At 34.5% G+C, this 72,089-nt stretch overlaps 1 protein-coding gene across 7 annotated transcripts; it reads right to left on the minus strand.

The window, feature by feature from the left end:
• Window positions 1-14,195: 14,195 nt before the first annotated feature.
• LOC142533264 (ethanolamine-phosphate cytidylyltransferase-like) lies at window positions 14,196-37,455 on the minus strand. Of its 7 annotated transcripts, XM_075640006.1 has the most exons (12): window positions 37,155-37,455; window positions 35,555-35,641; window positions 33,305-33,612; window positions 32,584-32,819; window positions 32,096-32,277; window positions 31,381-31,452; window positions 31,010-31,077; window positions 29,325-29,445; window positions 14,860-14,925; window positions 14,656-14,778; window positions 14,475-14,566; window positions 14,196-14,384 (listed from the first exon to the last, which is right to left on the minus strand). In XM_075640006.1, exons 3-11 carry the CDS (start codon window positions 33,595-33,597, stop codon window positions 14,495-14,497), a joined length of 1,233 nt encoding a protein of 410 aa, XP_075496121.1. In that variant the 5' UTR covers window positions 33,598-33,612; window positions 35,555-35,641; window positions 37,155-37,455; the 3' UTR covers window positions 14,196-14,384; window positions 14,475-14,494. The 7 variants fall into 7 exon arrangements, with proteins under 7 accessions (XP_075496121.1, XP_075496130.1, XP_075496099.1 ...); XM_075640015.1 differs by lacking the exon at window positions 35,555-35,641 and having other exon boundaries at window positions 33,305-33,607; XM_075639984.1 differs by lacking the exon at window positions 35,555-35,641.
• Window positions 37,456-72,089: the final 34,634 nt, after the last annotated feature.

A 72,089-nucleotide genomic window follows, 5' to 3' on the forward strand; every position in this document is an offset into this window, starting at 1 on the left:
AAAATAAAAAATAAATAATAATTAATATATTATTAAGTTATATGTATAATTAGATATACGTTAGCATTTGGATAATATGTGCACATTAAAATGGTTCTAAAATTTATGTATAATTTAATTTGTGCATAATTTTTTTTTTATGTATATATGCAATATTAAGTGGAATAATATTAATACATTCAAATTAAAATCATAAATGTGGATAATTAAGTTAAATAGTAATTATAAGGTTATGTAAGAAAACATGATATGAGGGAGTTCTTCATAGATTAGTTTAAACTATCTTGACTTGTCACTAGTCTCCCTGATGAACGTTGCTTTGTTTAGGAGCTAGGTATTTAAAGGGTCTTAGCCTTACCTATCTTTCTTGGGAGCACTCTTGGAAGTGTTGATTGTGTCACTAAATAATTATTATATAAAACATTAAGTAAAGACAAAATTTTGTTCAATGAACTATATAACATATAATTTTAAATAATTAAGAAATAGCCACATCATCCTTAATTATGAAAAATTATGCATTAAGTAAATTTGGATCACATAATGGACATCAATTGTAATTAATTATATAAACACAATAAATTTTACCACACAAGAGTTTTTGTTATATTTATATAACTACTTAAGTTGAAATATCAAAATTATATATATATTTTTAAATTTACCATAGGAGTTAAGGAAAAATTTATTTTGATAGTTTTATCATAAAGTTCCAGAAAAATCTTATTGAATTAAAATTTTAGCCCACATACAAATTTTATGTCACTAGATTTTTAAAACATGATTTACATTGGTAAAAAATTATATTACCTCAAAATTTTAAAAATAATAAGCATATTATATATTTATGCAATTATGCAACATGCGAGTTTTTCCGATATGAAATGTGACATTTTTGAACTGAAGGGCGATAATTATAAAATATGAAAGAAAGAATTTTTCTTCAATTGAGGTGGATGGATATTAATTATACTATACGAAAAGACGAATCATCTGCTATTACTGAAAACAACACTCCAGATGATGTTGATCTTTATGAAAAATGTGAGCGATCTAATCGACTCTGCGTAATATTCATAAAGACCAAAATCTCTGCTGGTATGTGTGGTTCCATTAATCAGCATAATTATGAAAAAAATTACTGAAGGCAATTGATGAACAATTTCAGTCTTCAGATAAGGCACTTGTGAGCACCATAATTATGGAATTGTCTTCATTAAGTCTCACTAGTGTGAGAGGTGTGCGAGAGCACATTATGAAAATGCGGGACATAGCGGCTTGATTCAGGACACTTGAAGTGGAAATGTCTGAAATGTTTCTTGTGTACTACATTTTATGTACTCTTCCACAACAACATGGACCCTTCAAAATTTCTTACAACGCACATAAATATAAGTGGCTAATAAATGAATTAATGACCGTGTTTGTTCAAGATGAAGAAATGTCGTTAATAAAAACGAGTGATAATATTTTTGTTGCTACACAAGGAAAGTATAAGAAGCAAACCAAAGTCAAGGGAAAAGAGAAAGGAATAATTCCACCCCAACCTGACATCAAGAAAGAATCCAATTGTTTCTTCTGTAAAAAGACATGACATATGAAGAATGATTGCACTAAATTTAAAGATTGACTTGAAAAGAAAGGTAGTCATATTTCATTTGTCTGTTATGAATCTAATATGATTGATAGGATTTATAACACTTGGTGGATTGATTTTGGTTCTACAATCCATGTTACAAATATATTGGAAGATATGCAAAGCCTAAGGAAACCTCTAGGAAATGAGCGAAACATCTATTTAGGAAACAAGATTTCTTCGCATGTGGAGGAGGCTATTGGGACTTGCTGCCTTATATTGGATAGTGGTTTTATTTTAAAATTGAAAAAGACATTTTATGTTCCTAGTTTTTCTAAGGAATTTAATTTCAGTTTCAAGTCTTGTATCTCTTGGTTATTCTTTTCATTCTTTGGATAAATTAATAAATTTATTTTATAAATCAAATATTTTTGAAAATTAAATAGTATAATGATTGATGATCTTTTCTTTATTTTTTTACAAAATAATAACACCAATATGCATGTTCAACGAGGTATTAAAAGATGTGTTATATGTAGATTGGGACACATCTCCATTGAGAGGATTAAAAGATTAGTGAATGATGGAGCACTTAGTACTTTATATTTTACTGATTTTGAGACTTGTGTGAACTACATAAAGAGAAAGCAGACTAATAAGTCCAAAAAAAGGTGCCAAGAGGAGTACAAAAATATTAAAAATCATACATTAAGATATTTGTTGCCCAGATATAGACGTGCAAAGTCCGAATTTCATCTACTTCATTGATGATTACACACAATACATGTATATCTTCATATTTGATAAAAAAACGAAGCACTTGGAGCTTTTAAGGTTTTCAAGGCTGAAGTGGAGAAGCAATGTGAAAAACAAATTAAGATCGTGAGAACAGATAGAGGTGGAAAATATTACGATAATGGACAGACACCTGATCCATTTGCGAATTTTCTCCAAGAACATGAGATTGTTGCCTAATATACTATGTCTGGTTCTCAGGACCAAAATGACATAGCTGAGAGGAGAAATCGAACATTATTGGACATGGTGAGGAGCATGTTTAGTAGCTCCAAACTTCCTAAATCCTTGTGGACTAAAGATTTTAAGACAACAATATATATATTAAATCGAATTCCAACTAAGACTCTCTCAAAGACGCCATTTGAATTATTTAAAAGTTAGAAACCGAGTTTGCAAAATATATACGTTTGGAGTTGTCCTTCAGAAATAAGAGTTTATAACCGACATGAAAAGAAACTAGACCCAAGGACTATAATTAGATATTTCATCGGGTATGACGACAAATCCAAAGGGTGCAGATTCTATTGTCCATCTCACAACACTAGATTTCTGTAATCAAGAAATGCAAAATTTCTTGAGAATTATTTGATTAGTGGGAGTGATCATTCAAATAAAATTGTTATTGAGAAATATCACATTAATTCACTACCCTCTTATTCAAATGATAGATTGTTCGTTATTCACATCCCTCAAGACAAAACAGGTGTTAGGTGACCGGTTACTGAAGTTCCACAAATCGTTGATGAAAATCCAGTAGATCAAGTTGCTAATGAAAAATAACAAGAAATTTTTTTATCAACCAACAACCTAATGAGATCTACTAGAATAAGAAGATCGACTATATCTAGTGATTATGTTGTGTATTTACAAGATCGGACTTTAACATTGGTGCTGAAAATGATCCTGAAACGTTTTTACAAGCCATGAGTTGCAATGAGTCAAAATTATTGTTTAATGCTATGAAAGAAGATATGAATTCCATGGCATTTAATGGAGTCTTGGATCTTGTTCAGTTGTCCGATGGTGTAAAAGCGATTAGATGTAAATGGATCTTCAAAACAAAGAAAGACTCATTAGGCAACATTGAAATATATAAAGCAAAACTCGTAGCTAAATGATTCACTCAGCAGGAACGAATCGACTACAATGAGACTTTTTCTCCTATATCTAAAAAACATTCTCTCCATATCATTCTAGCATTAGTTGCACATTTTGACTTAGATTTATAACAAATGGATGAGGTTCAATCTAAATGATTCTTCTCTAATAATGGCGAAAACTTGGTATGTAAGCTTAAGAAATCCATATATGGATTGAAACAAGTTTCACATCAATGGTACTTGAAATTTCATGATGTTATCTCTTCATTCGGATTCGTAGAGAACATCATATATCAATATATATACCAGAAGGTCAGTGAGAGTAAGATTTGTTTCCTTATTCTATATGTAGATGATATATTACTTGCAACCAATGACAAGGGTTTGTTATATGAGGTGAAACAATTTCTCTCCTAAAACTTTGATATGAAGGATATGGGCGATTCATTTTATGTCATTGACATTAATTAAGATACATAGAGAATGAATTATAGGTATTCTAGGTCTGTCTCAGAAACCTATATCAACAAAGTTTTAGAGAGATATCGGATGAAAGATTTTTCACCAAGTATAGCTCTGATTGTGAAATGAGATAAGTTCAATTTAAGCCAATGCTCAAAGAATGATCGAGTGAGAACAAATGAAAAAAATTCCTTATGCTTCTTCTGTTGGAAGTTTGATGTATGCTTAGGTTTGCACTAAACTTGACATTGCATTTGTTGTTGGGATGTTAGAAAGATATCACAGTAATCCAGGTTTAGACCACTGGAAAGCTATAAAGAAAGTGATGAGGTATCTTCGAGGGACAAAAGATTATATGCTTATGTTTAGATAACTGAGAATTTAGAAGTAATTGGCTACTCTGATTCAGACTACGCTGGTTGTATTGATTCACGAAAATCCACTTTAGGATATATTTTCATGCTAGCTGGTGGAGCTATATCTTGGAGAAGTGCAAAGCAGACATTGACTCCTTTGAACTCTACTTCCACTATGGAAGCTAAGTTCGTAGCTTGTTTTGAGGTAACGTCACATGATGTATGATTGAAAAGTTTCATTTCTAGGCTTAGAATTATGGATTCTATATCTAGGCCATTAAAAATATATTGTGACAATTCAGCTGTTGTTTTTATGGCTAAAAATAACAAAAGTGGTAGTCGAGGCAACAACATTGACATTAAGTCTTTAGCCATAATATAACGAGTTAAAGATAAGAAATTAATTATCGAGCACATTAGCACTGAAATGATGATTGCAGATCCTTTAAAAAAAGGCATGCCACCATTGAAATTTAAGGATCATACAGAAAAATGAGACTTAGTTTTTTTTACGTAATTTTGTTGTAAGAACAATTTAATTAAACCTTGATATGATATTTTCTCATATTTGTTGTCCACACATTCATTGATCCGAGAAATATTAACAAAATTGGATCTCGAATAAACATAATGTTTGTTCATTAAGTTATACAGATTTGAGATACATTGTGCATTGTAAACATGGAAGATAATACTCGCTTTTAGAGGACATGTCTCCATGATTTATGTGTTTTGTTTTCTCATATGGTAAAAAAGATATATGGGCCAAGTGGGACAATGTAAGAAAAAATGGCTCATATCAAAAGAAGAAAAGACGTGCAGGAAATGGCAACGGCCATAACCTATATTTTTTAAAAACGGTACATGCACCGCCTCAACTTTAGAATATTGAGACGCGTATGTGCATCTTCTTTTGACTTTCGAGCTCCCGATAAACTCATTGATGATATGAGAAATTCCTACAAATAGCAGTGATTGAGATCCCTAAGCACATACATCATAAAAAAATATACATCTACAGAGAGTTGGAGTGCTTAGAAGGCATCAATCGGAGGAAAACTGAAAACTTACAAATTATTCGATAGCTGGAGATATATAACACTTGATCTGCTTCCGCATATTGTTTATCATGTTCATAGACGTGTAGAAACATGTTTTTTGATAAAAAAAAAAATCTAACATTTTTAGATATAAAATTTTAATATATAATAGTACTAGATATTCCAAAAAATAATAAAATACTTCGGAAGCTTTGAAAAGCTAATATAATATACATAGATTTAACGGCTTCACGCTAGTATCATAGAGTAGAACAGTATTTTAATGTTTAAAAATAAAAAGTGCATCAAATTATTTAAAAGTTGGACAAATAATAATATTGTTGAAAATGTGAAAAATATTTGTGTTGAAAATTATAATGTTGAAAATTAGGTAAAATTATGTGTTGAATATTGAAAATTAGTGTGTGATGATGTATGTAATGATGAAATTGTTTTTGGATTGTTTTCCAAAGAAATCCTATAAATAGGTCTCCATTTGTAAATATTTGAGTCAATTGAGTTGAGAGAAAAATATTATAAAGTGTGTAGTTTGATAATTTTGAGAGTTTGAGATTTTTACTTTTTACCATAAATTTTTACTTTTTCACAACACGTTGTCAGCACGAAGCTCTAAAAGTTCTCCATATTTTTCCAAGCTGCAAAACAGAAGAAAAAGGTAACAAAAGTAATAATATTTATTTTACTGTTTATTTATTCATTGTATATATATTTAATATATAATATAATGTTATTCAGAAATAATAAAAATAAATTTTTCGAAAACTTGTTATAAATCTTGGGAGGATGTTAAGACGACATCCCACACTCCCGGTAAGGGATACGACAAGTATAAAAGCCTATAAGATTTTTAAACAAAATAACTTGTCACACCGCATTATAATAATGTGATATGATATACATAATTATTTAAACATGACTAATATTATATACATCATATTATTACCATAAAATTATACAAATGCATACATTTATTTTTTTGTACACCAACGGTCATAAACGATAACAAAACGGCTAGTTTTTGCCCTATAAATATGATCTCAATAATACATTCAATCACTCCAACTTTCACTTCTTCTCTAAAAATTATTCTTCATCAAATTTTCGAAGAAGATGGCTTTCTCAAAGATATTTTTAATTATTTTGGTTATCATACTCACGAGTCTTGTATTTATTGGAGAATATCCTCCTCGTGTGTTTTCTTTATTTTTACGAATTTTTGTACTTGTTGTTTATCCATTACTTTGTATTACAATATTCATTAACTAATAAAATGCATCGTAAATTTTTTTTAGTACCACCATGACAAACTTGGCAAAGCTCGAATTCATTGCTCTTGATATTACGGGGAAAAATTATATGCCATGGACTCTCGATGTAGAAATGCATCTTGAGTCATTGGGTCTAAGTGAGACCATAAAAGAAAATGACATATCGACATCACAAGAAAAGGCAAAAGCCATGATATTTTTGCGTCGACATCTCGACGAGAGATTGAAATGTGAATATCTAATTGAAAAGGATCTCATGGCTTTGTGGAAAAGATTAAAAGAAAGATTCGAACATATAAGGGAAGTTATACTTTCGACCGCCCGAGATGAATGGAATACGTTGAGATTCCAAGATTTTAAAAAAGTCAGTGATTACAACTCGGTGATGTATAGAATAATCTCGCAATTGAAATTCTGTGGGCACGAGATTACTGAATTGGAAATGCTTGAAAAAATATTTTCCACTTTTCACGCATCGAATATAACTCTACAACAACAATATAGAATGCATGGATTTTCGAGATATTCTGAACTTATCGCCTGTCTCCTTGTGGCGGAAAAGAATAATGAGCTGTTAATGAGAAATCATCAGGCACGACCCACTGGTTCAACGGCATTTCCTGAAGTAAATGTCGTAAACAAAAATGAATTTAAATCTGAAAACCAAAATCAAAGTTATAGACAAGATTTTGGTCGAGGACGAAATCGTGGTCGTGGTCGTGGACGTGGACGTGGAAGTGGTCGTGGTCGTGGACGCGGCCGTGGTTTTGAAAATAATCGAGATAGTTACTTCCATAACTCATCTCAAAAGAGTGTCCCAAACCATCCACAGAAAAGACATCATGAAAATATGAGTGTTAATGAGAATCACTCAAAAAAATTTGAAAGTTCTTGTTTCAGATGTGGTACTCCAGGACATTGGTCCTGTATTTGTCAAGCCCCTGAGCACCTTTGTAAACTTTATAAAGAATCAATAAAGGGGAAAGAAAAGGAAACCAACTTCACTGAACAAAGTGAACCTTTGAGTGATTCAACTCATTTTGATGCTGGAGATTTTCTGATTGATTTCTCAGACAATGATCAATTTGCTGGTGGAATAAATATGTAAAATATTTTATTTTTCCATGTACCTGTATGATAATGTTTTATCGTGTGCTATATTTTTTACATATATATTATATTGTATTTTATTTTTATAAATGTATTGTCTGTAATTTTATTTCATTGCATATTTTTTTGAAGTTCAAACATGGAAAATGTTATGAACAAAGCTGAAGTTTGCATACCCGATAGTGGTACAACGCACACTATCCTCCGAGATAAAAGATATTTCTTGGAACTAAAACCAACAAAAACAATTGTGAATACAATATCAGGTCTTGTAGACTTGATTAAAGGATATGGTAAAGCACAATTTTTGTTACCTAATGGTACAAAATTTTTAATCAATGATGCTTTATATTCACCACAATCGAAAAGAAATTTGTTGAGTTTTAATGATATATATTCCCATGGGTATGATACTCAAACAATGAATGAAGGGAATGAGAAATATATGTGTCTTATCACATATAAATCAGGAAAGAAATATGTTATTGAAAAACTACCAATGCTCCCTACTGGATTGCATTATACACATATAAGTCCCATTGAATCAAACATGGTAGTTGATAATTCTTCAATATTAGCAAATTGGCATGATCGATTGGGACATCCTGGTTCAACAATGATGTGAAAAATTATAGAAAATACACATGGTCATCCACTGAAAGACCAGAAGATCTTTTAGAATAATAAGTTTCAATGTAAAGCATGTTCTCTTGGAAAACTTATTATAAGACCATCAACAACCAAAGTCCAAACTGAATTATCAATATTTCTTGAACGTATTCAGGGTGATATTTGTGGACCAATTCATCCACCATGTGGACTATTTAGATACTTTATGGTATTGATTGATGCCTCCAGCAGATGGTCACATGTATGTTTATTGTCAACTCGAAATATTGAATTTGCAGGATTACTTGCTCAAATAATAAAATTGAGGAATCAATTTCCCGATTATACAATCAAAAAAATTAGACTTGATAATGCTGGTGAATTCACTTCCCAGACTTTTAATGATTATTGTATGTCTATGAGAATCACTGTTGGGCATCATGTTGCTCATGTGCATACACAAAATGGATTGGCTGAATCATTGATTAAACGTCTGCAGCTGATTGTTAGACCAATGATTATGAAAATAAATCTACCTATGTCTATATGGGGACATGTAATTTTACACACCGCTGCATTAATTCGCATCAGACCAAGTGCATATCATAAATACTCCCCATTGCAGCTTGCATTTGGTAAAGAACTAGATATTTCTCATCTGAGAATTTTTGGATGTATGGTGTGTGTGCCTATTGCACCACCACAACGAAAGAAAATGGGACCTCAAAGAAATATTGGAATTTATATTGGTTATGATAGTCTATCAATCATTCGCTATCTTGAACATCAGACAGGCGACGTGTTCACAGCACGTTTTGTTGATTGTCATTTTAATGAAGAAATCTTCCCAATGTTAGGGGGAGAACATAAACATACCGAAAAAGAAATTACATGCTATATATCATCATTGTTACATCTGGATCCAAGAACAAAACAATGTGAAAAAATGTACATCAAATTGTGAACTTGCAAAAAATAGCAAATCAAATACCAGATGCATTTGCAGACACAAAAGGGGTGACTAAATCATATATACATGCTGCAAATGTCCCTGCTCGAATTGAAATTCCAAAGAAACAAATTGAAGATACTCATGATGTCATTAAACGCCTGAAGCGTGGAAGGCCAGTCGGTTCCAAGGATAAAAATCCTCGAAAAAAAAAATTTATAGAGAAACACGATGATCACAAAATAAAGAATGATGTTCCTGAATAAACACATGATGATCACAAAATAGAGAATAATGTTTCTGAAGAAACACATGATGATGAAAATGTTCTGTCAGAACCACAAACTGACGAGAATCGTGAAATCTCTATCAATTATATTAATACTGGAAAAATATGGAACCGAAAAGATATAGAAGAAATTGATGATATTTTTTCTTATAATGTGGCAATCGACATCATAAATGATAATGAAGATCATGAACCAAAATCTTTTGGTGAATGTAAAAATCTGCAGGATTGGATAAATGGAAAGAAACCATCCAGGTTAAATTAGATTCGCTAAATAAACGTAATATTTTTGGCCTTATAGTCCTTACACCTGAAGGTGTAAAACCTGTTGGATACAAATGGGTTTTTATTCGAAAGCGAAATGAGAAAAATGAAATAGTAAGATATAAAGCTCGACTTGTTGCACAAGGTTTTTCTCAAAGGCCTGGAATTGATTATGAAGAAACGTATTCTCCCATGATGGATGCAATTATGTTTCGGTATTTGATTAGCTTGGCGGTATCTGAAAATTTAGAAATGCGTCTTATGGATGTTGTTATTCTGTGAAATTACAAAGATCATTATATGGGTTAAATCAATCCGGTCGAATGTGGTATAATCGGCTAAGTGATCACTTGATGAAAAAGGGATATGTAAATAATTCAATATGCCCTTGTGTTTTCATTAAGAAAACAACATCCGGATGCGTAATTATTGCTGTATATATTGATGATTTAAACATCATTGGAACGAATAAGGAAATTCAAGAAGTTGTGTCATACTTGAAGAAAGAATTTGAAATGAAGGATCTTAGAAAAACCAAATATTGTTTGGGTTTACAAATTGAACAAAGAGAATGTGGAATATTTGCTCACCAGACAAATTATACAGAAAAGATCTTTAAACATTTTAATATGGATAAATCAAATCCTTTAAGTACTCCAATGGTTGTTAGATCATTAAATATAGAAAAGGATCCATTCCGTCCATGTGAAGATGATGAAGATATTCTTGGTCCAGAAGTACCATATCTAAGTGTTATCGGTGCCCTTATGTATCTTACAAATTGTACAAGGCCCGATATAACTTTTGCAGTAAATTTATTGGCAAGATTTAGCACATATCCAACAAAGAGACACTGGAATGGAATTAAACATATATTCCGTTATCTACGAGAAACGACAGACTTGGGACTTTTGTATTCAAAAGATGCTAATCCAAGTATAATTGGTTATGCCGATGCTGGATACTTATCTGATCCACACAAGGCACATTCCCAAACTGGATATGTATTTACTCGTGAAGGCACTGCAATTTCTTGGCGTTCACAGGAACAAACGCTCGTAACAACTTCATCAAATCATGCCGAGATTATTGCACTACATGAAGCAAGTCGTGAATGTGTGTGGTTAAAATCAATGACCCAACATATCCAAATCTCATGCGGATTATCATTTGACGAGAAGCCTGTGATACTATATGAAGATAATGCTGCATGTGTTGCTCAAATGAAAGAAGGATACATAAAAAGCGACAGAACTAAACATATTCCTCCTAAGTTTTTCGCATTCACCAAGAAGCTTGAGAAGAATAAATATATTGATGTTCGTCACATTCAATCAAGTGAAAACTCATCAGATCTCTTCACAAAGGCACTTTCTACGACAATATTCAGAAAGCACATATATAATATTGGAATGCGCAATCTACGAAATTTGTGAAGAACTGTTCGTGTCAACATGAGGGGGAGTTAACGTGACTGCACTTTTTTTCCTTACTATGGTTTTTATCCCAATGGGTTTTTCCTAGTAAGGTTTTTAACGAGGCAGTATAAAAATACGTAATGAAGACAATCATTGTATTATTATCATCATCACAAGGGGGAGTGTTGAAAATGTGAAAAATATTTCTGTTGAAAATTATAATGTTGAATGTTGAAAATTAGGTAAAATTAGGTGTTGAATGTTGAAAATTAGGTAAAATTAGGTGTTGAATATTGAAAATTAGTGTGTGATGATGTATGTAATGATGAAATTGTTTTTGGATTGTTTTCCAAAGAAATCCTATAAATAGGTCCTCCATTTGTAAAGATTTGAGACAATTGAGTTGAGAGAAAAATATTATAAAGTGTGTAGTTTGATAATTTTGAGAGTTTGAGATTTTTACTTTTTACCATAAACTTTTAATTTTTCACAACAAATATAAGCTAAGAAAAGCTTTAATTAATAGAACCAACTACCACGACTAGCATTCGGGGTAAACCTTCATGATATATATATATATATATATATATATATATATCCCTTTCTCCCTAACTTGGTGGTCTCATTTTTTGCATGTGACCTTTAAGCACTTTTGCTTTCAGCTTTATAATATAAAACTTCTGAAATTTACTGCACTAAAATTAAGTCAAATTTTGAATGAAAAAAAGAGAGCAGATTTACAGTTTATAATTATAATCATATAGATCGTGCATGTTGTATTATATCAATTTCTAACTGCAAATACAGTTGATCATATGATAAGTATCGAACTTTCTTTATACGAAAATACACGTTTGTTTTTATTTTCAAATCATGTAAATTATCTTTTACTAGGCGGATCTAATATTTAGGTTATGAGGAGACCGTTTATAAAAGATGACAAATGATAAAAATAAATAAAAAAAATTCATCATTTTTATTCAACTAAGCATCATATATTTGTTTTAACAAAAATATTACTAAAAAGAATTTGACTTTTTAAAATTTTCAACGATAACATCGATACAAATATTTGTAGCAATTTTTTTCAATAAATATCATCAATGCATCCGAGATAAAATCATCCACTATTTTTTTTTAAACATAGTTTTGTCATGGTCAAACAGCTATGAAATGGGTACATGATCATTGAGTCAAAGGCTGCTTGGTTAAATTGGGTATCTTATTTTTGCCTTTACAAAGTTTATCCAGATTTAGTATGCTGGATTTTCAATGGCCTTCTACATCTTCACGTTGTATAGGGAAAAATCGCGAGATTTTGAGCTCTTATTTTTTAACTTTGAAGAAGGGACAAGGGTGGGAATATAATCCATGAGAAAGAAAAGATAGAAACTCTATCAAATGGAACAATTTGATCAGCTTATCTCCAATCCCTTCTAACTTGCAAAATTGGCTCATTTTTTTCGCGATTTTGAGCTTCGATTTTCTCATTTTCCTGGAGAAAAGTTGAGCTTGTTAGTTCGGATCTTCAAAAACCATAAACTAATTTCACTTTTATTTGTGTGGAGATTTTGAGCTGTGGATTTTCGAGCTTTGGAAGAGAGTGAGAAGTAAGTATTTAAGGACAGCAACAAGATTGACCAAACCCGGACCCCACCCCGAGATCCAGTGAGTTCAATTCTTGTTGGACCTATTAAATATTATATAATTTTTATTGGTTGAGTAGAATGTAAGATAAATTTGATTATTTATTAATAGAGAAATATTATTAAATTGGAAATATCACGTAATGTCAAGATATTATGGTATGTCAAATATTCTGGGTTATTTGAATTTTTAATTTAATATAATTTCATTAATCCTAAAATATGTATGAAATTAAAGTATAATATGATCATAGAATTATTTCTGAAAATGATGTAAAAATGTATAGCTTTCCCACGTAGTCCGATTTTTCCTCTTGAATGGCCAAATAAGCTTCAGCAGGTCGTTTTTGCCTCGTTTATAATTAGATTTGGATGACTTCCTTTTTTCTGTGTTTGGAAGGGCTCTCAGCCACATATATAGATCAATGTGCTCGAACATTCTTGCAAAGGATAAAGTAGTTTCGAGATGAGAAACGACTGCACCAGAATATAAAAATACCGTAGGACACTCCGTTAACACAATTAGAGTTATCCACAACTGTTTTACCTATCTGCCCATTGAAGGACACCTCCCTGAAATCACTTATTAGTTCATTAATGGGATAGAGATCTCCGATGAAGATTCGATGGTTCGATAGTCAATTATAACAAATTTTTTTCCAAATTAAAAAATCCTTAATAAGGAACTTGCCACATGTATTTCCGATTCAATAATCGAAGTATGAGATTCATAACTGGCCGTACATGTTATTTGAAATATTTTACTATGTAATATGAACCTAAATCGACACCAATTTTTCAACACGTGAGCCAATAATATATTCACGATAACCACATGCTATTAGCAACTATTTGAGATGTGATCAAAGGATTATCCTATGTACTATCAACAGTAGAAAAAATTTAACATAGGTAATTTATACGTTATGATTATTTATATTGTGTTTGGCGTTTATGCTGAGCTCAGCATAAGTTAAGCATTCAATAACTAAGTCTCAAGTATTAATTATCCTATTTGTTATATAATATTGTTCTTCGGTAAATATCCACACACACACACACACACACACTCTGTTTAAATCATACATTTTAAAATTTTAACGCATGAATGAAATCAGAAAATTGAAATAATTAGAGTTGATATTATTAAAAAAAAAGAACATAAAATACATAGGAAAAATTGTATGGGTTATATGAAAGAAACAAAGTCTAAACTGTCCATGCCTTTCTTTTCCTAGTCTTCTCCCAAAAAAAAAAAAAAAAGAAAGAAAGGACAATTAATTCAACAATTAAACTCAAAGTTCCCTTGCATTCTTCTTCGAAAGATAAGGAGTTTAACATGCCGCGTATTCTAAGACTCCAACAAATCCAGAAACAAATTTGAGAAAATTTTAAAACTGCAAGAACTATCTTGAATATCTGTTGATGTTCACAGGCCACAGCAGCAGATAGCACCAATTTATCAAGTAACCGGCAATCTAAAAACTGTAAAATTAGATCCATAAGGACCACAACCATCAACAAAAGTTCCCGGATTGTGGCAAAAATAGATGGTTTCATGTGTTTACCTCCAATATTGTCAAGTCAATCAATCACCCGAAACAAAAGATTTATCTTCATAATACCTTTTCTCACTTTCAGCCTTTTTCTCATTTCGTCTCTGCACAATAACCAGGCGCCAGCTTCATAGTTAAAGAATCACATTTCATAGAAATCTTTCATCTCTTAAAACAATATTAGAAATTAAACCTGGTATGCCTCATGATTTGATACAATCCTCTTGATTATTGTGCTAGTGGTAATGTCCAAAGGACTTTCCAAGATCTTGGAAATACCTAGGCTGATTGGGACAGAATAAGGATTCCTCGTCTCCTATAAAATCAACAACCATAAACAATTTTTTGTAACTAACAATGTACCTCCAGAGATCAATAGAGTCCAATACAAATATACCTTCTGAAAATCATTATCCTCTGCCACAGTTCCATGCACAACCAAAGAGATATTGAAGGTCGTTATCTACAGCAACAAGAACTTCGAATGAGATTGAAACTGAAACAAGCGTGTATGCCATGGAAGATCTGTCATCTAGATTTCATTACACTGAGACATTTTAACCCCTCCCCACCTTTCCTACCCCAAACATTTTTTTGGAGGAAAAAAAATAAAAACTAAACAAACTACCCATGTACACAACTTTGACATAGATTCATGGTAATCACAATTGGTGGAAGTGCATGGAAAAGGCGTTGATGGGGGTGCAAGACAACATGTCGCAATTGCAGGGTAGATTGGATAAGATCGATAAGGCTGTGGAGGGATTACGAAGCCTGAGGGAAATAATGGAACATATGATCAAGGCACAAGGGGGAGCGGCTGTTATGAGCAATGAAGGTGGAGAGCAACAAAGGGTAGGAGGAAGCGAGATGCATGGGAGGGATGAGAGCGTGGCGCGCCAGGTAGGGGGATGGGAAGAAGTCGCTAAAGAAGTGAGGGTAGCATTAAAAAAATGGAATTACCTGGGTTTGAAGGAGAGGACCCGTTGGGATGGCTAAGGAGGATGGAGCAGTACTTCGAAGTCCATGATACACCACTGGAATGTATGCTCAAATTGGCTTACATTTGTATGTGTGGTACCTCGGTGCATTGGCTCCGATGGATGAAGGTAATGATCCAAAACATGGATTGGGACAGAGTTTTTAAGGAACTAATCAAACGCTATAGTGGATATGATGCCAATCGTTTCGAGCTAATGGCGTCGCTGAACCAAGGCCCGCGGTTGATGGACGCTTACATTGAGCGCTTTGAGATGTTGATTGCATAGCTTGGTGATGTCCAGGAGGATTAATGTTTGAGCCATTTCATGAGCAGGTTGAGGGAGGAGATACGTCGGAGGATGATTGTGCACGCACCCCGAACAGTGGATCGCGTGATGATGTTAGCAAGGGGGCTGGAGAGGGAATTGATGGGACGGCAGTGGATCGGGGAAGAAATAAATTGGGATCGGGCCTGGTGTATGCACAAAAATCGGTAACTAATGTGGGCTGGGCCAATCATGCCCAAGTGCATGATAGGGAACGTAACAAAAATTACCCATGGCCCAATATCAGTATGGGGACTGTGAGTCCAGGAGAGCAAAGGATACGAAATTCACTTGCACCGCAATCTTACGGTGGTTGGTCTCAAGGTCACTCGGGAGGAAGTGGTGGAGGAGATCGGGGTAGAGGGACGACAAGAATACCATATCAAAAAAAACGTGATGGCGGGGTCGTATCTCATCAAGAATTCTTGCATAGGCGATAAAAGAGATTCTGCTTTAAATGTGGAGAACCCTACCACCCGATGCACCGATGTGCCAACAAGAGTTTGAGAGTGACGATTTTAGCAGAAGAGAAAGGAGAAGACGGCGAGTGGGAGCAAGTCGAGTTAGAGGAAAAAACGGAGGCTATGCGGGAAGCAGTGGGGACAGGGGAACCCAATGCTGAATACAACACTCTAGAGTTACCGTTGTATTCTGTTAATGGCATAAACCACCCACAAACATTGAAAATGAGGGCGAAGGTGGCTGGCCGAGAGGTAGTAGCAATGGTGGACAGTGGCGCAGGCCACAACTTCGTCTCAAAAAAATTAATAGCGGAGTTGGGGATCGTAATTGACGAGAGCGTGTTTTTTGGGTTGTGTCTTGGGGATGGGTGTTGGGTGTCAAGTCAGGGGGTGTGCAGAGAGTTGGAGGTGGATATGGGGCAATGTCGAATTCAGATTGAAGGATATTTGTTTTGATTTATGGGGCATTAATCTTATTTTGGGAGTTGATTGGCTTCGTACATAGGGTGATGTCTTGTTGAATTGGAATAAAATGGAGATGCGATTTAGCTGGCGTGATCAAACAGTAATCTTAAAAGGGGATCCATCCCTTAGCAGGTCCATGGTTTCCTTCAAGGGGATCGCCAAGGTGAGTGAGGTGGAACTCTGCGGTGCAGTATTACTCAAGTGGAGTGGAGAGAAGAGGGGTGGGTTAGACAAGAGGGAAGGTGAGGAAGCAATGAACAACATTCTTGTTAACTACGAGGGGATATTCCCAGAACCTCATGAATTACCCCATAGTAGGCGACAAGATCATGCTATGAGTATAAAGGAAGGTTGTGGGCCGGTATCGGTAAGACCTTATCGATATGCTCATCATCAGAAGGATGAAACTGAATGGATGGTGAGAGAAATGCTCACATCAGGAGTGATACAAGTCAGCAATAGTCCCTACTCAAGTTCGGTTATATTAGTCAAAAAAAAGATGGGAGTTGGGGTTTTTGCATCGACTACCGAGCATTTAATGACATTACCATTGCTGACAAGTATCCAATTCCCGTGGTGGAGGAGTTATTTGATGAGCTACATGGAGCGACACATTTTACCAAACTGGACCTCAAATCTGAATACCACCAAATTCGAGTTCAAGCTGCCGATGTACATAAAACATCGTTCAGGACACATGAAGGCCACTACGAGTTTTTGGTCATGCTTTTTGGGCTAAAAAATGCTTCGGCCACGTTTCAAGCAACCATGAATGAGGTATTTCACCCTTACTTGCGAAAATTTGTATTGGTATTCTTTGATGATGTTCTGATTTACAGTAAGGGTTGGGAGGAACACGTGCAACATGTGGAAGTAGTGTTGGAGTTGTTGCAGCAACACGAGCTGGTGTTGAACAAAAAAAATGCCAGTTCGGGTAGTATTTGGGATATATAATCACGGCCCAAGGGGTAGAAGTGGACCGTAATAAGGTTGATAGTGTGGTAGGTTGGCCGCAGCCACAGAACACAAAAAGGTTGAGGGGGTTTCTGGGGTTAACGGGATATTACCGGAAATTCATCAAGGACTATGGTAAGATCGCGAGGCCGCTCACTGAGCAGCTGAAAAAGAATAATTTTGGGTGGAATGAGAAAGCCCAAGGTACTGCCTCAGTGCTGAGGATGCCCGAATTTTCTAAAAAATTCGTGGTAGAATGCGGCGCTTCAGGGGTGAGAGTAGGGGTAGCGTTGGCACAGGAGGGCAAGCCTATTGCTTTTTACAGTAAAGCTTTAACAGATCGAGCGTTATCCAAGTCTACATATGATACAGAGTTAATGGCATTAGTATTGGCAGTCCAACATTGGCGTCACTACCTACTGGGACGCAAGTTTCTAGTGGTAACTGATCACAAGCCTTTGAGAAACTTGTTGCAACGTGTAACCACGCCGGATCAGCAATATTGGTTGGCCAAGTTACTGGCTTTTTTTTTTTTTTTTAATAAGAAACTTAGATTTAATATAGAAGATTTAAAGTTTACAAAACAAGTGGATGAGCGATCCACAAAACATAATCGTGATCAAAACAGTCCTAACGCTAGGAACAAACAAATTTTCAATCCCTAACTAGGTCCGTTATTCGCATAGTTTGAAACTCCGCTATGTTGAGCGTCGAAGTCGCCACTCGGAACTTGATCTACTCCCATAATTCTTCCTCCGAATCCTCTACGTCGCTGAAAATTCTGCTATTGCGTTCCAACCAGACTGACCAGAAAATGCAATGAATCACTACGTACCAGAATTCCGTTAGACCCTTCCCCTTGAGGAATGACTGATCCATTAGCAACATGTCCCTCGATCTGCAAGGGAAACTCCATTGGAAGCCCAAGTGCTGCATGACTTTGATCCATATTGCCGTCGTGAAAGCACAGTGCAGTAGAAGGTGGTCCTGATTCTCCCCACTTCTCTTGCATAAGCAACACCACTGAGGACATAAAAATATGCCCGGCCTTCTTCTCTGTATTTCATCGCTAGTCTGCAACTTCCCCAAAGCCACAATCCAAGAAAACACTTTTATCTTTTGTGGTATCGATACTTGCCAAATGTTAGTGTATTGTGGGAAAAAAGGGAAATTTTGTACTGGAAAGAATGATGAATAAAAAGATGAAACAGAAAAGACTCCGGAAGGATCCCCAACCAAACACGAGTATCCGTAGTACCCACAGACAATGTAACGGAATCTAAGACCCCTAAAAGGTTACTGCACTCTTCCAACTCGAAAGTATTTAACCCTCTTTTAAACCTAACGTCCCACTGAAAGCTAGACTGACCCTAACTATCAGAAGTCGAATAAAACTGTGTAATTGGCTTGTTGGTACACGAGGAGAGACGGTACAGACGCGGAAAACACTCTCTGAAAGGCATCTCACCTACCCACCTATCCTCCCATAATCTTAAAATGTTACCCCCCTTAAGCAGCGTACCAATCATCTGATGACAAGTCGTGTGAGAACTAGAGATGAACTTCCAAGGGCTTCTCGGAGTCGATGTCCTGGCTGACCTTACGTCCCACCCATTTTCTTCGTTCCCATAAATGCTTCCCAAAACTTTTTTCCATAAAGAGTTTTTTTCTACCGCGCACCTCCACCACCATTTTCCTAGTAGAGCCTTGTTCCTTAAACGAATGTTACCCAATCCAAGACCTCCCTTATCTTTCGGCTTGCACACTTGTTCCCAACTAACAACGTGGCAATGCGACCCTCCATCGGCCCCATCCCAAAGAAAGTCCCTCATCATTTTTTCCATAATCTTAGCCACGCGAACCGGTACCTTGAAAAGAGACATATAGTAGGTTGGCATTGCGCTAAGAACCGCTTTTATCAATGTCAAGCGACCCCCTCTCGATAGAAATGACTTCTTCCAACTTGCCATTTTTTTCGTCATTTTTGACAGCACAGGTGCCCAAAATTCCATCTTGTTTGGATTCCCGCACAATGGTGCTCCCAAGTACGTAATCGGCCAATGCTCTTTCTTGCACCCAATATCCGAAGCCAATCCCTCAACATCCTCCTCCGAGTGATTCAATCCTAGAACAACAGTTTTATCAAAGTTAATCATCATTCCAGATCTACTGCAGAACAGTTTTAAGAGTTCGACCACCTCCAACATGTGTACCTTTGATTGTGTAAGAAACAATGTGTCGTCCGCGAATTGAAATGCGAAATCTCTATGTTACATCTTCCAACCGCAAGTCCTCTCACCACATTTACCGCCTTCGCCTTATCCACCAACCTTCCCAGCCCATCGATGACTAGATTAAAGAGGAAGGGGGATAAAGGATCTCCTTGTCGAAGCCCTCTTTCCCCTTTGAACTTCCCCCTCGGTTTTCCATTGATTAATATGGAAAAGGAAACACTTGAAATGCACCCTCTTATCCACCTCCTCCATCTCTCACCAAATCCTTTCTTATGAAGCACAAATTCTAAAAATCTCCATTCGACATTGTCATAGGCTTTTTCCAAATCAACTTTCAATATCCAACCTTTTTTTTCCCTTCTATGCTCCTCTACAACTTCATTGGCAATAAGGCAACAATCAATTATTTGTCTTCCTTTAATGAACGCACATTGATTTTCCGCTATTGTTTTCCTCATCACTGTTTGTAGTCTATTTGTGAGAACTTTTGCCATGATTTTATACAAACTCGTGATCAAACTGATCGGTCTAAAATCTTTGATCTTCATCGCTTCTTTCTTCTTCGGTATAAGGCATATGTATGTTTCGTTCGTAATTCCATTAACAACTCCTCCCTCGAAGAATTCAGCGAACACCTTAATAAGATCGGCTTTAATTATGTCCCAATTCTTTTGATAGAATGCCATTGTAAAACCATCCGGCCCCGGAGCCTTTGATCCATCGCATTCCAACACCGCTCGTTGTATCTCTTCCTCTGAAAAAGGCATTTCCAGCCGTTCAGCATCAACCGAATCTATTGGATCCCACTCTAGCCCATCGAGACCCAATCCCTCTCCTTCTGATTTTTTGTACAAGTTCTTGTAATAACCAACAATCTTGTTCTCAATGTCTTGTTCTTCGACGCACAATGACCCATCCTCCAACTCTATCTTGTCTATCATTGCTCTATTCCTTCGGCTATTCAATAAAGAATGGAAAAACTTTGAATTTTGATCCCCATCTTTTAGCCACTTCAGTTTCGCTTTTTGGCTCTCAATTTGCTGTTTGCGAATGACCATAGTTTGCAATTCGCATCGCGCCTCCCTTCTCTGCTCTTGTAAACTTTGGGACCAATCTCCCCCCGCCTCTCTCACGTCCAACTCCTTTATCAAACTTTCCAGCTCCTGAATTGTAAGGTTTACATCACCAAAAACCTCGATGTTCCATTTGTTAACCTCAAATTTAATTTGTTTTAGTTTTCGCATGAACTTATATCCTTCCCACCCACTAGAATTGCATCTATTCCACCATACCTTGACCGAATCTTTGAACTTGGAATGCAACAGCCACGTATTCTCGAATCTGAACGGGGTAGGACCCCATTTCAACTTTGTGGTGTCCAACAAAATTGGGTAGTGATCCGAAGTGATTCGTGGCAAGACAATTTGTCTGAACATTGGAAAGGTGTCTTGCCATCCCCCTGAAAAAAGGAACCTGTCCAGTCTACAGCAAATTGGGTTCACCCTGAAGTTAGACCAAGTGTACTTTGCGTTCAATAATGGAGGGTCGTGTAGTTCTAGTTCCTCGATCAATCTATCAAAACAAACCATACTCGTGGTTACCGATTGGCTATTCATTTTTTTGGTAAGATTTCTTACCACATTAAAGTCTCCCCCGACACACCACTTATCCCCACATATGGATTTCAAGCCCGCAAGTTCATCCCAAAAAAACTCTCTATGTCTTGGTTTACAAGGGCCATACACCGCTGTGAACCACCATCTAATCTCATCCTGCATCTTGATTTCAATAGAGACTGTAAAATCCCCGATCAGATTATCACTTACGAAGACAACTCTAGGATCCCACATGACTGTAATACCTCCCGATCTCCCATCCGCTGGTAAACTCACCCAATCCACAAATCTTGATTTCCATAAACTTGCAATGAAGCGACGATCCACCATGGCTTTCTTAGTCTCTAAAACCACGACAATGTCCGGCTTTTCTTTCCGAATAATGTTCCATGAACAAATCTTCATAGAAACTGGTGTGACCCTCTCGAACTCGATCCTTTTTCATAATTGATACCCCACTTCAATCTGTCAAGTTCTCTCCTCAAGATGCCCGTAACCTTTTGGTCTTTACCTCTCGGTTTGTATTCATGATCCACCTCCCCCAACTTCGTTACGGCCTTTGTGTTGAGTTCCCCTGAAGTCCCTTTCGAAGCATCTATCTCGGAACACGACTTGTCATGCATACCTGATGCACCCCCCCTACTAGCTCACTCGACAACCCCAAAGCAGAAAAAGAAGAAGGAAAAAAGGCGTGAAGTGAAAATGAATGATTAAGACTCGATGGATGGAAGCACGATAGTACCGTACCCACTAAGAGTTTAGTGTTTTCAAGGAAAGATGGCTCTTTGGTGAAGTCTTCTTCCTCCTGTGAGAACAGCCCTTCAATGTCTATATCCTCTTTATCGGTATTCTCCCTGGATTCCGAATGCGATGATGTTTGGCTGCCAGATTCTGAAGAATCAAACCCGTCATTCATGAATTCTTCTTGTGGATCATCGAAGTTAAAATCTTCTTTATCATCAAAATCTGTTCCTCAAAGCTCGGTAAATACCTCCTCATACAAATCGACGGGCTTCGACCTTCCCCTGGAATCGCTGACTTCCGCATCCTCCTTAGTTGATGAGACAGTTCTTCTGCGATAGGTATGTTCACAAGGAGGCAGTAAAAGTCCAGGTACTGATCCATCTTTTTGTGCATCCCTGTTCGAAAAGTCCGTATTTGAAGCAGATTGTATTGGAGATCGTCTGAATTCCTCGATATCTTTCGGTACGATTCTTTTAAGGATTTTTTCCACCTTACTACCCATCAATTGTTTTGCCGGAGAGCATCTTTTTGACTTCATATCTTCTGCTGTAATCTGTGGTAAAGCCCTATGCTCTTCTACTGTCTTTCCGTTGTTGCAACGTGTAGACTTCCCATTTCCTTTCCTTATCCTGTGAATATTGGAATTACCCCACCCTGCCGCAGTCCGCTTGCCATTGATCACAACCTGTGCGTATGTTTATTTTGCATAAGTCTCGTACGCCTTTCGGTCGAAGGATGCAACTGAAATTAACAACTCTGCGCTGTCCCCATTCAGATTGATCGAAATTTTATTTGGTATAAATCCATCTTTTAATCCTTTGACCTTGATTTTTGCCGCCTCTAAATCTCTGAAAGATAATTTATCAGCACTAATCTCCACCAAACCCCCGCATCGATCCCCGATGGCTTTAAAGTTATCAAGGGTCCATAAATTCCAAGGTAAGCTGGATATCCTAATCCAGCTATTACAACACTTGTATACCGTAGCCGATGAATTAATGTCTGGCCTCCATCCCTCAAAGTCTAAAGCCACTCCATTATCAAAGAATCCTCTTCTCAAATGCAGGTAATAAGAGAATTCCTTCGGTTGCGAAGGCCACCATACTGCCTTGTTATCTTGAAACGGGAATAATTTGATCCTCCTCTTAACGTCGTTGCCTAATACCGATTCAATCTGCTCCCAAGAGACATTGACTCTTCCTCTAGTAACAATGAGGGCTTCGTCCCAATTCCTTTCAATTCCAGTCCTGACCAATACCTGTGTGCTTGTATGCGTCTCTTGGCGATAGTCCCTTACATTAATCTTCACTGCCTGTTGATGTCGTGTACCTCTAATTGGGGCTTGTCCATACTTGGCTTTAGCTTGTTCCAAACACTGAGATTTCCCCGACAGTAGCTGAATGAATAAGTTTAGAATCCTTGTCAACCCTGAAGAGTTTAATCCGCTCGGCACAATTATTCTCTGTTTCCTTCCCCGCAGATCAAATCTTGATATCTCTAGAAATCGGCCCCTCCTATTGACAAAGCGCTGTATGATTACAATCGCATTTCTGCCCCTAACCCGATAGAAATCCGACATTAACTGAGGACTGTGAACAAAGCTCCTGAGTTTTGAAATGAACCAACCGGCCTCTCCTCGATCCAAGTCCAGAAAATAACTCGCATTTCTTGTTCTTTCAGACCACCGAATGGCAGAGCCTCCGTTAACCAACCTGAGTGAGAACGCTTTGAACTCTATCTCGTGACATTTTAAAGCTAAGTCGGCTAGTAAGCGAAGATTATGAAAGAATAAAGCATAGAGCTGGGGCAGACAATGAGGCAGCGGATGCATTATCTAGAAGAGAGGACATGGGAGGATTGAATGCTTTAACAAACACATAATGGATGGGAGTACAAGAGATTCGAGAGTCTGTGAAAAATGATCCAAGGTTTAAACAGACCATAGAAAGAGTGAGAATGGCACAAGATAGTAGCAAACATTTCTCCTTGGTTAATGGGTGTTTGCTATTTAAAGGAAGATTAGTTGTTCCTCGGGCATCACAGTTGGTTTCCAAGTTGTTGATTGAATTCCACGATACTCCCGTTGGGGGACACTCAGGAGCCTTTCGAATGTATAAAGAATCGCAAATAATTTCTTTTGGCCAGGGATGAAGAAAGATATCTTTAAGTTTGTGTCCGAGTGTGGAATGTGTCAAAAACAGAAGTACGAGGCTGCTACACCGGCAGGGTTGTTACAACCCTTGGCAATTCAAGAAGCGATCTAGGAAGATTTGGCTATGGATTTTATTACGGGGCTGCCGAAATCGAAGGGTTTTGAAGTGATCTTAGTGGTGATTGACAGGCTATCTAAGTATGGACACTTTGTACTCCTTAAACACCCGTACACTGCCAGCACTGTGGCAAAAATTTTCACACGCAATGTGGTCAAACTACATGGAGTTCCAAAGACGATTGTCAGTGACGGAGATGCGGTGTTCATGAGTTTATTCTGGTCCGAGCTGTTTAGGCTGTAGGAGACTCATCTCAAAATGAGCACGGTCTCCTGAGACAGATGGACAAAGTGAAGCCTTGAACAGATGTGTGGAGACATATTTGCGTTGTTTCAGCTCCGAACAACCCAAGAGTTGGTCATAGTGGGTGCATTGGGCGGAGTATTGGTACAACACTTCCTATCAGACTGCTGCTGGAATGACCCCATTTGAGTGGTGTATGGAAGAAGACCTCCTACTTTAATTAAGTTTCTACCTGGGGAAACTACTGGGGAAACTAAGGTATCCGCGGTTTCACAGCCTTGGTGGACAGGGATGAGCTTCTGAGGCAGTTCAAATATAATCTAAAGCGGGCTGAACAACGGATGACCGAGTACGCTGGCAAAAACAGTAGGGAGGTCCATTTTCAAGAAGGCGATGTGCTGTAGACCACACCGCCAAAATTCTGTTTGTACAAGGGTGTTCCAGAATTAGCAGCTAGATACTATGGGACTTATCAGGTGTTGAAGAAAGTAGGACAGGTGGCGTATCGTCTGAAGCTACCCGAGGGGTCCAAGATACATCCAGTATTTCATGTGTCATTTCTAAAAAGAGCAGTGGGTCGAGAACCTGATGAAATTAAGTTGCCCAGTTAAGTGGACACCGATTTGTTTCTCACCTTTGAACCTGAAGGAATTTTGGCTCAAAGAACTAAGCTAGTGGAAGGGAAGTAATGCCAACAGTTACTGGTGCAGTGGAATGGAAGAACGGATGAGGACGCGACGTGAGAAGACAAGGAAGATTTCACAGCACAGTTTCCTGGATTTCGCCTTGTCCTGGGCATGTTATAGCCCCAAATTTATTGAGCCCAGTTACTCCAAAATTATCAGGCCCAACAGCTGAAGAGCCAGACAAGCCCCGACCCAAGATTGTAAACGTGTATGTCAGGAAAGGGAAGGGAAAAACACGTGAAAAAGAAGTATAAAACGAGAGAGGGGGTTGGGTAGAGAGGATTCATTCAGTTATTATTATGTGAGTGAGTCATTAACAATTTGTTAGTGTGAGAGGGAGAAAATAAAAATTCAAGGCGGAATCCGAGCTTCAAACATTTGGGATTTTTCTATTCCTTTCCTTTTATGTTACTGCTATAAATTAGAATATTAGATTTTTATTTAGTTTCAATATCTGGAGTAATATGGGGACTAACTATGGATATTTGTTTACATGTTGAATTGATTGGACTGTTATTTATTTTAAGCTATTGATTGATATTCATATAAATTGCTTGTGAAAAATCTGGTCGATATTTTGCATGTTTCTTACTTAATCATGAACCAAAAAAGAATTGATTGAATACAGCTTGGAAAATATAAACTAACACATAGTTAAACCAGCAAGAAATTGTATACATGGTTAAACCAGCAAGATATTCCCGTGTATGACCAATCAAGTACAGATCCTATTAGTAGAGAAACATGATAGGACAATGAAGCTACACATTTATTACCATCAAATCGTCAAGGAAACAATTAAGAAAAATGACCAAAGCCTTGGACAGACGACCTGTTCAACCAACTGCGAGATATCCTTGTATTCAAATATTGATTTACGACTAGAGTATCATCAATTGCAGGTATATGAAGAAGATATGCCGAATATTATATTCCGAACTCGATATTATCATTACGAAGTCCGAGTAATGCCTTTCGGCTTACCTTATGTACTGGCACTTTTCAAAGACCTGATGAATGGCATTGTTAAGAGAATATCTAGATCAATTTGATGTGGTCTTCATTGATGACATTCTTATTCACTCGACATGGCCGCGAACATGCAAAACATCGGTCTTGCAGAAACTCGGAGAGCATTAGCTATACACCAAGCTAAGAAAATGTTCATTTTGGTTTCACTACATTATGTTCCTAGGTGCTCTCCAAATATTGTATCAAGGAATCAAATTAAAGTGCAAGTCATATTAAATTGGCAAAGAGATGGCTGGACCGCCAACCACTAAGTTTTGCCCAATCTAAATGGAGCATTACCTATCTCACTCCCAAGCCAAAAAAGAAATAGGGCAAGACTAGAAGGTCCACGCCCTTATTGTCAATGTTTTCCAAGGTTGTAAATGGCGGGAGGCAGTGGCGGGGCGGTCACTAACGCCTCGGCTGCCCAGGCGGGGCCCATTTTTTTAAGTAATTTTTTTTATAGATAATCATAGATAACCATGCAATATAATCATTTTTATATAAAATGTGCAATTAAATAATGTTTAAGCACAAAATATATCATCTAGATAATGTGCAATTAATAAAGTTTCATCATCATATTAATGCTATGATGCTAACAAAGTAATATAATTATTTTTACCAAAAAACTAAGTTTAAATTTCAAAATTTCAATCAATTATCCATCGTTAGAACAAGTAGCAGACTAAACATAACTAATCTTCCAAATCATCTACATATGCACCATCTACTACATCCAAATCAATTATCCATCATTGAGAGTTAAGAGTTGAGAGTGAAAACCAAAAATAAAATAATGAGTTGTGTTAGGGTTTTAATATTTAAAATTAGTTGACTTTGACTAGGTTTTTAAAATTGTTGACTAGATTTTTAAAATTGTTGATTAGGTTTTTAAAATTGTTGACTACAACTTAAAATCTTGACTGCCTACCTCGCCCGCCTGCTCGCCGCCTCGACCCGCCTGCTTGCGGCCTCGACCCACCTCCCCAACTCCGTATAGCTTGGGCCGCCTAAACCACCCGCCTCATGCATAGGCGGTGCGGTCGAGAGCCGTCTACCGCCTAGGCACCGCCATTTAGAACACTGATGTTTTCTAAATTCAAGTCATGATTGGTACGAGGGAATGAAGCAATATGGGAAGACCAAAAGGTCCACATCCTTATTGTCAATGTTTTCTAAATTCAAGTCATGATTGGTAGAGGAATGGGGCAGAAATGGATGACATTCCTAACTCATTCCCTATACCAATGCTTGGTATGCCATGGGAATCCCATGACAATGACTATTCCCATGTTTATTGGAGTAGTCATTCCACCGATTTCACAAAATGGTTCTCTCATCTATTTATTTTAACCTACCAAAACCTTAGTGCATTGACATTTTAATGATAATGATATTATCATTCTTATAAATAACTATAGTTATTTGGAGAGCAAGACGCACTAAAACGCTAGGGTGCCTTGGGGTCTGAGCCGCAAGGCACCCCAAGGCAAAGCGTACATTTTATCGAACTAAAGCAAATTTGACATAAATTTAAAAAATCCACATATATAGCGAATTATGTCATAAATACATAAATTAAATATATTTCACAGAGATATCAAACTATATAAAAAAAAAACAATTAACGTAAATCATATAAAGAAAAACTTCAACATCTCAAATTCATTAGTGTCCCGTAAGTGCGTAGTATGCCAAGAAATAAAACTTCAATAGGGGTTGACGGCTGTCTTGTTGGAATCGGTAGAAAGCGAGAAATCAAACCTGTTTTTCTGCACTTAGTATTTCTGATTTTCTGTTGTTTAATGGTGTAATTAGAGTTTGAAGTTTGAGGGAGATTGGGAAGATCAAGAGTCGACATGTCAATAAATGCAGGCAAGGTTTTTCGGTTATCAAATAGTTACGGGCTTTAGTAATTGGACTTCAAAATTGGTTGAGCTTGGCTTTATTAACTGTACCACGCCTTATACATCCAAAAGGCGCGCTTTTCTGCGCCTCACACAGGCCTTGCGCTTGGGCTAAGTCATGCGTCTTAAGCCATGCTTGGAGTTGGAACATTACCCAGGCGCATGGGGTGAGCCGGCGCCTAGGCGTTCGTTTTTAACTATGTAAATAACAAGAATAATAATAAATATTTAATAATGTAAAAATGATAATAATTTAATAACAATCATAATACTAATTAAATAACAATGATAATAAATAAAAATAATAATCTAATAATCATGGTAATAATAATAATAATAATAAATAGATATTTAAAAAAAATTAAAAAATCAGTAATAATTTTTTAACAATAATGTATTTCAAATAAATATATGTATATAAAAATAAATAAATGATTATTATTTAATAATAATTTATTGCAAAATAATTATTTTAAATAAACAAATTATTATTATTATACTAATATAAAATTAATATTAATATTACTTATAAAATAAAAATAACTTCATAACAATAATAGGCAATTATTTTTGAAATTATATCGTAAACAATTCATCATCTTTTAAGTTTATTTTAATTTAATTTTTTCCTATTACATAAAGTTAATTTTTCTCCAATATTAAATTATTGAATATAAATTTTATGTATTTATTATTTCGCACACACGACAGTGTGCTTGAGTGCTAGTAATGATAATAATAAATTCTCAAATAATTATTATCTCAAAGTTTTTAATTAAAAAGTGATTTAGTTATTAAAAATAATCTTATTTCATTCCTTCCTCATTTCTTCCATTCCAATATAGGTGGTCTCATTGTTTTCTCTAGAAGACCCTTGTTTTCTCAGATCAATATTAGACACCAAGAGAGGTACTTTCAATTAAGATAACTATTTATCAAGATTATGATAAACCATACTCACCATATCTTTTGAAACCTCATATGGAGCACCAATTATGACCTCATCCGCATAGCGACAAGCCAAAACACTCAAGCTTCGTTCGTGTAGATTCATAATTGGACGGTGTGCTCCTCTATTTGCACTGCAGAACGTCACAATGGCAATATGTCATAAAATACCCCTCCAGTTGTATAAGAATAATGACAATTTTTTTATATGGCTTCAGCTAACAACCAAAAATGAAGACAATTATAGGAAATTGGGATTGTTAATTATAGTGTTTGCATTTGTTTAAAAAAAGTGATTATGGACTTTTTCTTTACAAAATTTGCAAAATTTCGTAAAGAAAAATACATTACTTTTTTCAGTGTTCTAAAAATTGGACTAGGGAGGCTGAGGTGCTAGGCGCTAGCCGATAGCACCGAAAAGTGCTAGTCAGCCAACCTAGGCAGCAAGGACGCCTAGGCGGCCTTAGGCGATCCTATGATTTTTTTCGGTCTTTTTTAAAAAAGAGAAATTAAAAACCGAATAAAATAAAAAAATGAAAAGTAATTTTTTTATTTACCCTAAACTAAAGTCCAAAAAGAAATACAATTTGTTAGCTTACCCTAACACACCAAACTTCATCTTGGAATCTGTCGTGCCTAGGCGCTGGCCTGACGCCCTACTAGCGCCTATTAAATTTTAGAACCTTGACTTTTTTAAAGCATTTGCAAACACTATAGTCATTAGATCTGTTAGGAAGAGCAATTAAGATTCAGAATTCAACTTAGGAGCTCCCTGAAACCCTAAAACATCGAAGAAGTAACCAAAGACAAAAGCCAGGCAGACCAAAAAATGGATTTAGGCATTTAGCCTTCACTTTCCACTATATCTAAAATTATCCATTCACGCATTCGACAGAAAACATCAAATAAAGCTTAAAAGGTTATTATCAATTTTCTCCAGCATTAGAAAATTAAGGTTGAAGCCAGATGATACTCTCAAACTGCCTCGCAAGATACATATCCACACTACATTTCGAGGCCACAAGGTAAAAGATTAGAATAATGACAAGACTAACATGCAATAAATGGTAACAAGGTAACAAGATCCAGTCCCCATACATCAACAACCTGGTATTAAAGCTAACATGCTGAGAATGAATACAATCTGTTGTTTTGAAAAAAGAAATCATATTAGGAACATGGAAAAAAAATATACAGAACTATGAAACAAATGGATCCAATGTATATGGAAAAACGACATAAGTATGTGTAAAACCTTCAAAAAGAATAGAAATTGACATGTTAATCAGTTGAATTAGCCACTCAAATGATCAAGCATCCAGAGCAAATGAAGTGTTCTTACGGTACTCATTTCCCGAAACAGAGATTCGAAAAATATTGATGTAAATGGATCATCAATTTCCTGGCAAAATTAAGAAATGAACAGGGGCTTTTGTTGGGAGGAGATAAAGGTAATTTAGGGAACCTGATACAAAGAGCTCTCTAAGTAGACAAAACACAATTGGCTTAGTACATTTGTCCTGGAATGTGGATTTTTATAGAATGACACGATATCATAACCTTGAGCTATAGCTTGCCCATTTGTAAGGCTCAAAACGTCATCAATTTAGTGAAATATGGGATAGAAAATCATATTCATACGAGGAATAGGACAATTGGGAAAGGCAAAAATATAAAGCATCTGAAAAATGTTTCCACCTGACAGTTTGGTCGGTATGGATACCAACAAGCAGAAAGTCGCCAAGCCCCCTGGCAAGCCTAAGTATCTGTAAATATGAGCATACAGAGTAAACATGAAAAAACCTTGGTAAGGAAACCATCACTTTTATCAGATTATATGCATAACTGTAGGCATGAACGGGGGATATGAAATTTTCTAAAAGCATAAACAAGCTCTTCAAGCGCATAAAAAAAACTAACATGTTGAAAACAAAAGGGCAGGAAAGATATAACCAACAGTTAGAAAATAAATAGCCATATGTGTCAGCAATCAAATGCATGCATTTGACCATTGTTATCCACAACAAAAACTTTTCAAGTCAACAAAATGAGTTATAACAATCACCCACCTCCACATGTCCAGCATGGAATAGATCAAATGCACCATCTATATAAACTATACGAGCATCTTGTCCAGGCCCCTGAAAAGTCAAAAGTCGTAAACTTCAGATATTAAGCAACATCATTCAACATCGCAATCAGAGTGGAACTAAATATCATGCAATAAAGTAGGAAGATACATATAAGCTTGAAATCAGGATCTCAACATATCAGTCCAGGTGAAATTCAAAGCTAGAAATGAACGCAGCAGGGAAATTAAACGGATGACACAAATTGTGCATAAAACCCCAGTAGAATTATGAGCTACCTTTTTTCACTTATAATTTGGGTGAGTTCGGTGTTGATATCTGAATAATTTCTTGATACAACAGGTAGACTACAGCTTGGTTCATACCGGCTAATGGATAATGCCATTTGAACTTAAAAGTTTGGTTTCTTGGAGCTTATACAAGAAAAGACAGATAGTTGGATAAGGAAAACGGCAGTATTAAGTCTTTTTTTTTTGTTTTTATGAACAGAGAAAAGCTAGAATGGTTGAAGGCAAAGAAAAGATATTGCTTACTCTGAAGAAATAATTTTTGAATTATTTTGGTAATATAAAAAACTTCATCAATAGCTAGAGCTACACTTCTTTGGTTAGTTTTCAAAATGATCCTGCAAATGTGAATAGATAGAAGTATCATTTGGTTTACATGGAAGGCACTCCTTGGTGAATTTTAGTACCTTTCCATTGGAAAATTGGACAATCCTGCGAGATGTAGGTAAAAAATGAGATATTCTTGTCCCACTACCAGACCCACCATCTTCAGATTTGTGGCTATGACCATGACTGAATTGTCTTTGCAGTGAAGAGTGGTTATGGCTGCCACCAGTTGACCTCTCTCTCATACACAGAAGCATACGACCTATTATGCAAAGCCACAAAAACATACTTTTAAGTTGTAGACAATTACATTAATAGCATCCAGGAGTCTAATGTTAAGTTTTACAATTGACCAAAAAACGGGAAGTCTCCAAACACAAGCGCTAAAAGAGTGACTGCTGAAGTGACTTCACTGTGTGACAAATAGTTTTTCTTGGAAAACCACTACAAATTAGACCTTCCGCTGTGCTCTTAAGTCCCGTCTGTATATGTATATATAGATTTGGAAATATTAATGGAATAGTCACATCACATGCCACTAAATCTATGAGAAGTTGCAAGAACGAACCAACAATGTCAGTACTTGAGACCCCTTCAGTGCGCTTAATCTGTTTATATCGTCCAACCTTCTTGGCAAGGGCATAAGCATCAGTCCCATCTGGAAGAATGCAGGGATCATCCCCATGGATAATGTAATCAATATTATACTCATCAAACAGTTTTCTCATGAAATCTTCAGTGATAGCATATGGAGCATCAGGAATAACTTCGTCCACCCATTTTACAGCACTTACCATGATCATCCTATGACAAGTAAAATCACAAAGTGCAGGAGTTAGTTGGTTAGAAAAGCTGCACTGCAGAAGGCTACTCAGGGAGATTGACGAACAAAAGCTATTGGACTGAGTAATGAGCTAACAAAATAAAAGAAGTGACATAGTGATCTAGTTAAGATGGAAAACTATGTACCAATAATGGATGTAGACAACGCTTTATTAATTTCTAGCACAAAGCAATCAAGCTACCATGAACAACGATCAGTGAGTGACGATAAGTAGGTCAACAGCAAAGCTCACCAACTACTTATGATTAGTCGTGATCTAGTCCACACTTGATCCTAATCGAATCATGACGCAACAGAATTGATAATCACGCAGAACGCAAGAAATTCGGTGTGTACGCAAAAGAGGGTGAATATAAGACAAAATCATCAATACAATTAAGCCGCCAACACCAGAAAAGAAGAGTATAGAATGAGAGGAAAGGAAGAGGGGAATATCAACCCAGACCTCTCACTAAGAGGCGTGACTGGAGGGCCTTTGTTGGCAATAATTTCAGCATCGCTTACAACGCCGACAACCAATTGATCACCGAGGGCCCGAGCCTGACGAAGGGCGTTGCAGTGGCCGTAATGCATCATGTCGAAGCACCCATCCATATACACCCTTATCGGCCTCTTCTTCCTATTCTTCGGTAGGGCAAAGTTTAAACCTAGCAATGACAACCCAATTACCAGCCCTCCAATTAGCCAAGATGCCAGAATCCGCGAGCTCAGCTGGCCATTCTCCCCCTCCGACCCCATTTCTTCACTCCTTCGCTGCCAACAAAAGTTGTGAGAGCCTGTTATTCTAATTTAAATTTAATAACATGCAGTTAGTAATATTTACATAAACGGAAAACAACTTAAAATTTTCCTTTCGGGCCCTAAATAAATTTTGGCACAACCCCGACGCAAGGATATACCAATAAATCAAGTACTCAAAATATATCTTATTAAACCACAAATAAGTTCGGCCAGGCACAACAATGATAAACCATTCAACATCATACAGAGCCGGCAAGGCTCAAAACAAATATATTACAATATCATAACTCTAGAAATACTCCAACTAACATGATCCAACTACTCGGGCATACCTCGGTAAATGTAGAAACTCCACAACAATAATATACTATTGTCTCTTTGCTCGCAACACAGTTGAAATAATTAAATAAACATAATAATTTTCGTTATTTTCAAATTAGTGATATTTAATATTTTTTTATCATAATTACAAGGGATAAGTGATATAGTCATCTAAAAATTTAAAAATATAGATAATAATATATCAAAATTTTTTTGAAATGAAAAAGATTTTTGAAAGTAGAAAAAATATGTTAGTTGTAGATAAATTATAAGTTTACTAAAATTAATTTTTCTGATTTTTTTTATTGGGATAATTTCCAATTTAGTCCCTCATTTTATGACTCGGTCTCGATTTCATCCCTCATTTTCCAATTGACCCGATTTGGTCATCTATTTTTATGATGTTTCCCAAAATTGGTACTTCCATCTAATTTGGTGTTAAAACAGATGGAATGACTTGTATAACCTAAAACAGACGGAATGACTTGTATAACCTGTTAAAGTTACCGATTATGGTGGTTGCTTTTGTTTTTGACCGATTCTGATTGTTGCTCTGATTCCAGTTGGCTGATTACATATTCAATTTGTTTTAATAGATGGAAACGAAAAGCGCGTATCTTCTTATCCTTCCTCGCTCAATTTGATCATTCAAAGAATGATATAAGGCCACCGTGTAGGCCGAATGATCTACAGCCAGCTTCAATATTTTCTTCTGCAAACATCAATGGAACCTACCGGAACTATCGTCGTCACTTCTGTAGGCAGACCGTATCATGGCTTCGACATTTTCTCCGTCAATCTCCCCTCCACCTTCAAAAAGACCTCATCCCTTACCGAGGATCGCCTCACCAACGGTGTATCCATCAACTTCAATGGTTAGTTCGCCGCTGAATTCAGAACCGGGCTTTGAGAAGATGAAAGAGCTGGAAGTGAACAAGAAAGGGATAGTGCAATCGCTGATTCTGAGAACAGTGACTTTTTCAGGAAAGCACAAGTGGGGGATTGGGTGAATCATCTCACCCCTTCCATGGTAGAGAGAATAGCAAAAATAATGGACGCAAAATTGGCTGCTTCCGGCTTGTCCTTCCACACTTCATCCATCACCATCCTCTTTAATCAATTTCTTGTGTGTTAATTTGTTGCGCAAATTTTAGACATGCATGCAGTTTGTGTTATTTTATTTCGTTTGTGAAATTTTTTATTTTCAATGTTTGTACTTTGTCAAGGGAGATAATTGAAGGCATATTTCAATTGAGGATAATTTTCTTCCATTCTTGATTTGATGTCCAGGAAGAAAGTGCTATTAGTTTCCATCTAGAATCGGTAGCTTCAACAGCATATACAAGTCATTCCGTCTAATTTAACACAAAATTGGATGGAAGGACCAATTGTAGAAAACTTAAGAAAAATTGAGGACCAAATTGGGGGTTAATTGAAAAATGAGGGACAAAATCAGGACCGAGTCATAAAATGAGAGACTAAATTGGGAATTATGACTTTTTATTAAATAAAAATTGAGTTTTTTTTTAGTTTGATATAGGTATTTTTGGAACTTAAAATATGTGACACCAAGACGCCAAAAAAGTTACTCTAAGGGTCACATGTTTTATAACATAGTAGATATGGATGATACCTGGGGAAAAACACAACAATGTACGAACCAAATGTGCTCTCACTGAGCTCTAGTACTGCCCGCTTCCTTAGTTCCTTCTGAGCATCTCTGGCATGCCCAAACACAAAGACACAAAGCCCCCTCTCGGAATGAGAACCCCAGTACGAGAAACCAAATAAATCATTACATATGACATAGAATATGTGATGCATGTTGTGCATGAATGCGATGCAATCTCAGGATATGAGGAATCAAATGACCAATATCAACAATAACATAATGCTCGACCTAGTCCATGCCTCAGTGTACTTAGCCTGAGAGATGGCTCCACTCTCGATGCCAACAACTAGCTAAGTCGAACAGAATCGAGGTACCCAGAGATCCACACAACATACTATAACGGATTTCAACTGAAAATACATATATATAAATGAGTATCAACCAATTATAGACTCAACATAATATGTCCAGTGGTGTCGATGTGACTAACCAAAATCTATCTTTTAACAAAATAATATTTTATTTCATTTTGCACATCCATACCCAACTGAAATATGCAACTCAACATATGATTGCCACATAAATCGACAATAGGAAGAAAATCATACACCAAGATAGCCCGTCTCCACGATCCTCACACCAAGCTTTTACCAGTGAGATACATCCTCAATAATATCATAAATTCATCCAAATACCTTAACAATATCAAACTTTTGCCTAATTGCTTAGTCTATAACAACTCATAAAATATCAGTTTACATGCCTTCAGAATATTTCCCATAACTTGACCAAATCTCACCAAATTTTCATTCTTCTGAATCTTCTAATTTGGTTGGAAAGCTAACTCATTCTGGCACATTTCAGTTGTTCAACACTTAGTGAAATTCATTGATCAACAATGCCAAAAACAACCCATACCAGCACACATATGCAAAGCAAGGCGGAAGCATTTTCCTGTTCGACGCATATTGGTAGAAAGTTCATAACATTTTCATGCTTGATCAAAATCGAGTGATTCCAATTGGAAATTCAAGCGAACTCAAAGTCCAACAAGTCATCATCACAAAGTTATGCCAAATAAAATAATTTGACTGGCCTAAATTTGTCCGCAAGAACACGCTTTTAGTCTTGTATGCCCTACTTCTTTCAGATTGCGTAGTCTCTGGAAAATTGGGTATATCTCATTCATCACTAAACCAAATTATGTGCGGTGTCATTTCGATTTTGAAGATAAGACAATGCTCGACAACTTTCATTGGAATCATATTTCCAATTTTCCAGAGTACAATGCCCAGAATTTTAAAACACAGAAAGCACTTGGCACTGCCGCAAGCCTGATTCTCATTTAGGACCAGTTTCAGTAATACAAGCATATCTCTTTCAATTTTCAACCAAATGATGTGAAAAATTGGCATCAAATTGAAGCAACACAGAGCACTACAAGCTTTCTTCAGACCATAACTTCAAATTCCATATGTAAAAGTAGCAGTAACACGAAAAAAGACCCAATATGCTCTGTTCCTACTGCTACAGAATACAACTACATGTTTCAGCTTAAATCCAAGCCATATGCACAAATAAGCTTAGATTCGAAACATAAATCCAACATATACATATATACCTTCAAGAATTTCAGGTTTAAGGCAGATAATACCGCTGGAATCGATCAAAATTCAAGTATTTCGTTGATTCGTTCTGTCACCAAAAACCAACTTCGCTTCTTCCTTCCATTTCCTTCACGTCATTGCGGTTCTTCACGATTTTCAGCTGCTAAGATTCTTCCAAATCTATTCTTGCGCGAGTTTTTAAGTTGTGAAGGAGATTAATTGTTTAAGATCGAAGAATCGCAGCGGAACGGAGGAATCGGGTGTGGCCGTGTGCGTGGAGGAGAAGGGTTCGGTGTATGTTTGTCGTGTTTTATTTGTGGAGTTATAATTATAATAAATATTATTGTTTTAAACGTTTTGTTTGTGGAGTTATTATTATTATTTTAAACGTTTGTGGAGTAATTTTAATTTTTTAGCGTGATGTGTGATATCTATTCCCATTTTGTTTATATATTCATCTGAGGCTTGAGATCAAAATGAGGAATATGATACGTGACATTGTTTTACCAAACTTTTTCTTAGTGGTTTTCGCACACATGAAGGTTATTGGTTTCCAGCCTATATACCATTTTCAACTCGTATTGAGCTAAGAAAAGGAATAATTTAAATCCCAGAATAATAATGAATATAAGATTCATATTTGGAACTTTTACAAAACATAAAAGGATTTATAAAAGATATAACAAAGAAATTAAACAACAGAGGATTTTACTGAGATCCCATAGAATCATAAATTCATAAAAAATCACCCATAAACGCCTTAAACGCCATCTCTCGGCTAAGCAGGCTGAAGGGCTACAACATGAATTTATTTTTCCTGGTTAAACTCAAACCTTGTATTTACCATTTTCTGGTTCATCTTTTTACCTTATGTTCTAACCAAAAACTCTTATATTACATTAAATTCTAAAAATTTAAATAAATCTTTTATTATCTCAATCTAATTCCAAGAACAAATAAATATAGATCATGTCATAGTAAGGTAATAATTTAGCACGAATACTTTAGCCTGTCATTCAGGCTAATCTTATGAAAAATAAAAATTTTAAAACAGTAAATAAAAACAGAAAATAAAAACAGTAAGAACTTACAAAGTTGTTATCAGAACTGCAAACTTTTATTGATATACTTCAGAAGGGTTTTTTACAAGAGAGAATAGAGGGGAGCAAACTCAACCGTGTCCTTCTAATAACACAGAAATAACCTATATATAGATAGAAGAGCCGGACATCAAACCCCGGATTCCATCTTAAAATAAAAATAGTAAATGCTTTATTAAAGCAAATAGTAACATGGTTACAAAATTCAAAAAGTAAAAGTGATATGGCACACACTTTTTGTCACGATATGCCATGATGTGTTATTCCACCAATAGTGAGATTCCACTTGCAACGAATTTAATCATCTTTGATATTATCCTTTAAAGATTTCTTCAGATTTTCAAAGATGTCATCTATTTGAGATAATTGAGAAGTATCATCATCTGGATTCTGTGCATCCTGCATTTGCATTAGATGTATGAATTGATTTTCGCTGGATTCAGACGCCATAGATTTATCTGACTTTGAATCAGAACATCCAATATTCTGGAAAAGATCCTTTTTCATTTCTTCAATATAAACCTCAATCATTTTTTCTTTTGAATAGATCTCAGAATATTTCTGAGTGAGAATCTTGAATGGACTCATAGAGGATTTTTCCTTTTCTTGTTGATTGTGAAATTCTGTCTGATATAATAAAATTTTTTCCTCCATTTGATGAAGAATTTCATAGCCATAAGGCTTTCCAGTTTCTGGATCATCACGTAATAATTTGTCTCAAAATTTTGTGGAACTAACTCGCCATATGCAAGGGATTCCTTCATCAGTGTATCCAAATTCTGGTTGCCATTTCCAGATCCAAGGAATTCCAAATTCCATGAAAAATAGACATAAAGTCTTTTCATCTATCCAATGTTCAGAAAATGATTTTTTAATACTTGGGAAAACATTTAACCAAGTATTCATGGGTTTTATAAAAACCTCTGGCAAAATCTTTGCAGATGGACCAAATATCTTCCACCAGATTAAAAACCAATTTGGAACTGGATGATGAAAAACATTTTCACAAATCTTTAGAAACCATGTATATTTCCTCTTTTCATTTTCATAAAACAGAGTTTTATTAAAACTTTCAGTATAATCCCAAAAATTGAATTTAAAACTCATTTTATGACTTTCAGAATAAAATTCTTTTTCAACTAATGGAGATATACCCCATTCTTCAATAGATATTATCTTTTTGATAATGAACTTTGAGAAGTTATAACTTCCTTTCTGCTGAGTATTACTGAAAAAGTGAGTTATATCAACACTTTTTGTAGATAACAGAAGATTTTCATAAAATCCTCTCTGCTTGTAGGAACCATATACATATGATGTATTGGTTAAATATCTTTCCATGATAGTCCATGGAGTTTTTTCCCATTTGGTATCTTTTTCTTCTATAAGAAGAATCAATTCACGATGTTTTGTCTCTGTATATAGAGCTGAATCATTATCATCTTCTTTGATGATATTAGCATATGATGTTGAAGATTGAGAATCTGTATTACTTCTCTGTTTTTGTTTCAAGAATTCTTGAAATTCATTGTATAATTCATTCTGCTCAAAATTACTGGATGAACTAGATAAGTTCTAGGCTATTAGCCTCTGTTTTCCATGCTGTGCAATAATATTAGGGGTTTTTCCCCTACCACCTCGCCCTCTATAAGAGGACTCTCCTCTTCCTCGGAAATACATATCTGTAAATGAAAACATTAGGATAAATATTCTCGAGTTAAGAAATCAGATAGATGATTATCTTCACCTTTCTTATAAATGATTTCAAAATCAAAAGGAGCTAAATGAGCCTGCCATCTTGCAAACATTTGCTTAGAAACGTCATGTTTAAAGTCTTTATTAAACATAAATTTTTCAGATTTGCAGTCAGTTTTTATAATAAACTTTTGATTATATAAATCATCTTGAAATTTCAGAATACATCTGACAATAGCTAAGATTTCTTTTGCTACTGTGGAGTAATTCTTCTGGGCATTATTCCATTTCCCAGAATAAAATCTAATAAGATATTCTTGTTTAGTTTGGGGATCTTTCTGTTTTAAGATTCCTCCAAAACCTATATCTGAAGCATCAGTTTCAACAATTTTATCCCATTGGGGATTAGCAAGCATAAGACAAGGAAGATTTTTAACATTTTCCTTTATATTTTTAATAGCATTAGTATGTTTATCAGACCAAGGTAAAGGATTCTTTTTTAATCTATCATATAAGATAGAATCTTTAGTAAGATCTTTAATATAGGGAGAAATATAATTTAAACTTACTAAAAATCTCTGTAATTGAGTTTTATCAGTTATAATGTCAGGAAATTTAGAACCAAATTCTATACTTCTTTGTATAGGAATTATTTTTCCTTTTTCAATCATATGACCGAGAAATCTAATATTAGTTTGAAACAAAATCATTTTAGATTTTGAAATAACAATACCATTTTGAATAACAATATTTTTAAACATATTTAAATGTTTAAAATGTGTTTCAATATCATTAGAAAACACTAAGATATCATCAATATAAACAATTATAAAATTGTTGTAATTATAAAAAATATCATTCATAATTTGTTGAAATTCTGAAGGGGCATTTTTAAGGCCAAATGACATTACTGTCCATTCATAATGTCCTATAGGAACATTAAAAGCAGTTTTATATCTATCAGATTCTTTTACTTGAATCTGCAAAAATCCTGATTTTAAATCAAATTTTGAAAATATAATTGCATTTACAAGTCTATCTAATAAATCTTTTTTATTAGGAATAGGATGCCTAATCCATTTTAAAACCTTATTAAGAGGTTTATAATTTATGACTAATCTTGGAACACCTCTTTCCTATTCAGAATGTTTATTAACATAAAAAGCAGTACATGACCAAGGAGATTGAGAAGGCTTTATCAAACCTTTTTCTAATAAAGAATGAATTTCATTCTTACATAATTCCAAATATTCAGAATTCATTTGACAAGGACGAGCCTTGGTAGGAATATTCTTCTCATCAAAATTTTCTTCATATGGAAGAGATATAATATGCTTTTTTCTATTCCAAAAATCATTTGGAAGATCATTACATATTTCTAATGAGAACTTATTATAAATAAGTTTGATTTTTTCCTGTAATTTATGATTATTTAATTTATCATCTATAGTTAAAATATTAACTTCTTCTTTTAAAGAATTAATCTGAAAAGTTTTCCTATCAATCTTTTCTTGTAATTCATTAAGAATTCTATGAACAGGTTTAGTTATGAACTTAAAGGAAATAGGATTACCTTGAAAAGTTCCTATAATATCTGTTTCATCAACATAAGTTAAAGGATAAATTTGATAAATGAAAGGAAGACCAAGTATAAGTTGGCTAGAAATATCTTTCGCTAATAAAAAACTGGTTTGAATACAGTTTTTATCTTTGCAAATATAAACTTTTGGTAATTTATAATTTATTTCTAATGGTTCTCCTCCTGCATGAGAGAGAGAATGAGTAGTTTTATGAAAATATTTCGTAGGAATTAATCCTTCCTGTATAACATTTAAATCTGCACCACTATCAATCATAGCAATAAAAAGTAATATTGATATACCATTTTTTAGATATGATCATACTTAACACAGATAAATGTTTTTTATCTGGATCAGGAAAAGAAATATCTTGAAGATTATCAAAACTATCATAATTATTAACTGAATTATTATTATTAGTTTCAATAATTGAAATACAATAATTTAAACTATTATTATTATGTTGTAAAATTTTTACTTGTTCCTTAAGATTTTCTATTTCTTTACTAAATCCTGTATAGTAACTGGATTTTGTTTACTATATTTCTGTTGTAAAATATTTTTAACTTCTTTCATAAAATAAGCTTGTTCTTGTTTAACAAGAATGTTATTATTATTGTTAGTTGAAGCAGTATTCTCCATTTGATCAATAATGATAGATTTTAAAACTGGATCCTTAATCATTTTAAGGAATTCTAAAATATTATTGTTAGTTAACACATTAATATTTAAATCATTAAATTGAGACATAAGTTTATAAAAATCATCATCTTGATTTTTATTATCATCTATATGATATAAACAAGATTTTTCTTGTATACAATTATTACATTCATTAAAATCAGATATTTCTGATTCACTATCTATAATTTCATCTGAAATATAAGATTTTGAAGAATTCTCAGTTTCACTGTCAGAATTATTATTCGAATCCATTATTATTTTAAATAATGTTTTTTTTAGATTATCATCTATGTCTAAATTATTAATTTTGTTTTTAGCCCAACATTGATTAGCATAATGTCCTGGCTTTTTACATTTTCTACAAATTATTAATTTATTTTTGTATTTTTCTTCTTTCCGTAAATCACGGCTTTCTTTTCTTTTCTTCTTTTTATCTCTTTGTCTATCAGACAAATGTCTTTTCTTTCTATAAAGTTTTTCATCTTTTTCTTTAATTTTCTTCTTACCTTTACTAGGTAAGTCCATACCAAATTGATCACAAAATTTACCTAATTGTTTTTTCTCAAGTAAATTCTGTCTTTTAATTTGATTATTTAATTTTAATTCATTACAGAGAGCTAAACTGTGGGGACCCGGACGCTAATTAATTCCTTAATCGTCTTTAGGAATGATTCAAACAATTATAATAAACAGTGTCTAAATTTTTTTTTAAAATACAAAGCGGAAACTAATGTAATTCAATTCAAATTACATATTAAACATAAATATACAAATCTTGTATTATCTACAAGAATTCAACTAGGTTCAACTATATATCAGTGCTGGATCCTAAGTTGCTTCGAAGCCCGGATCTCCACGCTATCTAGTCCAGCCTCGTTCTATTCTTGACCCTGATCCTATCCCACATGTTGTCATGCACACATACAAACAAGACAACAGCCGGATAACTCCGGTGAGAATTATATTCTCAGTATAAATCATGTATACATGCAATCATAAGAACAATATAAAAGCATATAACAGATATGTCTAACATGTATTCAGATCAGAATATAAATCCACATCAAGAATAAATCCTATTCTAAACATGTACCATCATTAGGAACATAAATCAATATGTACCATATTCAGGAACATAATCAGCATGAATCAATATAACTGTCAATTAGACTCATGACTCCAAATTTTAGATTAGACTCAATCCTAGTCTAGGGATCCCGGTTTCCAGAAGTTAGCATTCCCATATCGACCAACAGTAATAGAAAATACTCCAGTTCTATCCACGTCGATAGGGTATCGATCACCAGTAATAGAAGAAGCTCTGATTCTATCCACATCGATATAGTATCGATCACCAGTAATAGAAGAAACTCCAATTCTATCCACATCGATATGATATCGATCATCAGTAATAGAAGGGTTACATTCTATCCACATCAATACAGTACCGATCACCAGTAATAGAAGAAGCCACATTTCTATCCACATCGATAGCCAATCATTCGGTGACAGACTTTGGCACTATCGCCAATACACTATCTTGTGACATCGTGCAATGTGCCCGTGGCGATCCCACCACTATCAGACACTTCTGTCACAAGATTACTCGTCTAGTACCTGCTGTCTATAAATCAAGAGAACAATTTTATCAATCAAATCAATACAATAAGGTAAAGTATGTGATTTAGGGAAACTCGAGTCAAACCTCACTCTAGTTGTGCAATCCCAACTCAACATTAATTTATACATTTATCTTCTCGGTCCGACGAAGACGAAGTATTGAAGTCAACTCTGTTCATACCCAATCTGATAATGACAATCGAATAGATACAATATCAGTATATAACTCAGTTCAAAACCTGTTCTGATTAATACTCAAATCAAAACATAATCTGATCAATGCCAATCGACATATGATATCACAATACCATCTAAATCAATACCGAATCTGATCAATATCAATCAACTGATGTTTCGACGGTATAACAATACAGTCTCGATAACCCCGTCAATTTCAACACCGCAGATATAATACCAGAACTCATAATCAATATCGGTGCAACTCATAATTTCAATAACAATACAAATCTGATATCAAATCTCAATTAATCAATTCCAAAGATCATAACTCATATCTGATACAATTTATAATCCATCCACAATTCAAATCTGTCTGGTATAAATCCATATACCCTGAAAATTCATAACAATTCCATAATCAGTTCGTTTCTTAATCTGACTTCGATTCTATGATTTCTAACATGTCAAGAACATCATATATGACGTGTATTCAATTCCAACAACATCATAATTTCAGAACATGTCAAAACGTAACAAAACTTACGTCCAGTTGTAGCCTACGTCGATAGGATTGCAGTACTGAAGTCAGATTACAATTCGGACAGACGGATTTTGAACGATTGTAACTTGAAACACAAAATCATCAATTTTTCCTTCGGAGACCCTCGGTTATTTTCTATGGAAAGATTTGCATGTACATATATATATATATATATATATATATATATATATATATATATATTACCAACGTTGCATAATGCACCACATGTCGATTTTTCCTTTTGCATGACTCGCGCATATGCGCGACATTACTGGTGCATATGCGCGAGACCTACGGGTCTCGGCCTTGGCAGCTCGCGCATATGCGCGACTCATTTCCGCGCATATGCGCGAGGTCCTCTGGACTTCGCTGGCACAGGCTCGCGCATATGCGCGAGGTCTTCTGCCTGGTTGGCGCATGTGCGCGCATCCGGTCGCGCATGTGCGCCGATGCTACTGCCCTCGCACATTAATTTTCACACACGATCTCAATTCGTGTCTCGGTTAGCCCCTCTCATAATCATCTCGATTAAAATCAATAATCGTAATTTAACACGATATCAAATCTCGGGCCTTACATTTCTCCCCCTCTAAGATATGATTTCGTCCTCGAAATCACAGGCAATCAAATCAGATAAGGAAGAAATGTATACTAGAGGTTACTTCAGCAAACTCATTCTACCAAACCATTCTGATAAAATTAATTGCAAATATTGGCTATACAACATCCGTATATATCAATCAACAGCTCATACCCAATCAATATCATCAGCTGTTATCAAATGCAATCTCAGATATCACCGTAATATCACTCCCATTCAGCGAAAATCTGCAGTACTCAATGTACAATACCTCGAATAAAACTATTTCAATATTCATCTAATAGCTATTATTGTACAATAATTCATAAAGTGACAAGACATCAGGTCACTAGTGTTAAAATCCAGCACTACAGTTCCTGGATATCCTCCAGTATCTAGATAGTTCGCTCCGACTATCCGTCAATCTATAATCCATAGATAAAAATCATGCTATACATTCTGCCAAAAGTTTAAAATCAACCAAAAATCACGGTATGATATAATTAACTCTGGCAATCAATACCATCTGACCCCTTTTCTGACAAACCTCTCAGTCGTCTTGTCATATCTGTACGTCATCATGTACAATATAACATATATAGATTTGAACAATCGTTCAATCATAATCACATCTTTGGTACAATCTTGGCAAGATTTCGGTAACTATCACCAGATCCATAGAATTGTACTCCTATTTCTATTCAGGAATCGATAATCTGTACAACCAATCTCCTGGTTTCTATTTTCCTGTCCTCATCTGTCAGCGATTTAGACATTTCAATACAAATTCTGACAAAACTGATTTTGTTTATTTGCATCGAAACTGTCCGTTCGAATTATCACACATTTCCTGTTATCAGAATAATACTGACTCTACTACTGTGTGCCTCTGACAATACCTGTTATTTCAATTCGAAGTATCTGGCACAAACCAATCAGCTAATTATATAAAATAAAGCATTACCTACCTGGTATTTTTATTGACACACTGTTCTGACTATCGAAATCAAGTTCTAAACAATCTGATCACTGTCTCAACTGTGCTACAATCAATCAGTATACTATCTTCAGATATCACAGACTCTGAATACAATCTGTTGCAATCTGAATTCATAGCCGAACAATTCTGTATACAACAATCTCAGTTCCCAGAATATTCAATACAAATTTCAACTGTTCGATTCAATCAATCATACACTGCGAATATATCAAAATATCATAGATAAAACGAGCATAAGATCATCAGAACACTTCGGAACACAGGATTTATCAACCCATACACAGAACTGAAGTATTTCTCAGAAGAACACATAATCAGATGTAACTCGAACTCTCAGGCAGTAAATCTTCTAACTGACATTTCAGTTTTTTCAACTCAATCAATATCATTCTGTACAGAGTCTAAAATGGAATCCATACCTGCTATCAAATCAAGGCTGAAGTCGCTCTCCCTGATATAAGACAAACCCGGATTTCATCTGGAACGACTATAGCAACTCTCCTGCTACTGACAAATCATTTTCAGATAGGCTCAACTTCAGTAATCGACTGAATACATAAGGAATTACTCCCTTCTTTTCGATAATCATCGAATCATACATAATACGGATATCAAGGAATTCAAAATCGAGAATCCTTACCGTATATCATTCGTTCATCGGCCATTTCAGGTCCGAATCTTACCATCTCCTGGCAAGAATCTATAATAGTTCTGTACTTGTTAGTATATTAATATCAATAATGTAATCAAAATCAGATAACACAAGTACAATACAATCTAATTCAATCTCATTCTCTTTTTACTGCAGTACCCAATATATCACAGAATTCACTGGTATCAATTCCTCTCCCCAAAAGGGACAAAGATCCATACTGCCACTATATCATCACGTGTGTCCTGGGTCTGTTCCTCGATCACTACCACCAGATGATTCTGCTCCCTGAAATCTTCGAGAACCTCTCTGTGGACAGACTCTAGCAAAGTATTCCTGCTGTTTACAGATATTGCACCTACTAGTCACTCCCTGGCACTGCTCCATGGGATGTCTCCCTCCGCAAGTCCTGCAATAAACTCCAGTATAACTCGGGCTAGAACCACTGGAGCTAGATGAACCGCTCCCTAACTTCTTGAACTGTTTCTTTCGAGCTTTCAGCAAATCTTGCTTCCCACTCGTACTGCCACTATCCAATCGGAGAGGAAATTGTTGTGTCTGGGGTTGCATTGCACACACCCTTTCTTGTTGTCTAATCAGACTCGCCTCAACTCTTTTTGCTTTATTCAAAGTATCAGCAAAATGGTGGGGTCGTTCTACCTTTATCAAGGCAATTATCTCAGAATTTAATCCATTGATAAACTGATCAGCTACAGCTTCATCATTCCCAGCTATCTGAGGAACAAAACGCAGTAAAGTAAAGAATTTAGCAACATATTCTTCAATATTCAGTTGGCCCTGTTTCAAATTCTGCTCTCTTGTCCTCTCGGTACGATCCTGAGAAGAATCTTCGATAAAATTCAGCTTTAAAGACTTCCCACGTAATCACCGTACCCCGCTATTCTAATACTCTTTTGGTTGTAATCCACCAACTTCTAGCAACCTCGTGTAACTGATTGGGCACCAGTTTGATTCTCCATTCATTTGGATAATCAAGTGAATCAAACAGTATCTCTATATCATCTAACCAATTCTCACACTCCACTGGTGTCTCATTACCCTTCAGAATCGGCGGTTGAAACGATTGAAACCTCTTCATCTGTATTTCCATCAAAGTTTCTGTCTCATCCATCTGATCAATCGAAGTACTAACCAATTCTCGAATTCTTCTGGGAGGGATATCTGATTACCACAAGGGTTAGTACCACATGAGATAAATCAATCTCAGTCCCTTCCTGATCAGCTTACCTTCTGATCAAGAATTGGTTCTGATTCATTTTCAAATCAAATACATTACCAAATCACTCAGCTATTCAGGTAACATGTATTTAAAAGCAGTAAACATAATATCATGCTAGCATACACAATGTAAGTCAACATTATAATAAGTCACATGCTAGCAATCACATGCAGGAAAGAAAACTCAATCTACCCCGCTCACTCTCTTCTATCTCAATCTCAAGACCTACAGTTCTAGAACCTACTGTTCTGGAACCTAATGCTCTGATACCACCTGTTGTGGGGACCCGGACGCTAATTAATTCCTTAATCGTCTTTAGGAATGATTCAAACAATTATAATAAACAGGGTCTAAATTTTTTTTTTAAAATACAAAGCGGAAACGTAATGTAATTCAATTCAAATTACATATTAAACATAAATATACAAATCTTGTATTATCTACAAGAATTCAACTAGGTTCAACTATATATCAGTGCTGAATCCTAAGTTGCTTCGAAGCCCGGATCTCCACGCTATCTAGTCCAGCCTCGTTCTCTTCTTGACCCTGATCCTATCCCACCTGTTGTCATGCACACATACAAACAAGACAACAACCGGATAACTCCGGTGAGAATTATATTCTCAGTATAAATCATGTATACATGCAATCATAAAAACAATATAAAAGCATATAACAGATATGTCTAACATGTATTCAGATCAGAATATAAATCCACATCAAGAATAAATCCTATTCTAAACATGTACCATCATCAGGAACATAAATCAATATGTATCATATTCAGGAACATAATCAACATGAATCAATATAACTGTCAATTAGACTCATGACTCCAAATTTTAGACTAGACTCAATCCTAGTCTAGGGATCCCGGTTTCCAGAAGTTAGCATTCCCATATCGACCAACAGTAATAGAAAAGACTCCAGTTCTATCCACGTCGATAGGGTATCGATCACCAGTAATAGAAGAAGCTCTGATTCTATCCACATCGATATAGTATCGATCACCAGTAATAGAAGAAACTCCAATTCTATCCACATCGATATGATATCGATCATCAGTAATAGAAAGGTTACATTCTATCCACATCAATACAGTACCGATCACCAGTAATAGAAGAAGCCACATTTCTATCCACATTGATAGCCAATCATCCGGTGACAGACTTTGGCACTATCGCCAATACACTATCTTGTGACATCGTGCAATGTGCCCGTGGCGATCCCACCACTATCAGGCACTTCTGTCACAAGATTACTCGTCTAGTACCTGCTGTCTATAAATCAAGAGAACAAGTACATCAATCAAATCAATACAATAAGGTAAAGTATGTGATTTAGGGAAACTCGAGCCAAACCTCACTCTAGTTGTGCAATCCCAACTCAACATTAATTTATACCTTTATCTTCTCGGTCCGACGAAGACGAAGTATTGAAGTCAACTCTGTTCATACCCAAACTGATAATGACAATCGAATAGATACAATATCAGTATATAACTCAGTTCAAAACCTGTTCTGATTAATACTCAAATCAAAACATAATCTGATCAATGCCAATCGACATATGATATCACAATACCATCTAAATCAATACCGAATCTGATCAATATCAAGCAACTGATGTTTCGACGGTATAACAATACAATCTCGATAACCCCGTCAATTTCAACACCGCAGATATAATACCAGAACTCATAATCAATATCGGTGCAACTCATAATTTCAATAACAATACAAATCTGATATCAAATCTCAATTAATCAATTCCAAAAATCATAACTCATATCCGATACAATTTATAATCCATCCACAATTCAAATCTGTCTGGTATAAATCCATATACCCTGAAAATTCATAACAATTCCATAATCAGTCCGTTTTTTAATCTGACTTCGATTCTATGATTTCTAACATGTCAAGAACATCATATATGATGTGTATTCAATTCCAACAACATCATAATTTCAGAACATGTCAAAACGTAACAAAACTTACGTCCAGTTGTAGCCTAAGTCGATAGGATTTCAGTACTGAAGTCAGATTACAATTCGGACGACGAATTTTGAACGATTGTAACTTGAAGCACAAAATCAATTTTTCCTTCGGAGACCCTCGATTCTTTTCTGAGGAAAGATTTGCATGTACATATATATATATATATATATATATATATATATATATATATATATTACCAACGTTGCATAATACACCACATGTCGATTTTTCATTTTGCATGACTCGTGCATATGCGCGACATTACTGGCGCATATGCGCGAGACCTACGGGTCTCGGCCTTGGCAGCTCGCGCATATGCGCGACTCATTTCCGCGCATATGCGCAAGGTCCTCTGGACTTCGCTGGCACAGGCTCGCGCATATGCGCGAGGTCTTCTGCCTGGTTGGCGCATGTGCGCGCATCCGGTCGCGCATGTGCGCCGATGCTACTGCCCTCGCACATTAATTTTCACACGCGATCTCAATTCGTGTCTCGGTTAGCCCCTCTCATAATCGTCTCGATTAAAATCAATAATCGTAATTTAACACGATATCAAATCTCGGGCCTTACATAAACCTTCTTTAATGCAAGTATTAATTAAATTTCCATAAGTATAATTATCATATGGAATATTAATCTCATCATTTCTTAATACTTTTCTAATTCTTTCAGAAAATAGAAAAGGTAAACCATCTATAAATTTAGCTTTCCAAAAACTATTATTACAATCTGGCATCTCATATATACGAGATAAAAATGTATCTTTATACCATCTAAAATCAGTAAGTGTTTTACATTTTAGATTACTTAATAAAGTACGAATCTTTTCACTATCATCAGTGAATTTACCAGTAAAATGTTCAATCATAGTCATTATTAATGAATATACAATATTTTCTGATTGAATATTAATCTCTATCTTTATAGAATTAATAATATCTTCTTTTTGGAATTGATTTAAATAATTATCCCACCAAGCTTTAAGTTGACCAGCAAAACCTGATATAATCATCTTAGCGATATTTTTATCAGTATTGCCAGAAATTTTACACACAGTACTATACATAAGCATTCTGTGAGCAGTATTATAAATTTGTTTATCACTAAAACCATCAATATTCCATTCATAAATACTTTTCCCATTATAACTATTAGCAAATATATATTCCTGTTCTTCAATAAGAACGTCTATAGGAGTAGGTCTATTATAATAATATTTATTTTGGTTAGGTCTATCTGCCCATTTAATTTTATTAATTTCTTCATCAGAATGATTTTCTAACTCTTTATTAAGAGTATTTAAATTAAGATTTCTAAATTTTTCTTCTAGTAATTTTTCTATATCAGAAACAGAAGATTTAAATTTAAAATCCTTTATATCTGGAGGGGATTGAATAGAAGAAGTAGCAATAGAAACAATATTAGTTTCTTCTTCTTGTGTTTGAATATGAACATCTGGTTTAATTTGATTAATAGCCAGAATAATTTTATCAATACGATCCTTAAGAGAAACTATTTCTTCTTCTATTATCGTAAGATACAAATTTGTATAATTCTGTTTTTCAATTATCTGATTAATATGTTTAACAGTTATTTGTAACATATCATTTTCAAATAATTTAGAAAAAGCAGTAAAATTTAAAATTTTATTATTATTTTCTATAATAAAAGATTGTTGAGGAGGATAAACAGATTTTTGAATCTGTCCTGAAGAAAGTTTATAATTTCTTTCAAGAATAGAAATATAATCTATAATAAATGTTTAAAGAACCAAGGAACAAAATGAATTAATTTATTCTGTTTTTCACAATATTTATAAAATTCCGAAACAATATACTCAAATTTTTCTTCAGAAAAACTTTTAAAATACCAATTTCTGAAAGATTCCCATTTGGGTAAATAAAATTCTGCATTGATCCTTGCTCTAGCAAGAGATCCTTTAGTAAAATCAATTTTAGATTTACTATCAATTAAATACTAAAATTCATTTCTGAAATGGTATCAGTTTCTCTAACTTTTTGAAAGTTACTTTTATGCACAATATTATTCTGATTAATAATTAATTCATCTACTGTATCTTGTACAGGAGACTCAACATCTTCTCTTATCTGAGAAGTAGAAGCTTTAGAAGTTTGAGCAATATCCACCAAATAATCTAAAGGCGAAATAAAAGAATGACTGGATCTTGATCTAGTATAGATAGAAGATGGCAATAATCTTCTTTGTTCATTACTAAACTGTATTTGAACAGATCCTTCATTATTTTGTATAACCTGATGTAAATCCCTATTTATTATAGGATTTCTAGGAACAGCTTGTTCAATTATCCAGCTTTCTGGAAATTCAATTTCTTCCCATTTTATAGATCTACGTGTTGTAATATTAGATCTATTAAAATTAGTTTCTATAAGAATAGTTTCATTTAATTTTTTATCTATTTTTTTACACATAGGATTTAGTGTAAATAATGGTTTATAATAAATACGATAACAGATACATATTACTTATGTACCAGGAGTATAATTATAACCATGAGTTTTAACATTTAATGTTAAAGAATCTAATATATTAATATCAGACAAAGATAAAGATAAATTCGGATAAACATCAAAATATACTGGACATGAGCCAAACTAGATTGAATTATTCCCATAAGGGATTGTTTCCAATTCAAATTTCTACCATCTCTTAAAGCTGCTATAAAGCTTTCTGGTAGTCCTTCTAATCTTAAAGGTCTAAAAGCTATTTGAATTAAACCTATATGCATGAATCTGTAATTTTTTCTATAAGATAAAATATCTTTATTGTTTAACAATCTAATAACCATTTCATTATCATGAAGAGGTACTGAAGATTCTGTAGTTTTAACTACTTGTTTAAAACCAATTTTTTCAAAGGTTCCTAACTTATAGATCATTTTAGAATCTATCTTAGGAATAGTCCATTTATTCAATAAATCTAAATTCTCAGGTATATCATATTCTTCATTTAAACTGTTTTGAACAGTTTCTTTAAAATCGAAAATATTCATTTGAATAAAAGTGCTAAAAAATAAATTATCTTAAAATTCGTTATGATATATTTTTGAATAAAAAATACTAATATTTATAACAACAACTTTATTTTATTTCCTTAAATTGTCTCTGTATACATTGATAGTTTCGTGTATAGACACAATTATATCTAGTGTGTTACGATACTTTAAAAATGTTAGAAATCAATAGTATAATTAAACTGTTTGTCAACATATTTATGAAAATTACTCAAGGTAGATTTTTTTTTGCCTAAATTAGTTTGAATAAGTCTCCTATTAGAGTGTATCACAAACCTATATTCATTGGACAAGTCGACTCGGTCCATATTTTAAGTGGAAAAACAATAATTTTTACATAAAACAATATTTTTTCATTCATCGGGTTAGGTAGAAGATAAGTATCACAAATTGACGCATTAGATGATTTTATAAAAGTTTTTTTTAATTAGTTTTAATATTTTTTATATTTAATAAAAGAAAAATGTATGAAATACGTTGTATATTTATATCATATTATTTGAGGACATATTAGAAATTTTAGACTAAAGACATAAATATGAAGTGTAGTTTTAAAAAATAGAGTGTAAATAACATTCTTTTAAATGTTTGCACTGAACATATCATTTCATTTAATTTTGTTTACGGTTTTGAGTTTGTGTTATTTTATATATTTAGCAATCCATACTCTCTAAAATATTAAATAAACTATAGAAAAATGTCATCATGAGTTTTTGGTATACTAACTACCCATACATCGAGACAATTATCATACTATTATAATTATTTAATTAGAACTTTAGTATAAATATTTTTTATAATGTTCAAAAAATAATTAAAATTTATAATCAAAATGTCCATCTAATAAATTATTATTTTTTTGAAAAATATTTATTTATTCTTTAAAATTTTGATAGACAAATAATATATGATTTTTAATATCTTTTTCTATTTTTTATGAGTAACAATTTCACTCAATCAATATATTGAATGCGATGGTAAATAATCCAGTTTGATAACATGATTGTTATCTTTATTTGGATATGATCTCAAATGTTATATAAAAATTTATATAATAATTAAATATATTTATTATATCAATAATTTTAAATAATTATTTAAATGTTCATATTTACTAATTGTAATACTATGTGCATCGCACTAGTAAGATGTTAATATATATTTAAAATATAGTTTGACTCCCTGTAACAATCGTGTGTTATATAATAATATAGTATGAATGTATATTAATATCGTCTATAATTCTGTTAATATTATTTCTATAATAGTAATGTCTATTAAATTATATATAATCAAATTTAAATAAAAAACAATTACAATTTTACATATTAGTCTAACCGGATTCCTGGGTTGATGTCCGTCCGAGAATGAAAGCATTATTTCTTTACTCAAGCTGGCTCTCTCCTAGTATTACATCGGATTCACGTGACCAGCTCTGAGCTCCCGATCGTTCTTACTCCACCCGAGTCCAACGATGACCCGGACCTGGGCGCTCTCCAAGGTATCATTGAACACATCATATTTTTCATGTTTAGAGCAGGTACACCGTAAGCATCTGCCCTGACCTTTCTCTCTCTCACGTTTGTGTTATTCTAATACAGGCTAACAAGTTAGTCAAGAAGCTCAAATTCATCTTAAAGTGAGATATGATATAATAGAGGTGATTGTGAAAGCTCTTGGAGGAAAACAGAATCCTTGGTTATTATGTGAAATTTTAACAGATAATATTGTTTAATGGGGTGTGGGAAAACAATTCAATCCTCATTTGGAATTTGTAAGTAATGAAATTTACGTTATTATCATTTATCACAGTCCTTGGTTATTATCACAAATGCATTTTTTTTCTATGAACAGAACACCAGGAAAATGTATGTTATGAAATTTACTAAATGACAAATAAAATGGTCTAATAAACTTGAACTTCGGTGGTACGCAACAGCTCAACATAAATGTAGTAGATATAGATCGGATAATATTGCAAGCTCAACTTCTCCTGCTTTGGCTGTTTCTTTAAGAATGGTTTGAGACCGTCAGTTAAAGCACGAGTTGAAGAAAGAGAGGCCTTCAATATGCTTATAGCCTACAATAACAAAATGAATCCCTTGCATACAAGTGCTGTGAGAGTAATGAATCTTCACTTAAAAGGCTAAAATTAACCTTAGCTCTTCCATACCAGTGCCAAGCTCCTGTTCCTCGATGTCGCATATAAGAATTTTCATCTGGTCAAGAGTGGAAATGATGGATGTTGAAGCTGCATTCGACACCACGAAATCATCGAACGCGGTCTGATAATTTGCGATTCCGATGGTTGGTTATGATTATTTCTATTTATTATAGGATAACTTTGTTGGTTAAGAGATAAGATGTTGGGTTAAGCGTGCATGAATGCTAGTAGTACTGAGATTGGTGACCTCCTGATAATTTCTCATGCGTCAATTTGATGACGTTGTGATACGAATCTGACCGGGTGTTACGTGCTAATGGTTGAAAGGAGATTTAAGATGCGTTGTTGCCGCGGACTTTCAAGCTTGATTGTGATTAAAGATGATGAATCAAGCATATTCAAGCAAGTGGTGGAGTTCAACAAAGAATATACCGAAGGACCTATAACGAGGGGACGCATCAAGAAGTTTAAAGAAGCACTTCAAGGATTCATGGTGAACTACCAAGGAAGTTCAACAAATGGGGTGTCTAAATTAGAGGAGTTTGGGGAATATGGACACAACAATGAAAGTGTTTGGAATGTTATTCAAGTGTTAAATGACCATGAGGACAGCAGCATGCGCGCCCCAGCACAAGATCTCGCGCAACCGCGCGCGCAAAGGGGCAGCAGGTGACGCGCACCAGCGCCACATTTGGCGCGGCCGCGCGCATGGCGCGCGCCATCGCGCGAGTTCCGGCGCTGCCGCGCGCATGGCGCGCCCCATCGCGCGAGTTCCAGCGCTGCCGCGCATCGGATGCTTTTGAATGGCCGAATCTCGCGCGCCACCGCGCGAGATCATGCGCAGCCGCGCGTCCTTCCGTGTCAAAATTGTTATATACTTTTATTAAGCCTTTTCACACAACTTTTCTTGTATTTTATTGTTTATATAATGCATTGTAAGGACTATGAACGAAACATTATTGAATGATATAAGAAAAACTTAAGGTTCTCTCAATTTTCAAAGCTTTTAGCTTTGTTCTTCACAAGAAGCAAAACCAAATCAAACTTATCAAAGATTTTCATCTTTGTGGCGTTTGTCGATTGTTTTTCGCTCGGATTGTCAAAACAAGATCTTTGAAGGTTCGTTTGAAATTCAATTGTTTTATCGTTGATATTTGTTGCTAAGTTTTAATAACTTAGAGGTGAATATCACAAACCGTTACTTGTTTCAAAAGATCGGGACAACAAATCGATCCTTGTTTGTTATTGAGTCGAGGGTGCGATTTCGATAATCGTGTTTGCTTCTCATTCGTACGAGGTTTCGCATCATTTGGTATCAGAGCTTTGGCTCATTGAATTCAAGTAAGTTATTGTTGTTGTTGTTATTTTCAGATCTGTCTAAAAATAAAATATATATATATATCCGTTCTGTTATCAGATCTGTGTTATCCTTTTGTTTTTATTTTCAGATCTGTTTAAAATCCGTTCTGTTCTCAGATCTGTGTTATCATTTCGTTTCTATTGTCAAATCTTTCTATATAAGAAAAGAAAAACATAAATTTCGTTCTGTTATCAGATCTGTGTTATTCCTTCGTTTCTGTTTTCAGATCTGTGTTATCATTTGTTATGTTTTCAAATCTGTGTTATTCTAGTGTTATTGGCTTTGTGCAATCCAAGTGAGACAGTTGCAAGTGTTCACAAGTTGAATCTTGTTAGTACAAAGCTTGAGCACATCTTAGAGAGAGCTATCAAATTTGAGTGAAAACACTTGAGTGCGAGCGTTATTTCTTTGGAGTGACCGGTGAGTATTTAGTAGTGAAAAAAAAAAGAGAGAGACGAGTGAATTTCCATTGGAGTGATCAGTGAGGATTCGTGGTGAGGAAACTTATCTTTTATTGTTTTATACTAACCTTTTCTTGCCGGTATAATGGTTGAAGATCGTCAATTTCAAACAATGTTAGAAGGGTTGGATAAAATATGGGAGAAGGAGTTTAAGCCTCTACGTGAGAGGTATAGGCGGAGTGAAGAAGAGGAAATACATGATAGGCAATATGATGAGGATAGGCGACGTAGAAGATTTGGAGGGAATAGATCATTTTATTTGGATCGGGATGATGATAGGCAACATGATGAGGATAGGCGACGTAGAAGATTTGGAGGGAATAGATCGTTGTATTTGCATCGAGATGATGATAGGGGATGTGAGGAGAGTAGTGGGTATAGCAACCGGGGAGAGAAAATCATTGCTAGTCCAATGGAGCAGTCGGGACGTTAAACTACAAAATATGAATATCAATGTACAAGTAAAAATTCAATTTCTAGTACTTGTGATGTTATATGTTGTTGGTGTTTTGAGGTCGGCCATGATATCAGTCAATGTCCACATGATGAAGAGACCATAATAAAATCGCCAGTTGATCTTAAATCTCAAATGGAGGTTGATGTTGTGGTTGAGCTTAAATCTCAAGTGGAGGTTGAGATTGTTGGTGAACTGGGATATGAAGTCAAGGTTGTAAAAGGACCTGAATTGGAGGTTGTGGTTAATAGAGTTGATGATGGTTGTATTCCGCTAGTTGGTGAGTTGAATGTTGTTGAACGATATACAACGGAGAATGAATCATTAGGTGGAGAAAAAATGCCTAATTTGTCTACTATGGAGGAGGAAAGTACGCAAGGAGAAGTTATTGTACATAAATTTGTTGAGGAACCAAATGTTTCATTGGTTCAATTGAATCCAAGTGTTCTTGAGGATCAATTGAAATTTATTCTTGAAGTGAGTGAAAAAGAAATTAAAATGGCCGAAAGAAAGAGAGAACAAAAGAGTGAGATGGCCATGAAAAGAAAAAAAAGATGAAAAATATGATATTAAAGAGAAGGAGAGAGAAAAAGAGGCCAAAGGAAAAGAAAACGAAAAGAAATATAATTTGAAGGCCCAAAAGAGTAAAAAGAGTGAGGTTGAGACTTATGTATTTTTGAATAAACCCTTTAAAGTACCTTTGTACAAAGTGGTTTATTGTCATTGTGATGATATAGCCGGTTCAATCCCGAGCAATGTTAATTATTCTTTGCAGGATTATTGTGATGACATGATGAAGAGAAAAGCAAGTGTTGATAATGTGAGAATACCATGGGATGATCCATATGAATTCAGGATCATTCGAGATGAGGTAAGGTTAGTTACCAACGCAACAATTGGGAGGTATGATTTGCTTCCTTATTTTAATTTTGTGTTGTATTGTTTTCAAGATTTTATAGAACAGGTTGAAAGTGTTACATTTAGTAAGCATGACTGTGGTTTGATAATTTTGCCAAAGTGTCATAGAATTGAATATGGCTATATAATGTGTGAACTAAATTCGAATGTTATTGATTTGGAGTGTTCAGAGAACGTCAATTTGATGTGTTTTTGTCATGACAATGAATTGTATGCATTAAACTTAAATCCGTGTGTTGTGTTAAAGGATTACATAGATAGTAAATTTAGCATGTTCTATTGGCAAGATTATTATTTGTTTGGTGATATTAGGGAAAAGAGTGTGAATGAATGTAACAATTTCTATGTTCATGATGAATGTATTTTTAAGGAGAATAAAATGTTCATGTTATATTCATTGAATGAATTATATAATGGTGAAGAATATTGTAGTGATTTGATAAATAACATATTGCATGAGTTGTTACTTGATAATAAGGCACATAACATTTGTTTGATTGGTAGCTATGACGTAACTAGAACAATAGATATAATGCATGATTATATGTATTGATTGCATAGGAAGCTATATGTTGAGGGTGATTGGGATACACACATTGCATGCAAGAAAAAGACATGTCGAGTGTATTCATATGTCGTGAATAAGTTACATCTTATTCCTAGTGAGATATGATCTAACACGTGTATGAAATTCGTTATGTTGCTAACTAGGTCTAAGAAGGGGAGGAATCTGATATTTGTGATCCTTAGTGATATTTTATCATTTGGTGTAATTTGTTATTTGATGTTTGGTGAGGTTGATGAATACATAGGGAAGGCGACCGTGAAGTTGGGGTTTCCAGTGCTAATGGAGCAAATAAATAATAACACCTACAATCTTGAGCTTAAAGGTAAGCATGTTGATAATATACTTCTTGTTATTACTAACTTGCTTCGTTTTTGTGTAGGTAGACAAGATTTGAGGACAAATCTTTTTGAAGAAGGGGAGTATGATACGAATCATGACCGGGTGTTACGTGCTAATGGTTGAAAGGAGATTTAAGATGCGTTGTTGCCGCGGACTTTCAAGCTTGATTGTGATTAAAGATGATGAATCAAGCATATTCAAGCAAGTGGTGGAGTTCAACAAAGAATATACCAAAGGACCTATAACGAGGGGACGCATCAAGAAGTTTAAAGAAGCACTTCAAGGATTCATGGTGAACTACCAAGGAAGTTCAACAAATGGGGTGTCTAAATTATAGGAGTTTGGGGAATATGGACACAACAATGAAAGTGTTTGGAATGTTATTCAAGTGTTAAATGACCATGAGGACAGCAGCATGCGCGCCCCAGCACAAGATCTCGCGCAACCGCGCGCGCAAAGGGGCAGCAGGTGACGCGCACCGGATGCTTTTGAAGGGGCAGCAGGTGACGCGCACCGGATGCTTTTGAAGGGGCAGCAGGTGACGCGCACCACATTTGGCACGGCCGCGCGCATGGCGAGCGCCATCGCGCGAGTTCCGGCGCTGCCGCGCGCCCGATGCTTTTGAATGGCCGAATCTCGCGCGCCACCGCGCGAGATCATGCGCAGCCGCGTGTCCTTCCGTGTCAAAATTGTTATCTACTTTTATTAAGCCTTTTCACACAACTTTTCTTGTATTTTATTGTTTATATAAGGCATTGTAAGGACTATGAACGAAACATTATTGAATGATATAAGAAAAACTTGAGGTTCTCTCAATTTTCAAAGCTTTTAGCTTTTTTCTTCACAAGAAGAAAACCAAATCAAACTTATCAAAGATCTTCATCTTTGTGGCGTTTGTCGATTGTTTTTCGCTCGGATTGTCAAAACAAGATCTTTGAAGGTTCGTTTGAAATTCAATTGTTTTATCGTTGATATTTGTTGCTAAGTTTTAATAACTTAGAGGTGAATATCACAAACCGTTACTTGTTTCAAAAGATCGGGACAACAAATCGATCCTTGTTTGTTATTGAGTCGAGGGTGCGATTTCGATAATCGTGTTTGCTTCTCATTCGTATGAGGTTTCGCATCACGTTGTGCTACTTGATCTGATTGGCTAAGTGGACCGTAAAAGAGTGACACAAGATCTTAACGGTTAATACTATCTCTGCTGGGGACAGGACCGACGGCAGGAAAAAGGTAAGACTGATCTCTAAGAAATATGAGATAATACCAGCAGATAAACACGTACCTCTCCAGACTCAGGAGCCTAACAACTCGATCCATTAATATCGAAGTAGGTGCACTCTGCGCTACCACAAGTATAAGGAAATAAAGTTGTGTCTTGGCTAACAATTATAATTTTTGACCTAGTGGTAAGTGTTTGATCATAACAGAAGATATCCAAACAAGAAAGATAATGGGGAGGAAATCCTGGTTCCAGTAATCTAGTGATTGCCTCTCTAGACTTCATACGCTATCCTATTTCCAAATTAGATACGCTTCTGTCTAAACTATTAATGCTCCCAACATAATTATTATTTCCCAAGAGGGACTGAAGTCTTCCTAAAGGAATGGTGAGCAAACTAAAAAGAAAATGAAGGAAGTCATTTCAGACTTATCCTCATATGTTATATTCATCATCATCTTCATAGAATATTTAATTTCATCTACACCCTCGTACCCGTCTGAGAATTGGATATTCATACATTACCCAAATGTCAGATTACTACATATAATTGTATTTTCTCAAATTTGAATTATTTCGTTTAAACTATAGATTTTTAATAAATTGCTGAGAAATAAAGAAAAAATATAAAAATTATCAAATTAAGAATTATGAAAAAAATAACAAAATATTATAAACAATTTATCCTAACATCATTACTCAACAAAAATAACATCAACCATATACTAATAATTTTCTTCATTTAATCTAACTAATATCATTTAACAAAAACATATTAAATTAACATTATAGCCAAAAAAATCATATATATATGTATTAATCGGGTATTAGGGTCGGATATGTGTAAGATTTTTTAAGATCTGCCTCCATCTCCATTCTCGAAAATCACCATACTTGATTACCTATTTATTTTATCAAGTAAAAAATCTCTTGTATACCTTCTCCATTCGAGTTGGATATCGAATTTTACGTTAGATTCAAAGAAAATTGTCATCCCTAAATACTGATGCATTTTTGCGTCCATCTTTCATCTATTTAATAGACGCCGAATACATTTAATAATGAGATGTGGATGTGAAAAGCCCATAACGATAGTTAATTGCAAAATTGGTAAATTTTCTTATTTAATTAATTGATTATTTTTAGTAACACAAAAAGTTCTAACGTGCCGAGATTTTAACTTAGTTTGAGGGAATTTCTCATAAAGTCTCTTTTGAAACAGTGTTACGAATTTTTATTCGTGAGACATATCAACTATGCACATATTTACAATAAAAATAATATTTTTCTGCATAAAATTAATATATTTTCATGAGTGATCAAAATAAAATATATATCTCACAAAATTAATCTGTGAAAGCTTCTCATAAGAGTTTTCGTATCTTTGTAATCAAGTAATACAGAATCCCCATAAAAAAATTAAATAATCCTACTATTCTAGTCGGTGAAAGGCCGATCCTAGCAATTTTTGGGCCCCAGTCTAACATTTTTAAAAAATTCTCTCATCGTGTGTTCATATTTTTTAGTTCCATAACAACTTTTTCGAATTAAATCAATATATTAAAATTAATATAAAAAATAAACGAATAAAAAGATCAAACATGTCTAAAATGATAACTAAAAAAAATCACCTTATAGAGCAGATTTATACATTTCGCCGAACAGATTGTAGACAACAGATGGAATTGTCGGATACTATAGCAATACTACTGGTCTAGTGCTATGGTACAAAATTTTAGTGCTCGATGAAGCAAAACAATCTTGTACGATAAAATAAAAATGGAAAACCAACCGCCAAAAATAGTCAGATACGGTAAAGAATATAGCAGAAGATTCAGGATTATTTAGAAAGATCGAGAAACTTCATGGTTTAGATTTTCTAGGGAATTCACTATTAATCGAATAACAGCAAATGAATCTCGATTCTATGCGCGGCTGTGCCGCTTGCTGGCGACAAGAAGCGGTAGCAAATATTTTTTTCAATAGGTTTTCTGTAGTCAAATATTTCATATGAACTAGTAGTGTTTCGGCATGAGGATTGCACGAGTTAAAAAATACAGTCAAAAATATTTTGTCCACTAATTAAACATTGAGAAGGCAGATCAATTTTTTTCTTTTATACGGGTTAAGACTTAAGAAATACTAGTTATTCTGCAAACGCGATGTGCATGTACAGTCTTTTTTATCATTATCGATGGACTAAAGTGAAACTTGACAAATTATGGAGGGACTAAATTGATATTTGAATTGTTGAAACAAAAAAAATAAAAATAAAGAGTGTGTTGAAATTAAAAAAAAAAAACAAAAATGTAATATTATTATCATATAAGAGTAAAGTTAGAAGAAAAATTTGGTGTCCTTCTTAGGTGGTTACTATCATGTCCTCAACTTTAATAAAATAGAATAGATACATGAAATATTAAATTGAAATTAACAAAAAGAATGATTGTTATTTTTGTAATAAAAATATGGAGATACCAACCTACCAAAAGTAGTTATTATAATATTCATATTTTTAATGATATAATTGTAAGAAATATTGAGTATTGGAATGTGTGGAATAAAGTCTGAGGAAGACAATGACTTTGTTACGAAAAATCCAAAAAAATATATTTATGTTGGAAAAACATATACTAATATATAATAAAATTTTCAAAAAATTATAGGCCTCATAAAATAAATGGGCTTGAGTCAATGGACTCTCATGCCTCTACACAAGCACGGCCCTGTAGGTGGATCATTAATTAGTTAAATAAATGTTAATCACTTAGTTATATGTATGAGATAATAGCAGCCAAACTCCATCCAGCAATATAAAAACACAAGACAACTAATAAATAATTCTGACAACCGTACCGTAAACCATATAATATATACATATATGTGTGTGTGTAATAATAGCTAATTATCATATTTGAAGTACTGCTTATTATAAAACCCAAGTTTCAACAGTATTTTATTATTATCTTTCAATTCATCATCTCATCCTTTATCATACTCATTACATGAATCGAGCAGTTAGTTTAAATTTACGTAGGGTAAAATGCTCGTCACTTTACCAAAAACTATAACTAATGATAAAAAAATTCAAATCTTTTAAACTATTTATCAGTTCAAACATTATGTTTCAATTGCTTTACCAATTTCTCTTTACATATTATTTACTCTAGTCTGGGGCCGAAGAGACGAAGAAGAGTACGAGGCCAGGTAGATCTATGTGAGGTTCCCTTCTCCGCTTCAAATGGGAAGGGTAGATTCGTTTTGTTTATATTTAAACAAAAAAACTGACATATATATTATGGGGTAGAATTTTGGACAATTATTGCACTCAACATTGTATATAAATGATGTTTAATCAAATCTTGCAATATTTAGTCCCAACTCCCATGTGCACTCTATTGAATTTTTTTCATATTTCTCATAATAAAAATCTTTTTAAATGCTGGTAGGGGTTGTAAAGAATGTGTCGCCCAATACTACAATTTTTTTAAAAGGACTAGATGGATATTTAAATCAATTCTCATCCCAAATAATCATTTGTTGCCCCTAATTATTCTTAATTATTAATCTACGGTTCACAATAAGTCCCACCTATCCGAAAAATATTCCATTCGGACAACTTGCGATTGAACAATTTATGAAAGTGACTTTGCCAAACTGACCCATGAATGCAATTTTTTTCCTTTTAATTAAATAGTAATTCTTAATCAGAGATTACCCCACTTGAGAGTGGTAATTAGTGTTTTGTCTATTCCGTTTAAAGTGAATGTAAACTTAGTCATTATTTCGTTTAACATTATAATTCGCAACGAACACATGGTATTAATGATGACTTGGTTGATCTTTAATTATGGTCAAGTTTATTTTCCTTAATTGTACGTGTTGAGGTTCTATTTTTTTTCTTTCCAAGTCATATACCCCATTTTTTTTTAATTCAATTTTCAGTTTGATGAACGATTTGTTACAGTTAAGTCTCAAACAATATATAAGATCTCAAACTTAAGACGATATTGGCTTCAATATAAGCCATTGACCATAAAACACGATTCTACTGTTAAAAATTGCGATTAGACTACATGATATTCATGTAGCTAAGCTAGCACATTGGAACAGTACATGAATTAAATTGGTTACAACAAGTAATTAAGTACACGATTATTAAAAAAAAGTTGAGTAAATTATGATCGATGATTCATTGTGTGTTTTGTTCTTAAAAATAAACATAATCCATATACAGATTAAAAAAAGTTGAAGAAATTATTGCGAAAGAACATAATGTGTGTTCTGTTTTTGAAAATAGTGAAGTCCTCTCATTGTATTAATCGATGTATAAGTTTGCAACACTCCAAATTACCACGTTGCTCTAGCTTCAATCGCAATCTTTCTCAATCAAATCAAGAAATCGTGTTTCTTGACATTTTATTAGGCGGATGATGATTCTTTTTGTGACTAAAATGCCGACGACTTTAGTAGCACCTACGAAGTTTACAGCAAGGGGCTAGCTCTTCATACACGATAAAATATGGCTGAAAGGACAACTGACAATTTGTCTGTCACTTGGTGTTGGATCTTGTGATGTTTTAGATGTCTCATATTTAATTTGTCAAATTTTAACCGGAAGTTGTCAAATTTCAAAAAAAGTTAAATCCTTAATTTTCATGGTCATGTATACTTCAAGTAAGCTCGTATAAAATCGTTTCACAAATTAATTTTGTAAGTTTTGAAACGGATATCTAACCCGACTCATAAAAAATGTTATTTTTATGTAAAAAAAATATTACTTTTCATTGTAGTATGAACTGAGATGATTCGTATCACAGATAAAGATCCGTGAATCCATCTCATATGAGACCTACTGTTGGGTTGAGAAAAACAAAAAATCTTGATTTTGATGATAACAAAATTTTTTATTGTGTTTCTAATATATTTACTCAATTGCAAAGTTGTTATCTAAAGTTGGAATCTAAAACTCAAAATCAACCAAACTGAAAATTTGGCGAGCTAAAATCTTTCAATGATATCGCTCAACTCGACGATGCAAATAATAAGCCGCCAAAACCAATGAATATAAAACTCAATTTTCCACAAGTTACGTACTTCATAACAGCTCAGTTGACTCAAAGGTTATCTAGGAAAATTATTAGTCGCAAAATCGAGCTGACGAAAACAAAACAACCATCAGCTCAATCTGACTATGTCTAGTATATTGGTCATATATCTCAGCTCGATTATTCAAATGGAACGATACAATATATGTTACAAAGATAAAAGAATGATCTACAAATCCTATTCACAAGTCAAAGCCTGAATCGGATCATAAGAATCTGATAAATAACTATGAAAATTATTGGTTCTACACTGAATGAAGAACAAGTTCCATGTTGCTAATAGTCTAATATATCAAGCATATCTTTCTCATAGGAACTTGGAATTGAGTGATTCTTAATTCCACGAAAAGCTAAGAGAAAGAGCTACATTTTCATGCTTATCACTTTGCCCATAAATCGACGAATCAAGATCTATAACAAAGCAAATCCAACAGCTTGACTTGTACTACCTCGGCAACAACTCACTTGGAACAACTCAGATCAAGCCAACATCTCAAGATCATAACAGACAAGATCAGATCAACACAGTTGATCAGCTTGATCGGATAACAATTCAATTTCATAAAATGGCCAGAAACACGAATTATCCAGTTGCAATGTCAGGATCTACATGAAACCTTTCCAAACGGTCATATTATTTTATCTAATGTCTATATCATTATTGGGCCATAAATGCAACATATTGAAGATCAAATAAAATCTTTGGAAGTGGATTCAAAGCGTGAGCATCCTACAAGAAGAAATTAGCTAGAATGAGAGCAAACTCAAGTGTGAGGATACATTTGTTATATACATTCACTGTAAAATTCTTCACACACAATCACTTACACATATACATGAGAGTTGATCTTGAAAGTTTAGATAAGTGAGTCTTCATACTGGCATAAAAGACATAAACATAATTCAGATTGTGAGATTGTGACATACAATTGAGTGTGCTAGGAATTTCAATTAGGTAATATATACGTTCTAAGTTGAAATGAGTTTGTACAAAAATTTGTGTAAATCAAAGTCTTCTAGTTTCTTTCTATGTGGAAGAAGGGGTGAAGTAGGAGTTGTTAATCTCCAAACATCCATAAACAAATTCATGCATATTTATTTATACCATTTAATTATTGCTACTATTTTTAGGATACATTTTTAAGCATTTTATATGTTATTCAAATACCCAAAATATTTCATATCAAGTGTTTGATAAAATGTTTCGACCAAAAATATTTTACACATTTAACTTGCATATATTTCAAAATTTTTAACGGATTTTCGCGATGGATTATTTTGATGTCTTCCGGTTGGTTTAAAAATCAAACTCGATTTAATTTCTCAGTGTTCAATATTCAAGAAATGAGCTATTATAGATCAACAATTATCCCCCAAATGATCCTATCACCTACTGTGAGGACCCAGAATTGCAAAGAACGAAACATTTCAAAGTGTGCAAGATTCAGCATAGTAGAACTCCGGATGTCGCAAAACCGCAAGACCGAAGTCGAGTATGTCGAGGATGCAGACCCCTAGCTCATGAACTTGAAATTTTAGCTCAAAGAATCTCCATTCTTTTGTCCTAGATAAACCAAAATTGTATTCAAGGGAATATCTAAAAGATTGGACAAATTTATTGTGCAAGAAATTGCCTTTGAGTAAACCAAGGTGACTCTTGGTTGTGAATAAAAAATTTACTAGTTGGGCATCAAGTTTTCGGCCAAGACCATCTCTTAGAGTGCCACAATTTAGCCTATAAATACATGCAAGCTATTACACAAATCCTTGTACCAAAATTCTCACAAATCACTCTCAAGATTTGTCCACTTCAAGCAAAGAAGAGAGGCTGCATTCGCCCAGTGTAGTTGTGTCCAAGTGTTGCCCAAATCGTGACCAAGTGTTGCCCAAATCATGGTCGAGGTTCTGCCAACTTTGCCTGAAAGCCTGGCAGTGTACGGCCTAATTTTCTCAAGTACCGGTTAAGTTTGAATCGTACATTTGAACTAAGTGTAAGTGAGCTTATGTATTGCTTTAAATTTTGATATATTACTTAAAATTCGATCGATTAATATACGTTTTTCCTTGGTTCGTGTTGCTATATGATATTGTTTTGATAAGTTTTGATTCGATGTGTCCGTTTCGTTTTTGAGTCAATTTATCTATTTTGCTCTGATTTGATACATCAACTTTGTTATGTTTTTTTCGTTCCGATGTGATACAACCATTTGATATGATTCGAATAATGGTGCATCGGAAAAACTGTTAGGAAAAAACCTAAGAGGGAGTCTGTTAATGGGAGAAGGCCTCAGAGAAAGCCTGGTACAAGAAAAGTTCCTAGATGGAGCCTATTTACAGGAAAAGACCCCATAGGAAACCCAAGATCAAAGATAGCTCATGATCATTACGTGATTGTTCTATAAGATCTAATAAGGTTATGTTCCAATGTGATTCCGATTTAATAAGAATTTATTCTGTTAAGATTTTGTTCTATTTGATATGATCTGACCATTATAAGTTCTAAACTCTGTCTGTCTGATCCTTTATAGATATGTATATGTATAACTCGTTATTCTGGTATTCAATCGGCTCCCACTTACTAAGTGTTTTCCAAAACTCTCACCTCTTACGTCCTTCCCCAGATAATAATGAAGAACAAGTGGAAGAAACAGAATAAGTTCAATTTTGGTGCTGGTGAAGAAATCGAGAGTTATGAAGACCAAATCCCTGATTTCAAGTTTTATAGTTTAGTAGCTTCAACATTTCACATTTTTCTTTATAAGAACAGCTTCTGCATTATTCGAATTTCGGATATATAAAGATAATGTTTTTTTTGGCATTAGACTGACTTTGGCAATTTGATACGAGGTTTATTGTTTTAAATGAAATTGTTAACCAATATTGGATGTCATCTAAGTCTCTGTCCAAACGCATGATACCTACTCTTCAAGCAAATCTTATAAGCTTCAATTGCACCAAACTTTTGTGAAATTTCATTGAAATGTTAACCACCTTTATACTTCATAGAATTTTTTGAACCGTACAAGCAATAAATTATTTGTTGTTATGCTTATATTATAATTTCTGTGAGATAATATTATTGAGCATGACCTATGACTTATTCTACCAATCAATATAATTATCTAGATTGAACTAAATTTTCTCTATTTTTAATTCTTTACTTTATTCCCAAATCCAACACCAACACAAGATTAATAAAGCTATATACAAACCTTAAGTGTTCTAATTTATTTGGATTGATTCGTTAAATTTATCATTAGTTTTAAATTTTATGCCGAAGTGACAATAATTGTTAAAATTTGTGGGAAACATTTTAAATTTATTGGATTCGATCAGTCCCCATCACACTAGATAGAGCTAGTTGCTATATCACAAGAATAGGATACCACACCTAAAGTGAAGGCAACTTAATTCACACCCCCACCCCAAAAAAGTGCATGCATGTGATAGCAATTAGCATGTATCCTGCATATCATCAATGGTCCACATGAATCAATATGTTTTTTCAGTTACTTCAATTGTGTGTGTGTGTGTATATATATATATATATATATATATATATATTGGATCTTTCCTTGAGCTGTTTCTAACCTGAAATCAGAATGAAATCATAATATATATTTTGAAACTTCTATTGCTCGATATATGAATGCATACATCTTGAATATTTACTCCCGGTATTAAATGGTGATGACGTTCTCTCAATGAATACACACAATAATCAAGCAAGAAAAGTCATCTCTTTCAAGGAAAAAATTTCAAATTTTATGTATTTTCTTGTAAAAAAATATAAAATTTACCCTGTAAAATTACTTATCGGCTACGTTACATCAAGGCGTGCTGTTCCACATTGAATAAATTAACGAAGGGAGAATAATTTTTTTAGTCTCATAATTTGCACGTTTTTTTTTTGATCATTTTGTAATTCAATACACAATTTTAATCTCTTAATTTACATTTTTTTAATACTAGTAAATACGACGTGTTGAAGATGGGAGAAATTTCTATGTCAACGTAGTTGGTTCCATATTTTTTTTATGTCATCTAGTGTTTTAGGTGAACACTCTTCTAGTGTACGTATTTGTATCTTGACGACTCGACGACTAAAAGAGAGTTTCTCACATGTTATATTGATTCTAACAAAAAAAAAATAATTGAACATAATGACAATAAAAAAATATATATATAACACAAATATGACATAATGTTATTTGTTATATTTATGATGTCTTCCAGCTAGAGGGGTGTGCAATCGGATCGGGTTTTTCGGGTTTCACCCGCCTCGAAATCGATCGGGTGCAATTTTCGGGTAAAATCGGGTAACTAGTCGGGTTCGGGTACTACTCGAACCCGACTATATTTTAGTTGGATCGGGTTCAGATATAGAGTTGCTATCCGAATTACCCGATCGGGTACCCGATTGTTTTTTAAAAATTAATAAAAATATATGGGCTTATAATTGGACCGATCCAGTTTAATAAATTGGAAGCCAATTTTGAAAAATGTTGCACCACAGCTAATCAATTATTACATTTTTTTCCAAAGCCTATGCGTTTCTCATTCCAAAGCACCGCAATTACTAACCTCTACTTAGAACGAGGGTTGGTGATTGTGAGCGGATGTCCCGGGAGTTTCGGAGAACCAATTCGAATTACATCGCTGTTTCTTGGAGACCTATGAAATCAACACTGGATTTGCTCGAATCTTGGCGTCGGTCGGTGTTTTACAGTTGCTGGTTTGTTATTCTCGAAAGTCTGCAACATTGTTCACTACGTGTTTGCTTTGTTGTTTTAGGGATGTCATTGTGTTGCTGCTGATATTTTTATTTATTTTTTAACGCCTTTAGCTTTGAGCTCACTGCCTCCCCTTGCTCACAAACTGATTGCCATGCTGGCTAAGCGTATGTTTTTTTTAAAAAAACTTATTTCGTTGACTTATGTGGGTGCCTCGCCTCCTATGGAGAAGTAAAAGTGAATGCTCCTTTTGAAACTCAGTCTTATTTACCATGTTGATGAATGTATGATTTATTGTGTGTGAGTGCTGTTCTTTTATCATCTCCTATTGCTTCTTCTATCGCAACGAGGTTCTTCCCAAGGCGAGTGCAAGTAGCATTATCTTGTTTGATGATGGCTGTGATATTTCTCCTGTAACAGAAAAGAACATAATATTATGACTATTTCTAGGTACTACGAAATCTGACAAAGAACCATTTTTTCTGGCCATTTTTACAAAGAACCATAATATTACATCTTTGCTTAGACAAGCTGCTGCCTCCCTCCCCCTAGTCACTTACAATTTGATTTTCTTGTTTGATGTAGCGATGTATTGAATCTTGTGGGCTACAATCTGGAACCAGAAAGTGCAATATTCTACTAATCAATTATCAATACATGGAATTTGGAGGAATATCTGAAACTCTTTCTTCGCCAAACATACAACCACAAAGTGACTTATACAAAGAGGTTAGTATGAACATTGATGATAAAGTTGATAAGAAGGACGATAAATTATGTGATTCCAAAAAACGTACTCGGGCGGTTGTGTCTAGGTTACAATGGTGGGAACACTTTGAAAGATTTTTTTTGTGAAAATGAGAATGTTCAAAAAGGTATATGCAAATATTGTACTAGAGAGATTAAAGCTGGTCCAAAAGTTCATGGCACTAAACCCCTTAAAAACCATTATGAATCATGCAAGAAAAACCACATGAGGTTGAACCAAATCAAAATAGACTCTTGTTTCAATCAATTCATAAATGTGATAAAGATGCCCATCTTGTTAACTGGAGATTTAAACAACAAAAAGTTAGAGATGCATTGTGTTACATGTTGATTGTGGATGAACTCCCATTCAAGACTGTTGACAACCCTGGTTTTAGACATTTTTTGTCTATTGCATGTCCAATGTTTGATATTCCATCACGAAAGACAATAACAAGAGAAGTTTACAAGTCATATTTGAGTGAAAAGGCGGAATTACAACAGTTCATAAAGGATAATTGTCAAAAGATGTGCATTACCACAGATACATGAACATCTATTCAGAAAGTTAACTACATGTGTCTTACTGCTCATTTTGTTTATGCAAATTGGAACTTACATAAAAAGATTTTGAATTTTTGCCCAATATCTGGTCATAAAGGTGTAGAAATGACAAAATGTATTGAGAGATGTTTACTTGATTGGAGTATAGATATAATTTTTTCTATCAATGGGGATAATGCATCTTCGAATGACGGGGCAATTGTTTATTTGCAGAAAAAATTTGATAATTGGGGAAAAAATATTTTGGGTGGGAAATATGTTCATGTAAGGTGTATTGCACATATTATTAATCTCGTTGTGCAGGATGGTTTGAAAGGAATTGATGAGCATGTAGCTATTTCGTGTGTTAGGGGACCTGTTAGGTACATACGGAGTTCTCTGGCC

Source organism: Primulina tabacum, chromosome 2, assembly GCF_025594145.1.
Source record: "Primulina tabacum isolate GXHZ01 chromosome 2, ASM2559414v2, whole genome shotgun sequence".
In the NCBI taxonomy this organism is placed as follows: domain Eukaryota; kingdom Viridiplantae; phylum Streptophyta; class Magnoliopsida; order Lamiales; family Gesneriaceae; genus Primulina; species Primulina tabacum.

Excerpts from the sequence above, each read along its gene's own strand:
- LOC142533264 (XM_075640015.1), bottom strand. The coding sequence starts at position 33,597 with ATGGGGTCGGAGGGGGAGAATGGCCAGCTGAGCTCGCGGATTCTGGCA. Across the intron at positions 32,820-33,304 it reads GTCACGCCTCTTAGTGAGAG|GATGATCATGGTAAGTGCTG; the intron begins GTCTGGGTTGAT and ends TACTTGTCATAG. Across the intron at positions 32,278-32,583 it reads CTCAAGTACTGACATTGTTG|GTCGTATGCTTCTGTGTATG; the intron begins GTTCGTTCTTGC and ends TTTGCATAATAG.